The sequence below is a fragment of the Zingiber officinale genome, chromosome 5B (assembly GCF_018446385.1).
Source record: "Zingiber officinale cultivar Zhangliang chromosome 5B, Zo_v1.1, whole genome shotgun sequence".
Classification (NCBI taxonomy): domain Eukaryota; kingdom Viridiplantae; phylum Streptophyta; class Magnoliopsida; order Zingiberales; family Zingiberaceae; genus Zingiber; species Zingiber officinale.
The window spans coordinates 120792214-120863564 of NC_055995.1; the positions used below are offsets into that span (position 1 = coordinate 120792214).

At 37.5% G+C, this 71351-nt stretch overlaps 5 protein-coding genes across 8 annotated transcripts; 2 read left to right on the forward strand and 3 right to left on the reverse strand.

The window, feature by feature from the left end:
• The first annotated feature begins 12514 nt into the window (after positions 1 to 12514).
• On the forward strand, positions 12515 to 15269 carry LOC121985651 (dihydroceramide fatty acyl 2-hydroxylase FAH1-like). Of its 4 annotated transcripts, none has more exons than XM_042539234.1 (8): positions 12515 to 12662; positions 13400 to 13477; positions 13768 to 13860; positions 13937 to 14133; positions 14227 to 14332; positions 14471 to 14617; positions 14713 to 14832; positions 14923 to 15269. In XM_042539234.1, the coding sequence occupies exons 2-7, from the start codon at positions 13427 to 13429 to the stop codon at positions 14830 to 14832; spliced, it is 714 nt and encodes a 237-aa protein (XP_042395168.1). In that variant the 5' UTR covers positions 12515 to 12662; positions 13400 to 13426; the 3' UTR covers positions 14923 to 15269. The 4 variants fall into 4 exon arrangements, with proteins under 4 accessions (XP_042395168.1, XP_042395171.1, XP_042395169.1 ...); XM_042539237.1 differs by having other exon boundaries at positions 12521 to 12662; positions 14932 to 15269; XM_042539235.1 differs by having other exon boundaries at positions 12521 to 12623.
• A 2330-nt stretch (positions 15270 to 17599) lies between these two features.
• Positions 17600 to 21081, reverse strand: LOC121985653 (probable beta-1,3-galactosyltransferase 12). Its single transcript, XM_042539239.1, has 7 exons — positions 20581 to 21081; positions 19329 to 19481; positions 19163 to 19245; positions 18992 to 19091; positions 18780 to 18893; positions 18155 to 18297; positions 17600 to 17871 (listed from the first exon to the last, which is right to left on the reverse strand). Exons 1-7 carry the CDS (start codon positions 21018 to 21020, stop codon positions 17768 to 17770), a joined length of 1137 nt encoding a protein of 378 aa, XP_042395173.1. The 5' UTR covers positions 21021 to 21081; the 3' UTR covers positions 17600 to 17767.
• A 139-nt stretch (positions 21082 to 21220) lies between these two features.
• LOC121985652 (UDP-glycosyltransferase 82A1-like) lies at positions 21221 to 23103 on the reverse strand. The gene is made up of 2 exons (XM_042539238.1): positions 22581 to 23103; positions 21221 to 22241 (listed from the first exon to the last, which is right to left on the reverse strand). Exons 1-2 carry the CDS (start codon positions 23062 to 23064, stop codon positions 21340 to 21342), a joined length of 1386 nt encoding a protein of 461 aa, XP_042395172.1. The 5' UTR covers positions 23065 to 23103; the 3' UTR covers positions 21221 to 21339.
• Positions 23104 to 28512: 5409 nt separating this feature from the next.
• LOC121985654 (uncharacterized protein YpgQ-like) lies at positions 28513 to 32416 on the forward strand. The gene is made up of 7 exons (XM_042539240.1): positions 28513 to 28737; positions 29693 to 29723; positions 29807 to 29825; positions 30126 to 30226; positions 30954 to 31049; positions 31318 to 31493; positions 32144 to 32416. The coding sequence occupies exons 1-7, from the start codon at positions 28573 to 28575 to the stop codon at positions 32228 to 32230; spliced, it is 675 nt and encodes a 224-aa protein (XP_042395174.1). The 5' UTR covers positions 28513 to 28572; the 3' UTR covers positions 32231 to 32416.
• Positions 32417 to 34187: 1771 nt separating this feature from the next.
• Positions 34188 to 51227, reverse strand: LOC121985655 (general transcription and DNA repair factor IIH helicase subunit XPD-like). Its single transcript, XM_042539241.1, has 11 exons — positions 50142 to 51227; positions 49698 to 49780; positions 49203 to 49606; positions 48929 to 49122; positions 47625 to 47805; positions 47434 to 47558; positions 43145 to 43234; positions 42111 to 42189; positions 41918 to 41994; positions 34787 to 34895; positions 34188 to 34467 (listed from the first exon to the last, which is right to left on the reverse strand). Exons 1-11 carry the CDS (start codon positions 50966 to 50968, stop codon positions 34354 to 34356), a joined length of 2283 nt encoding a protein of 760 aa, XP_042395175.1. The 5' UTR covers positions 50969 to 51227; the 3' UTR covers positions 34188 to 34353.
• Positions 51228 to 71351: the final 20124 nt, after the last annotated feature.

Genomic DNA, 71351 nt, shown 5'->3' on the forward strand with positions numbered 1-71351 from the left:
CCTAGGCCAAAATTTCTTGCTTCGACAAGGGTAAATACGATCCATGTATGTCGCATTCTAATTCTATAAATGAAAATAATGCTCATAATATGTGAGTATATCTATGTTTCGATGAATGATAACGACAATAGAATATGAACAAGGTAGTCCTGAAATTTGAAACTCTTCGCGGTTACAATATTTTATTTCTAAATCAACAATGAATGAAGCACCCCATGTCTTTAGTTCCATTTCGGATTAAGAGTAGGGGTGGACTTTATATCGTTTAGCTTTCTCTCTCCTTGAATCATTTTCTTTGGTAGCATGAGGTGTCAAAACAACATATCATTTTGAGACTTCCTCTCTACAATTAAAGAACCATTGTGCTACCTTTCTTCTGGTATTATTAATTAACCTATCTATGAGAAGTTCACATGTATGCTTGAACAAAACATTTAAACTCTCTACACAATTGGTGGTTAGCATTGTGTATCTTCTCTCACTAAAGTGTGCATTAGCCCATCTTTTAGGGTCAATGTTCTGAAGTCAATTATGGGCATCTCAATATTTTTCAAGTATGGATTGTATTATGAGATCATATTAGAGTGTTGTGTTTGCTTGAACTGCTGCCCAAAATAGCCTAAACCTGACCTACTGTCAGTGTCTATTACCATATTACAAGACATATAATGGCAATAGAAAGCATAATGGGCAGTTGGGTAGACTTTCCTAACTACTGATATAATGTCGCGATGTCTATCTGATACTATGCTTATTGACTGTGCATTAATAGTAAAGAATCTCTTCATATGATCCAAAAATCACTCCCAAGCAGACTCACATTAAACTTCAGCAATTCCAAAGGCTATTGGGAGGACATTGCCATTAACATCAATTGTTGTAGCCATCAACAACACACTTGGATACTTTCCTCTTAGATGTGCGGCATTAATTCTGATTAATTTGTGAATATAAGACATGAATACTCTTCAACAAACTCCAAAACCCCAAAAATAACGTTAGAACTGATTATCATCATTCCTGTGTAGTGCTACATAGGTTTTAGGATCCTTGACTCTTAACTCATGCAGATATGATGGAAGATCTCTATAAGCTTGGTCATAATCTTCAACAACTTTTTTCATCGCTTTCTCCTGAGCTATGTATGTTTCTCTGTATGATATGATCACTTCAAACCTAACTTTTATATCAGATATAATCATACTTTATTTATATTGGTCATTAGCAACAAATTGCTCTTCAACAAAAGACGCTACAAAGGAGGAAGAATATACTTGATGATAAACACTTTCCCTAATGGTGCCATATTGGTGCTCCTTTACATATTTCGTAACAGTAAACTCTACATCCACCGACCAACTACTCTCTATGTACATGGTTGATTGAAGCAGACAGCTTTTACTTTATTTTTTCAGGTGTCAACTGAGTTATATCTCATATGTTTAACCATGGTATGTTTCACAAATGCATTCTTGAACTCTTGTCGAGACGGAAAAATCTGTCCAACATAAAATTCATGCTCATTTATTGCCTCTTCAATTGGCCTTTGGAGCAATAGAAAATTTAGAATACATGGATCATCAACTATTGGGAACTCCTCCTCTAAGTCACTATACTGCTCTAGAGGAATTTCATATTGTTCAATCTTCATATCATCAGCTAAGAATTCTTGTACATCTGTCTAGCATTATAAGTCCCCTCTAATTCGGGTATAATGCCCTTCCTCCTCACTCCAAGTACGCTCAAAGTAATCACCAAGTGTTGTACAAGGATTTAGAACCTCATCTTCTAGAATATTTGCTTCTTTATTTAGATTAAATGTCAAATTGCTCCTTATATTTCTATTTATATTCTACACACCACTATATTCCAAAGACGATGAAATATTTATTCTAGATAATTCTCCTACATTAGCTCCATGTCCAATGCAAGAATTTGCAACTGTATTCCATATCTCAGAGAGAATTTCTTTAGTGATATGATCATCCCTAATAAATCAATTATAAACTAATTTAGCAAACTTACAACTACATAATCAAATGTTGTTTTACATACTAATTTAACAAAGACCAAGTATATGGTGTACATATTAGATTTTCATAATTTATCAGTGGTTGTGGCACAATCCGATTGATATGGACTTAGGATTTTTGTAATTTTGCATAATTTCAACCACTAGGAAGGGTTGAGCGAGGAAAAGGTATATATGGTGTAAAAGTAAAGTTTTAACCAAAGATCACATTGGACTTGATATGATCCCATATCAGGACCGCATTGAAGTAGAAACTTCTCGTAACATTGGATCATCACTGAGAGACCTAAATAAGCAATGAATAGCACAATTTAACTCCTTACAACCACAGAAACTAACAACATGTTAAATGAGTGTAATCAAATAAGTTTAGGTCCATAAGTGAGTTTTGGTCAAAACACATTGATGAACCTAGGGTAATTGAATTTATGCAAACACACAATCACTATGAAGGATTGAGCGAGGAGAAGGTAAATATGGTATCAAACTAAAATTTTGATCAAGGAAGAAAGTGGGTCTGATATGATCGCATATCAGGCCCAACCTGTTGATACCTACCATTTCAACCTAATATGCATGAGCAAGGTCTAGCTAAAATCTAGCATCATAGTAGAGCACCTTGCAAACTGATTAAGTATTGGAGTACATCATATTGCAGGTGTTGTTGAATATTTATTCTCCACACATCCAATGAAACCATAAGCATGATTTTTGTCATCACCCTTTGCTACCAAACTGTAATTTTTTTATATCACAACCTTATTTTACAATATTAAATGTATACATACATCGCTAAATCTTTAATTGTATTCTTCTACTAATTCCACTCTTGCTAGAAGTTTGTCCTTCAACGTCGACGTTCTTAATCGCTATTGTCTTTTGAACTCTTCTCTTGAAACTCTTACAACAATATCCCTAAACCCTAAATAGTCTTTTGCAATCCTGCCAAACAACACGAAAAGGTATTGTTATGATGTATACTATAAGCCTAGTTTTTGTATAAACATCTGTTTTGAAATATTTTGAAATGAGAATCACTTTGGTCAAATGTTTGTATTTTATATTTATATATATGTCAATGCAGTTGTCCATTTAATTTATATTGTAAATAACATGGTGTGTGATGTCACACAGAAGATCATGTTATCGGTTTCTTATAAATTATAAATAGTAGCTCACAACCAAGATGAATTGGGGCAAACCATTGGAACGATTATAGTGTAATTTGATATTAGTCTGTCTTGACTATAAAATTACACTAGTACACTTTGTGTGTATTGAGCAGGACCGTTTGAGGTTGTTCGATTTATACTTACTACATAAAAGAACAGAACCTCTGTTATTATGGATATGTGTCCTCTTAATCCCTATATAATAACAAGCACGTATACTTAATATTTATTTCTTTAACTTATTAATGGGTGAGATTTATTCGTTAAATCAATAGGCCCGATGAGTTGGGAGATAGTATTATTTATATGATGTGTTGTTGATTATAGGAGGAAACTGTGTCCTAATTATTTAGGTTGATGATGTCCTCTTGAGGAGCTCATAAGGATTATCATGTAAACCCTGCAAGTTGACTTAGTCCGGTATAATAATAAAGTTGAGTGGTACTACTCTTGGAATCATATGTTAATTAATTGAGTTGTCAGTAACTCATTTAATTAACGGACATACGATATCTTAAACACGGGGAGATTAATGCACTCATGATAAGAAGGAACATATATTGTAATATGGGATTGGTGCGGTAGTTCAATAATAATCTTTTAGTGGTTTGAGTTATTATTGATGAACTTGGTTTGGGTGTTCGTTCCGAACACAAGAAGCCCAAGCCCAAGCCCATCAGGAGGCCTAAACCAATTCATCCTCTAAGTCCCTGTTGTAGCCTCTATATAAAGCCTTGTATCCACTCATCCATAACTTGGTTTGGTTTAAACTTGGTTTGGTTTAACAAGGTTATAGAAAGGGAGATTTTTTCTTAACATAATTCCGTTATTTTTCTTTCTTTGTAACCGACGACAAAGGTTATAAAAGGAGTAGGTGGTGCCCCCTAAAACCTAATTTTCCTAATTTTCTCTCTTCTCCTCCTTGTGGTCGATGCCTCTCTTCCCTTGCTAGGGCCGGCGACACATAATTCCCACAAGCCTCCTCCACCTTCCTAAGGGTTGGCGCCCCCCTCATCTCTCCTTCCTTAGGGTCGACACTGCTTCCTTGCTAGGGGTCGGCGGCTCTTGCTTATCCTCCTTGGTGGGCGAGGGCTTGGAGAAGAGGAAGAAGAAGAGAAGATGTCCCATCCTAAGAGCTCCTTTTGTAGCCGGCGGTTTGGAACTCGAGGAGAGAAGGAGGGTGGTGTTTGTTGGTGCAACCTTAGGTCAAGGTTAACCTGGTTGACCAGACTCGAGTTGACTTGACTCGAGTTGTGTTTTGATGTTTGACGAGTTATGTTTGACAATGTTTAACGTGAACAGAAAAGTTGTATCTTGATGTTTGACAAGGATACAAGCTTGGGAGATTGTGGGTGCAACTCGTGGTCAAGGTTGACCTGGTTGACCCGAGGTGAGTTGACCTGACTCGGAAAAGTCCAAGCAGGGAGCTTGGCACGGGAAAAGTCCAAGCAGGGAGCTTGGCACGGGAAAAGTCCAAGTATGGAGACTTGGCACGGGAAAAGTCCAAGTATGGAGACTTGGCACGGAGAAGTCCAAGTATGGAAGCTTGGCACATGGGAAGTCGGAGATGGCTCGGTAGCTCGTTCTCCGGACTGTGGTCAGAGAGGGCTCGGGAGCTCGTTCTCTGGACCGAATGGAAGTCGGAGAGGGCTCGGTAGCTCGTTCTCCGGACTGTGGTCAGAGAGGGCTCGGGAGCTCGTTCTCTGGACCGGATGGAAGTCGGAGAGGGCTCGGTAGCTCGTTCTCCGAACTGTGGTCAGAGAGGGCTCGGTAGCTCGTTCTCTGGACCAGATGTGGAAAGTCCTGGTGAGTGAAGCCAGGCAGACGGAAAAGTCCTGGTGAGTGAAGTCAGGCAGTGGGAAAGTCCTGGTGAGTGAAGCCAGGCAGTTGGAAAGTCCTGGTGAGTGAAGCCGGGCAGATTGGAAATCTTGGTGAGTGAAGCCAGGTGAAAACCCTAGTGAGTGAAGCTAGGTGAAAGTCCTAGTAAGTGAAGTCGGGCAAGGGAAAATCCAGATGGATCAAGGGTGATCGGACATCTGGTGTTGAGAAGGTCAAGTAGGTCAAGGGAGTGACCGGATACTTGACACGAAGAGAAAAGTCCAAGTGGGTCAAAGGGATTGACCGGACACTTGGTGGGGAGTCTTAGCAGGTCAAGGGAGTGATCGGATGCTAAGTATGATATACCAACAGGTCAAGGTTGACCGGATGTTGGTTTGGAAGGTTTGGGCAAAAACCAAGCTCTGGATCGATCTGGGGACCGATCCAGTGATACGGCTGATCGGTCTAGTGACCGATCAGTAATCAAACAGAATGCTTCTGTGGATTATCTGATCGGTCTGAAGACCGATCAGGAAGCAAACAGAAGAGAAGAAGGAGAAAAGTTTATCGGTGCAAGGGACCGATCAGACTCCTCCTGGACCGATCGGGACATAGCCTGATCGGTCCAGGCTTAGCCTGATCGGTCCCTAAGACCGATCAGGGACAGTGTGGACCGATCAGGTTGGAGCCTGATCGGTCCAGCACTAGCCGTTGTGACTCAACGGCTAGGTTATTTCGGGCTCCTGTGTTCTGGTCTTTTTGCTTGCAGGTTCGCAGGTTGGCTCAGGAGATCAGAGGTTATAAGAAGAGATCGAGGGATGCTACTGCTTCTTCTTCTTCCTCCTTGAGCTGCTATTCTTCTTAAAGCTGTGCTTGAGCTTTGCTGAGCTCCGAAGCTTCGGGGGAGCTTCTTTGACTGAGTTGCTTGTTAGCATTCGTCCGTGAAGTTGGTGCTTCATCTGGGACTTCAGTCGACGAGAAGGCAAACGAGTATTTGTACATTCATTGTGTATTTTGTTCTTGCTCTTCTTTGTATCTCCTGTATTGCTTTTGCAAAACATTGTGGCGAGGTTTCTCCACCCATAAGGAGTGTTACATTAGCCAATTTTCCGGGGACTCATCCACCGACGGATTGATAGACTTCGTCCACCTTACGGACACGCCGAGGAGTAGGAGTTTCATCTCCGAACCTCGTTACATAGACGAGTTTGAGGTTTGCTATTCTCCGCTTTCGTTTCTATTTAGTTATTTCCGCTGCGCTAACCCTAATCGTAGGAAGAAACGGAAGATTTGGGGTCGGCTATTCACACCCCCCTCTCTAGCCGCGATCATCGGTCCTAACAAGTGGTATCAGAGTGAGGTCGCTGTTCGCCGGATTAACACCCGAGGGAGCACAAGCTAGAGATGGATCAACTCGGAGAAGACATCACCATTCCACCTTTCTATGACCGCGACGACTTCGCGTATTGGAAGGTAAGAATGAGGTATTTTCTTATGACTAACCTTGAAAATTGGAGTTGTGTTCAATTAGGTTTCAAGCCTCCAATGGATAAGGAAGGAAAACCACTCGAGAAGAAGAAGTGGACAAGGGAACAAATCCACCATTCCACAATCAACGATGAGGTAATGAAAGTATTTGAATTCTCATTACCTAATGACATTCTATGTAAGATAGGTGGATACAACAATGCCAAGGAGTTGTGGAACAACTTGGCTAAGTTCCATGAGGGGAACTCCACTTCAAGCCATGAAGAGGAGTCAAGTGAGCCAAGTAGCTCACTTCATGGAGGAATGGATTTGGAAGTTGAGGGCCACTCAACATCTAAAGAAGAAGAGGAGGAGAGTTCTTCTTCAAGTTCGGAGCAAGAAGAAGAAGAAGCGTCTACCTCCGGAAGGGATGAAGAAGAGAGCTTTCATCCATCCTCAAACCTAGGTAACTCAAGCATTATAATTTCTAGCAAATTACACATAATGTGCTTTGAGTGTAGGGAATTTGGGCACTACAAGAGTAAGTGTCCAAAGAGGATTAGAAAGTCTCCACCGGCGCCAAAGGTCAAGAAAGCCGGAGTCCCGATACGCAAAGGCAAAGAGCACGTGGTGTGCTTTCAATGCAATCAAAGGGGACACTATAGGAGTCAATGTCCGAGGGGGAGGCAACCTCACAAGGACAAGAAGACGAGCACATCGATAGGGGGAGCTAAGGCAAACCCTAAGGAAATCTCTAAGGCACATTATTGCAATACTAGTAAGATGCATGCTACTAGTTTGATTGCAATTGACAATAATGATAAGCATGATAATTATAGAAATCAATACATATGCTTAGGTGCCAAACATGTGAGCCTAGATAAGGATAACACTAGGAAAGCCAACCCTAGGACTAACTCATCTAAGGCTAAGGAGAACCTAGGTAGAAATCCCAAATCAACTAGACACATGCCTAGGAATACCTCAAAGAAAAATGAAAAATTAAAAATTGAGGTATTAGAGAAGGAGAATCATGTCTTGAGGTCCAGACTTGAAACTTTGGAAAAGGCTCTTAAGAACTTGGAGAAGTCATCTCTAGGGTTTAAGGGTCAAAAACCAATGTCCAAGGACAAGAAAGGTTTGGGTCACAAACCTAAGTCCCAAGTGGTCAAGCCCACTTATCACAATGTTCCATTCGATTATGGAATAAAATCTAGGGCTAGGAAGACCATCACCAAGGTCACAAGGGGAGTCACCCCTAGAGTTGATCTTGATGAGTCCCAAATGACCAAGGCTTCAAAGCCTAGGAGGGTCATTAGAAGGGTTGCTAGGGAAGTCATCCCTAGTGAATACTTAGTGAACCCAATGAGCTCAAATAGGTATTGGGTTCCTAGGAGCGTGATCTCATCACGCTAGATGAGTTAGGGTGTGCCAACCTTACTTGAATAGGTAGTTAACCTAATCATGGCAAAAGGTGGCACTTTAGGATTTTTCAAGGTATAATCAAGCCTTGAAAATGAAATTAAGACTTATTCCTAAGGTGATTAGAATGTGCCAATCAAATTTGAGGAGTTGTCTAGAGTCAATCTAATTGGCACATAGTGATCTAAACATCTTTGGTATATGATTTGAGGTCTATCACACTTAGGAATATAGAATTTATGGAAAAATGATCGAAATTATCAAAAATGGCAACTAAGACTAGAATTAGGTATTTTCTATACCTTTACATGTTATTTGCCATATATTGTTTGCCATATGCCATGTCATGACATCATATTTAATTTATGATCATTTGAAATGTCATGATAATGCTTAGGTTAGTTAAATGTCATGCTCTATTTAAGTTTCATACTTTATGCCATGACATCATGACATTGGAACATGTTTTCATTTATGATATCATTTTATGCCATGTCATCATTTCTTGCATTTATAATCAATGAAATTGATCTAAGGATAAGAAACACAATTGATATGGAGATCAAATTGTTGTTTAGAAAAATGCATGAGAACTTAGAATAAGCTAACCTAAATCCATATCTCACATCAAAATTGACTTGGATGTGTTTTTGATACACCTTAGATGTGTGTGAGATATTAGGATGATGAGTTAGGATCAAGGTGCATAGTTCTTGTACCTAGATGAGCCTAATTCTAAATTGGGGATCATAGGGAAAGCTTATGTACAAGTCATGTACATTTAGCCCAAAGATTGTGGTCCTAAATTAAATGATTTAAAATCATTTCAAAATTGATTTGAAAAACCTTGATGAAGCTTTTCTAGTGATAGCATTCATCATTGAGCAAAGTGATACAAAGATGAGTTAACTTTGAGTTATTTCAAAGACTTTTGAACTTTGTATCAAGATTTGAAAATGGAACTTATTTTCATAGAAAACTATTTTTCCATGATAGTATATGTTATGAGGAATGTATCCTCAAAACTTCACAATTTTTGAAATTTTCTGTAATTTATTAGGGGTTTCTGAATTTCGCTGAAGGAAAATAAGAAATCAGAACCTATCAGTACCTGGATCGGTCCCTGGACCGATCCAGGGAAGGTTGGATCGGTCACTGTGATCGATCCAGAGGGATCCTGATCGGTCTGGTGACCGATCGGGCGTGCCAAAATACTGATTTTCGACCTAGTTGTCTGAAATTTCAGCTGAAAGTTAAAACACAGTTTGTGTTTTGGATTTCTAAAGGTTTGAAACTCTCCAAGACATTGTTGGTGCAATGGTCAAGGGGGAGTTTTACCTATTAGTCAAGGGGGAGTTGACTTTTAGGGGGAGTTTTTACTCTAAAGACTTGAGTGATATGGGATTATCACTAAGTTAATTGTTGACCTTAGTATCAAGGGGAAAATTAAGAGTTTCAATGAAAGGTATGAGACTTTCATTGGGAAGAAACTCTTGACCTTGATTCACTCTTTTTGATGTATGTCAAAAAGGGGGAGAGTGTAGGTTTGGGGAGAATGTTCAAGGAAGAACATTAGAAAACCTAAGTTAGGTTATCGGGTTAACCTAACTTGATTATGGGTTTGATTATGAGTTTTGTCAAACATCAAAAAGGGAGAGATTGTTGGTGCAACCTTAGGTCAAGGTTGACCTGGTTGACCAGACTCGAGTTGACTTGACTCGAGTTGTGTTTTGATGTTTGACGAGTTATGTTTGACAATGTTTAACGTGAACAGAAAAGTTGTATCTTGATGTTTGACAAGGATACAAGCTTGGGAGATTGTGGGTGCAACCCGTGGTCAAGGTTGACCTGGTTGACCCGAGGTGAGTTGACCTGACTCGGAAAAGTCCAAGCAGGGAGCTTGGCACGGGAAAAGTCCAAGCAGGGAGCTTGGCACGGGAAAAGTCCAAGTATGGAGACTTGGCACGGGAAAAATCCAAGTATGGAGACTTGGCACATGGGAAGTCGGAGAGGGCTCGGTAGCTCGTTCTCCGGATTGTGGTCAGAGAGGGCTCGGGAGCTCGTTCTCTGGACCGAATGGATGTCGGAGAGGGCTCGGTAGCTCGTTCTCCGAACTGTGGTCAGAGAGGGCTCGGTAGCTCGTTCTCTGGACCGGATGTGGAAAGTCCTGGTGAGTGAAGCCAGGCAAACGGAAAAGTCCTGGTGAGTGAAGCCAGGCAGTGGGAAAGTCCTGGTGAGTGAAGCCAGGCAGTTGGAAAGTCCTGGTGAGTGAAGCTGGGCAGATTGGAAATCCTGGTGAGTGAAGCCAGGTGAAAACCCTAGTGAGTGAAGCTAGGTGAAAGTCCTGGTAAGTGAAGCCGGGCAAGGGAAAATCCAAATGGATCAAGGGTGATCGGACATCTGGTGTTGAGAAGGTCAAGTAGGTCAAGGGAGTGACCGAATACTTGACACGAAGAGAAAAGTCCAAGTGGGTCAAAGGGATTGACCGGACACTTGGTGGGGAGTCTTAGCAGGTCAAGGGAGTGATCGGATGCTAAGCATGATGTACCAACAGGTCAAGGTTGACCGGATGTTGGTTTGGAAGGTTTGGGCAAAAACCAAGCTCTGGATCGATCTGGGGACCGATCCGGTGTCTGCTGATCGATGCGGTGACCGATCGGTAATCAACAGAATGCTTCATGGATTATCGATCGGTGCGAAGACCGATCGAAGCAAACGAGAGAAGAAGGAGAAGGTTGATCGGTCCAAGGGACCGATCAGACTCTTCCTGGACCGATCTCGCGATGCTCGTCTCTGATCGGTCCCAAGACCGATCGAGTTGACGCGATCGGTCTAGCCTGATCGGTCCAGCACTAGCCGTTATGACTCAACGACTAGGTTATTTCGGGCTCCTGTGTTCTGGTTTTTTTGCTTGCAGGTTCGCAGGTTGGCTCAGGAGATCAGAGGTTATAAGAAGAGATCGAGGGCTGCTACTGCTTCTTCTTCTTCCTCCTTGAGCTGCTATTCTTCTTAAAGCTGTGCTTGAGCTTTACTGAGCTCCGAAGCTTCGGGGGAGCTTCTTTGACTGAGTTGCTTGTTAGCATTCGTCCGTGAAGTTGGTGCTTCATCCGGGACTTCAGTCGACGAGAAGGCAAGCGAGTATTTGTACATTCATTGTGTATTTTGTTCTTGCTCTTCTTTGTATCTCCTGTATTGCTTTTGCAAAACATTGTGGCGAGGTTTCTCCACCCATAAGGAGTGTTACATTAGCCGGTTTTCCGGGGACTCATCCACCGACGGATTGATAGGCTTCGTCCACCTTACGGACACGCCGAGGAGTAGGAGTTTCATCTCCGAACCTCGTTACATCGACGAGTTTGAGGTTTGCTATTCTCCGCTTTCGTTTCTATTTAGTTATTTCAGCTGCGCTAACCCTAATCGTAGGAAGAAACAGAAGATTTGGGGTCGGTTATTCACACCCCCCCTCTCTAGCCGCGATCATCGGTCCTAACAGTGTTGTCTTGGTAGATCGTCGCCCACACGATGTCCAAGAAGAGGAGAGGAATACGACAGAAGATTAAGAGGTCTTTAGCTACAAAGAAAAGGTACAACTAGTTCTTTAATTCCACTGCGTAATTAGTTAGTTTTCTTTGTATTGTTTTTGGAATACCAACACAAGAGGCCAGCGATCTTGTACTTCGATCAAGGTGTACTTTGATCCGTCAAGAACTTGCTTGATTAATCAAACACATGTCTAATCGAACATGCGAGTTGCTAGGAAAAGTTCTGTACTTGTACAATTTTGTACAGAAAAATTTAAACAAAATGGAATTTCAACGCCTTCAAGTATGGCAAGCGGAGGAGGTTCATGATCATTTCGTGTTTATAAAATTAGGTAGAGGGATGGAGGAAGAGAGAGGGGTGAGTGGATGTGCATCCAGCCATAAAATGATTTTTAATTCAAAATATAACTTGGATGTTTGGAAAATGATGATTGAGGAGAAGAGGTTGACATATTGACAAGAGGGGTAAAAGGGAAATTTCATATTTTTATTTGTGCCCTTTGGTATAAACAAAACTACCATATACCTTTGATAAATAGCAGCAGGAAGACATTAACTATTTGGACAAGATGAAGGAAGGTTTATTAATAGTAGGAGAAGTGAGGGGAAGGAAGGAAGACATTAACTATTTGGACAAGATGAAGGAAGGTTTATTAATAGTAGGAGAAGTGAGGGGAAGGAAGGAAAAGAGAAGAAAAGTAAACAATTAATAGTAGAAGTGAGGGAAATGATGGAAAAGAGAAGGAAAGTAAGAATTAATCTTTTCTTTGTTTACAAGGGAGGAAAAGCTTGTTTAGGAGGAAAGGGAAGGAAGAGAAATAAAAAATTTAATATATAAAATTTTAAAAATGTCCTCGTTTCTAGAAAATTAAATCAGCATGTGCGGTATTCTTAATACCACGTCCGATTATCATCGATCGTACCGGAACCGTTACTGTGACGATGACGGACGGCATCCGGTCGAGGATAATGGAGCGGTTCAGGTGGCATCCGGAGATTCCGTTGGAACTGACGGCGTCGATTCAATTCCGGACCCGAACTCGCTAAAAACAGCTGCAACGCATAATATAGCACAGGCCACAGCTTTCAGCCCCTTCGTCATCCCCGTCCGTTCTCCTCGCCTCTTCTTCTTCGCTTGGCGACGTCGAGAGGAAGAGGAGAGCTCGGAAGGTGATTTTTAAGGGTTACCACACCCGTCTCATTGTTTTGGTACGTCGATTCTTTGTTGTGCCTTTTGTTTTTTTTTTTGTTTTTTTTCCCTTGGGGACGAATCTCATCGCTTGATCTAACATTGGATTTGTCCTTTTCGTGTTTTTTTTTGCTTTTGTTTTTTTCGCGATTTGATCTCGTTTTGATCACTTGTGGTTCTTTATCTGGCCTGAATGACAGCCGTCCGACCACATTTTTTTTTTTTTTTTTTTTTTTTTTTGAATTGTTGAGATGTTGTTTGCTCTTAATTAAGGAGAAGCAGATCTGTTTCTTTGCTTTGATAATGTGGTTAGGATTTATGGAGATCTTTTCATTTATGGTCCTTTTCTCCGCTCCTCTCCCTTTGTTGCCATTCTTCTCAGTTTTATGATTGTCTCAAACTTTTGCTGTTTAAATGAGAAACTTAGTTTTGGTCAGTAGAAATTTGCTTACAGGATTGTTAGATGCATTATATACACCGAGTTAGATTTGTGGTTCTCTGACTGTTTCGGCATTAGACCTTTGAAAATCTAGAAAGTTTGATTTGCTAAGATGTTCAGGTTTTAATTTCAGTATAATTAGTAATTATTTCATTAGGTTCCATTAGCATATGCGATGAAAGAAATTGTTGCTAGATTTGAAGTAGGCTTGCACCTCTACTTGTTCCTTTGCTAGATATTTGCACATCTTTTCGGTAAAATCCATTGATTGAACGCCTTGATTCTTCTTATGGTATAACTTATCGCTTATATTTGCAGTGTATTTAAGTAATATAAAGCACCAAAATGGTTGCACAGGAGTTCACTGTTGATTTGAATAAGCCACTCGTTTTTCAGGTGCAATTCTCTGAAGTTTCTTCTCTTGTTTTCTTTTGTGGTAGCTAGGATAGTTAACATCAGCTACTAGCAAATGATGAATTATGTCTTATTGTCTCATCTACCTCAAATGTGTGTTGGAGAAATTTTATCTTTCTCTTCACAAATGAGTATAGCATCAACATTAAATGCTTTCTTCTTTAACTCATCATAGAAATATATTCTATGCCTTTATTTATTATTTGGTACTTCATGTTTTGCATTATTAGTCAAGTAACTTGGTACTAATTAAGCTGTTGCAAATATTTTAGGTTGGTCATCTGGAAGAAGCTTATCAAGAATGGGTTCATCAACCTATAGTTAGCAAGGAAGGCCCGCGCTTTTTTCAAAATGAAATCTTGGAGGTAATACACAATTCTTATTTACCAGCCCACTAAATTTTTTTTGGTCTACTTTAATCACCTGCTTTTCATTTACCAGTTCTTAACACGGACAGTCTGGTGGGCAGTTCCTGTGATATGGCTGCCGGTTGTTTGTTGGTGTTTAGCAATGTCTGTAGAAAGGGGCATTACACTCTCTCTGTTAGCTTTGATGGTTGTCACCGGAGTACTTCTATGGACCTTGGTCGAGTACTCATTGCATCGCTTCGTTTTCCACATTGAAACTAAAAGCTATTGGTAGGTGTAACAAAAAGAATGACTGCTTCCAGAGAAGTTAGATTGATATATAACTCAATTGTGATTAATGAAACTACCATAACTGTGCTACAGGGGAAACACTGCACATTATCTTCTTCATGGTTGCCATCACAAACATCCCATGGATGGACTGCGACTAGTTTTCCCCCCTGCTGCTACAGCTATTTTATGTCTACCAGTAAGTTAGTCATTCTTGAATGCAAAAGTATGAATTTATGATTTGAATTTTTTTTATATTCCTTGGAAATTTAAATTACTAGCCAGACTTCTTCGTGGCATTGGAGGCTAACTGTTTTTTTCAATATGTTTTTTCTAGTTCTGGAATCTTGTTAAATTAATCAGCTCTCCGACATTATCTCCTGCCTTGTTCGGAGGTGGGTTGTTGGGTTATGTTATTTATGACTGTACTCACTACTATCTGCATCATGGACGACCTACGAGAGAGCCAAGCAAAAAGTTGAAGGTTTGCATAATCACAATTATATCCAAGGAATGCTTGACTTTTTTGGCAATTCAATCACGTATTTGGTCGGTAAATGGTTCCTTTTTCGATTGCAGCGGTATCATCTGAATCATCACTTCAGGATTCAAAACAAGGGCTTTGGAATAACTTCTTCACTATGGGATATTATCTTTGGTACATTGCCTTCACAAAAATCACCTTCTAAGACCACTTAGGTAATATACAGTGTCCAAAAAAAATTTGTCAAGCTTAGATTCTAAAATTGTGACTGTGTTTCCTTACTGATTTAGCTTCTTGCTTTATAGCTCTTGCAGATTCCGTTAGTAATTTTTTGCTGCTGGTTCTATTTTTGGTTCCCAAGATCAACTTGGCATGGAGCTCTACGGAAACTAGTTTTCTGTTCTCGTGGCATTCATTTGCATCCTGTGTACTTCAAATTCTGTCGCATCAGTAGTTGTATTGATCTTGAATAGTCAAGTCTTATTCTAATTCTTCTCATGCAAAATAATTCATCATTTGTACAGGGCATTTACCTAGTTTGCAACATCTGATCATTTATGTATGAGGCAGAACTTTTGCGATCATCCCGTAATGCCCTAACAATGTTCTTTCACTATATTCAAGTTGGTGCTGTTAGAAGTCATTTTTCTCAGAATCCCCGTTTTACTCCTTTTGGTTTTAAACTGGAGAAATAATAAGATGTTAGCTAGACATTTGTCACGCTCCCTGCCATGTGCTTTACAGTTGTTTTGGTTACATCATTACCCTAATTTTAATTGCCACAAGTCTTTAGCGTAGGGCTGTAAACGAATCAAGTCGAGTTTTAAGGTATTCAAGTTTGTTTGATAAGGTAACTGAACCAAGTCGAGTTTAAAATGAATCAAACTTTTGAAATGATTGTTTTAGTTTGGTTTATTTTTTATAAGCTTGAGTTTATTTGAAGTTTGGCTTGAGCTTGGTTCGTTTAAATGTTATCGAGCTCTCAATTCAAGCTTGGCTTGAGCTTGGTTCATTTAGATATTATCGAGCTCTTAATTCAAGTTTATTTGATTGTTTAAAATTTTTAGTTTTTTAATTGGTTATTGAGTTTGGTAATTTAAATTTATTTATTTAGCATATTGAAAAGAGTTTTATTAATGAATATGATTCATAAACATTATTCACGAATATTGTTTACAACGTTAACAAATTGAACAGATATGTGTTTAGGCACATATATGTTTAAGCTTATTTGTTTAGTTTAACGAGCCAAGGGATGCGGTTGTTAAAGCACAAATAATAAAACGAGTCATCCCTCAGTAAAAAAAAGAAGAGGTGTGCCCTTTAGGAACCAGGGCTACCCTTTAACTTTCTATTTAACGGTAACAGGTAGTATCAAGAGAAGCAATTTCAGACCTCTTTACTCTCTTTACATTTTTCCATTTTTTTCTCCACCTTTTCTTCTAGGTTTAACTTGAGTGTCGGAGGAATTTTATAAAGGTTTGACTTGACCACTCTTATAATCTTTTCCTTAAGTTTTTTCAGACCTTTGAACAAAGGACCTCCTCAATCGTAGAGTTAGAAGGGCTAACCTATCCGAGCTGATCTATCCAGGTTGATTCTGGGTTAATCGAAAATAAAAGCCTCCAGACTACCAATCTACCTGATTAAATTTTCTTCTTCCTCCCTCTCTTACATTCTTCCTTTATCAACTCATCAGAACCCCTCGCTAAAGCTCGGGGAGGATAATACGTGACTCCGTCCTTATACCTCCCTGCTATTCGGCATTCTGCAAAGCAATATGAAGAAAGCTCGACTTGAAGGTAGTCAGTCTATTGAAATATGACCTAAAGAAAGCCTGGCTTAAAGAAAGCCAACCTATTGATAAGAAGCAACCAAACTTATATCCACCGATCAAAATTAATTCGTCATAATTACTTTACCACGTCATCTCATTCTTGATCTCGGACCAGACCGAATCAGAAACCATCCAGAATCTCAATCAGTATTAATTTTAAAATTAATATTTTGATAAACTAATCATTTACAAATTTAGTAAATCGTTCTATAAACATAGTTTACATGTACAGAAAAGAGAAGGGCCTGAATATCGTAACTCGACAACTTACTAATTATGGTCATTAAATTAACGACCGTTATATTAAAATACCCACTGATTGTAAATCCGGTCATTAAATTAGCGATCGATTGTAAAATCCGTTGTTAAATTAGCGATTAATTTTAAAATCAGTCGCTAATTAAAAAAAGAATAGCTTGGTATATGAAACTCCCGTCATATGGGTCTCAATGATGGATCCATTATACGTAATTTTATTTTACTTTTTGTAAAAGATTATTTTCAAAATTCAAACTCGTGTAACAACTTTATCGTTACGTCAAAGCTCCCCTTCTAAAACAATCAATCACTAATTAACAATCAAAATTTATTCAGTTACAGTCATATTTTTTTTTGATGGGTTCTTCCTTTCTTGAAACCAGACTTAGCCAATCGGTTCGGTTCAACCGACTGTGAGAGTCAACACAATCAGTTCAACCGGTTGTTAGAGCCCACTATAACGTTTGATCATGCAAAAATGTGGAGAGTTGTTTGTAGATTGCCATCTGTTTCGATATTTTTGTCCAATCATTTAAACATGATCAAGCATTTGCCATTTTCAATCTCTTTGTGGTTCTTATTTATAACCTTGTTATGGTAGCGTGGCATGCCAACAGAAGATGAACCATATGATTCAGTTCTTGCACTTGATGTTTCTTCAGCTATTTATAGGCGCATGTTGAAGACATTAAATTACAACAAAATGTTTTCTTAGAAAGAGAAGTTTAAATTTTCAATACAAACCACAACTTTTCTTTCATATGGTTGAAAGTTCATTTCAATGGGAACCCTCCACATTTTCCTCTTCAGATTCTTTAGTAACTTGGTTCCATGAGTTAGCATACTCACCTCTTTTTTCGAAATACCCAAAACAAATACATTATAAAAATGTACGACAAAGTTTACATGTACTCCGTGGTATGGACACTGTGGCAGCAGCTAATTACATCAGGTAATGAAGTAACCGAAAAGGTCGATGCAATGTTTGTGTTGTCAATAATGTAACACATGGCGATCACGAGTATATTGTCAGAAAAATTGCTTGAACCAACGCACTAGCGCTCATCGTCGTCGTCGCCTTCTGGAGGCAATGTAGAGCTGTTTGAGCAACTGCTGATATTGTGAAGCTCCATCAATTTGTCCTGAAGGTTGCAGGGATCTGCCATTATTTCCTCAAATGTTATTGTTCTAGTCATGCATTGCATAATATATATCATCTTTTATTTCTTTTTCCAAAGAGCCGAAATACCAAGCCATAGAATTGGCCAGCATGTAAAGTTGCATGTCAAGATTTACAAAGTCTGAAGATCATTAAAAGAACAAGATCTAGAGACAGTATATGGTGTTGATGGTTAATTTTTAACTAAAAAAAGCATTGGAACTGGGAATGAATCAAGGCTATCGACAAAACCAAACGAGTGGAATCCGATAGACTAACATACCTAAGCATCTTGGGTTGCTCCAGACAGCAATAGATGTGGGACTGCATATGGGCTCACACAGAGCTTTATTATCTTCATGATCGACATTCATGGCAAGCATCCATGAACCAATAGTGACGTCCTCATTATCGAAAAACCTCAAACTGAAAGATTGAGTTTAGTCAAGTACAATCAGGAGCAGCAAAACAAATCATATTGCTAAACTTTCAAAATAAATAAATAAATAAATAAAGTGCGAAGAAATTGAGTCAGCGTGATGAAAATTTTACACAAAAGTGATGCGATTTAGATGAAGCAAATTCAAAATCCAAAGAAGTCTTGTCCCGCAGCAACAGCAGGTTACAATTTTTTTGACTTTTCTAGTAACAGTGTGCATTTTATTACGGAATTACAACATGAAATGGCCATATTTGTCTATGGATGTTCTAAAATTGAGCAGAAAACGCAAAATCATCCTAAGAGTAATTTAAACTTTTAAAATAACAGCTTTAGTATGACTTCAGAACAAAAATATAATTTAATGATATTTTCTGCATGAAGAAAGAACATGGAAAGAAATTCATTTTAGTATATTAATTCATAATTAACCATCAATACTACTGAAGGATACAGCGAAACAACTAACCTATCATTCCTGGCATTTACCAAAAAAGCTACAGAATCAGCAGAGAGAGCATATATTGGGCCATGAGCATGGAGAAAGTATTCGTCGCCGATCAACTTGCCTGAACTTTCATACCTGCGGTTTGACAACTATTATTCTGGAGAAGAGGCATTCACTCTATCATAAATACCAAAACATGAAGCTCAAAGAAATTATTCTGCAGTAGCATCTACCATTTCATATCTGGGTCTGTGACTACAGGGCCTTTTTTCATGCAACCAATATAACTAAGACGATGTGCTCGATCCTTGGCAAGAAGTGTAGCAAGTCGGTCTGATTAAAACTAAAGGAAATTGTCAGATAATAAGAATGACCTCAAAAATACTTGAAACAAAATAGCTTACCTGGCCGCAAATATATATCATCATCAGCTTTCACATAAAACTCTGCATCAAAAAGGTTGAAAGCTGCTTTGAAAAATTCTAACCTAGAAAATAGGAATCACGTTAAATCTCATGGATCTGCTGAAACCAAGAACAAAATAATATACCAAAACAAGTGGCTTCTCACGTCTTATGGGACAAATTCAAGTTATCTTCATCAGCATCTATAAGAAGGAAGTCATGGTGCATGTCTATTTCCTTTCGCAGAGTTGTCATATTCTTCGAATCCTTTGTCCACCCAATCACAAATCTAAGAGCCAATCCAGTATCATGATCCAAGCTGCAACAAGAGTTTTTCCCATACATGATGACAGCTCTAATATATGATGGAAAGGGAATCTTAGACATGTATTAGTTTGATATATCTAAACTACTTAACTTTATTCTAGAAGATTTCTCTATAAAACCCAAAATGACCCATGCATCTCCTATACGAAAACAAGGTACTGATGTTACATAGAACTCTGCAAGGCATTGCTGCTTTTAAGTTTCAACTATTTCTCATGACATGATAGTAGTTAAAGCAGTTCCACAATTAGTGGGAAGCAACGGATCACATACCATCAAGCTGGTGTATTCCATACACTTCAATTGCTACTTATTGTAGTATACTAGTATTAATGTACTCAGTGAGTATAGGTACAATACGGTTACACAATCTCAATACTCATCTAAAGAACTATAAACTATGGCTCTATTTGAGAAAATTGTGAAATAGAAAAAGTTCATTGCAGAAGATAATCATAAAAGATAGTGACAAATTTTGTAAAATTTATGTGATGCAACAAAGAATGGAAGAAGATAATAAACATAAATTCGAAACTGATTTTACTAATTTTCCGGTTTTGAGTGTCAGTTTCTTTTAATTTGATAGTAGAGTGTTTAGCCTTGATGTACCAGTAGGCAGCAACTCAAGGTTGAGCTCATGAAACACTCTTGAGTTCTCTTTCCCTCTTCGACTTATAATTCTGGTGTTTCATCTGCCCTAAAACTATAATTGCGAACATCCTTATAGGCCTGAAAGAAGATCCTCTTTCATTGATCCACATTTAAAACTGTTATCCTTGCATCTCCAGATTCAAGAACTCATACAACTAAAGACCTATAAAAAAGCAATATTCTGATAATTTCGTAGCTCAGGATTCAAAATAACTAAAACTTCAAATATCCCTCAACCCCCACCTCGATCCACATTTAGACCTGATAGTTCATCAACTCAAGAACGAAGATGGCAAACTGAGTCGATTGTAAACAGATATGAATCGAATTCCACATTGATGTTAAAAATTAGTGATCTATCAGATTTACACTAAAGATCAGACGCCATATATCGAAGATTCAAGCGGGTAAGCGGAGATTTAGTAGAGAAGAGATCTTACCGCCACAAGGCATCGGAATCAGAGGGGAACCAGGTAGAACGTAGCGCAGCTCGACGATCTGCCGCCCCAAACCCAGTATAGACGCCGACCACTGCGAGCACCTTCGGCCTCTGCGCCACGACCTCCTCCTCCCGGCCGGCGGCGGCGAGGGACTTGGATCTGAAAGTACGGAGGGTGTCCTCGGCACGGCCACATCGGAATACAGTGACGATCCGCGGAGGCCGACGGAGTGCAGCGGCCGCGAATGCGATCCCGGAAACACCGATTGCAACGCAGGCGGCGGCGATGATGAGGACGAGGGCAACGATGCGACGTGAGGGGCCGGTAGAGCTAGTGGGAAGGAAGAGGGGGGCTTTGTACGGCGGCTTCCTCTTCTTCTTTAGGAGGTCGTCGTCGTCATCGACGAAGTCGTAAGCGCTGGAGTGGTTGTGCTGTGGCATTTCCGTAATTAACGCGAGCAATTATCAGCTGGTCGACACTGCGCTGGAGTGCAGTCCGGTGGTGGGACGGTTTTATTTACAAGTATTAATGGGCCGTTCCGGGCCGGAAACAAACCCGTTCAACCTTGTGAATTGGCCAGATCGGTCCAAGGCTTTGGCTGACACCGGTCTGATTAAACCGGTATAGTTGAGTCTGGTTCGTATTAAAATCATTCTCGATTGGTGAAAAATCCCAAAGTCAACCAACAATTAAACAACAACAGAGTCAATAGTCAAAGTCAACTCAAAACCATAGACAAAACGAGTGTCGTTCGATCTCCTATTGCATGTTTTGCTTCATCCGATCCAAGAAACACTGTAAATTTTCTATGGCTTTGGAACTGCCTTCGCCATCCCCCATGACTCTCCTCCTCAGCCGCTCCACGCTCGCCTGCATCTCCTCGCCCTCGTCGCTCGCCATCGCCCTTCTGATGCCGTCCTCAATGGCGGACCTCCCGGCGCCGTCAAGCATGGCGCCGATGCCCCACACCTTGACGATGAACGCGGCGTTCACGAACTGGTCCCCGGCGACCGGGTGGCACAGCAGCCTCTTCTCGTACTGGATCGCCTCCAAGGTCGAGTTCCACCCGCAGTGCGTGAGGTAGCACCCCACGGCGGGGCTCCTCAGCACCTCCTCCTGCGGCGCCCAGCTCACGATCATCCCGGCCCGGCTCCCCGGGAACCCGGGCGGAAGGCCGGCCCTCCAGGAATCGTCCTCCTTCAGCACCCACAGGAACGGCCGCCCGGAAGCCTCGAGCCCGAACGCAATCTCGGCGATCTTTTCCGGCGAGAACGGCGCCACCCAGCTGCCGAACGACACGTAGACGACGGAACCGGGAGGGTGCTGCTGCAACCAGCGCAGGCAGCTGCGGTCTGCTTCCCACATGCTGATGTTGGCGGTGCGGTGGGCGAACAACAAGGGGCCAATCGGAAGAGGCTGCGGGTGGTGGTGGTGGGAACTCTGCTCAAGTTGACCTGATTCGTGGGGGAAGGAGTTGACCAGTAGATACTGCACGGATTTGGCACGTTCCAGGACTCGCAGCCAGAAGATGAACCGCGACCGTTGGGTGGCAGGGTTGCCCACCAGCCATGGCAACTCCTTGGTGCTCAGCTTGGCTTGCCCCGCCAGGGTCAGTGACTCCTCCGCCGCCGCCAGCTGTTCTTGATGGTTTACAGGACTTCCTACATAATTTTTATAAAATTAGTGATCAAATTTAACAAGAAACAAAAAAAAAAAAATCTCATTTTGTCTCTCTGCCCCTACAATTTATAATATTACATTTAATCTTCATAGTTTGCAAAATAAAATAAAAATAGAGAAGATTCTATTGCTAATAAATTTTTTGGTCGTTTTAAAATATATTAAATCCAAAGAGTATTTCAAAATTATCAGTTACAGTTGGTCATCTTTATATCTGTTTTATAAATTATGACGGTCAAAATATAATATTTGTTAAATCGTAGGGGTGCAAGATAAACATGTTCTGTTATGATTAAGATATGTTGGTCCCAAATTGGTACCGTATTCAGATATGAGGCCCCTGTTAATCAACTCAGGGATGGCGGAGATGATACGGAAAGTCGCGAGCATCGCTGGCCAGAATCCAGCCACGTGGACTCCGCAGCGCCTCGCGACCGGTATCGCCCACGAGGCCAACAGGTCGACCACCACGCACGTCACGGCCTCTTCCTCTTCATCCAGCAGCAGCCGCTCCAGGTGCGGCGGCATGTGGCTTTCCATCGCCCGCTCGATGGCCGAGAAATCCGGCGTGGCATCGCCTTCGGCGTCGAGGCCGCTGGGGATCGACACTAACCGACATCCGCCGCTGCCGCCGCCGCCGCCTGCGGCGACTAGGCGGCGGTGGATGAAGTCCGGCGTGGCCACCGTCACGTCGAGGCCGCGTGCATGGAGGAGGCGCGCTAGGTGGAGCATGGGGGAGACGTGCCCTTGAGCCGGAAACGGCACCAGGACGATCCGTGATCTTGAGCGGCGGCGCTGCCCCATTTCTGAAGTGTTCCTTTTCTCCGATTCCGATCGATCCAAAACGCGCCGCACTAATTTATAATCTGAACTGAGATCGCAGGCTGCTGCGCTTTTTACACGTGTATGCATTCCAAGAATGAAATGACACAACTGCCACTCTTATCGACCATATTGGTAAAAGCTTCCGATTAAATTTATTGATGATAGAATCCATAAATATGAATATTATTAATGATAACCTAGGATATATATAAATATTATTATAAATAAAATTAAAGAAATATATAAATTAAAATTATTAATTTTTTTAATAATTATTATTTTTTTAATAATTAGTAAATAAATAATTATTTTTAAATAATAATTATTTCTATAATTAGGAAATAAATAAATATTTACTTATAAAAAGTATTTCCTAATACATCCTTTCAAGATGGTGTCCCAAAAATGACATCAGTTTTGTTACAAATACAAACAGCCGAGGTCCAGAAAGCGACTTGGTAAGTGCATTAGCCAACTGATGCTCAGCAGAAATATGAGTAACTTACAGTTCGGAGACCTAAATTATCAATGAAAAACGTAGTAATAGGAAGAAATAGATCTGTCAAAAGTGACTTAATCCATTGGATCTCAGATGCCGCACATGTAATAGCACGATATTTAGCCTCTGTCGAAGAGCACGCAACCGTTCGTTGTTTGGAAGATAAATTAGGAGTATTTGTGAAAGATAGTCGACGAGTAATATCGTCAGTGGCAACCATTATAGAAGGCGGTCGATAGGTATTCTTTTAGAGCAAATCTACCAGTGCGATCAACGAAACGACGATTTGTTGAACTTTGCCTTTGATGAAAGAAAACAACAACTACAAGGAGACGAGGTGTTATTGTTTGAAGGCTAGAATCTAACTTGTCATCGGAACAAGAGTAGCAGAGAGAGAAGACTGCATTTTAGTGGTTGCGCATTTTGGTGGTTGCATATGCTGGAGCAGATGTAGAAAATCTGCTATTAAACAAAACTTGAGGACAAAAAATTGCTATTTGGCCTATCAGAAGATGGCTAAAATAATAATCATGAAGGAAAGATCGCTATAATACGACTGCTGCTTAAAAAAACAAACAAACAAAGGAAAGTAGGAAGAGAATGATGAAATTTGATGTCTTTAAACTTAAGTAAAAGGATAATAATATTGCTCTTGCTATGAGAAAAAAAATAAGAAGAGAAAGAGAAAAGATGAGGAATTGAACCTCGCTATTAATGGACCTTTTGAAAGAAGAAAACAAATTATTATACGGTGGAAAAGAGGAAGTCAGAAAAGAGAATTTTTTTTAGGACAAAAAAAATATAAGAGAAAGAAGATTCTAAGAAAACTAAAGAGATAACATAAGCGGTCGGACAGAAAGCCCTAGAAAATACGACACCGATGAAGGAGGTGTCACAGGATGGACTTGAACCCGTGAAAGAGAAAGCGAAGAAAGTGGTGGTGTCGCTAAATTTGTAAGGAAAGGGGGGCTGGTGATACAAGGACGTCGATGACGGAGGGACAACAAGAACTTTTTTTTTTTGACGACGATAAGGTCGATGGTGGACTGCCTTTTAGAAGAGACGCGACAATGGCGAATCCCGTTGGCGTCAGTCAGTGGCAGAGAAAGGAGAAGAAAGCTAAGGTTTTTTTTTTTTGAACTATGAGAAAAGGAAACACAGAAGAGGAGAAAAAAATTTTAAAAAAAAAGCTGTTAAGCTTATGATACCATATTGATAATAGAATTCTCAAATATTATTAGTGATAATATATGGTATATATAAATATCATTATAAGTGAAAATAGAAAATATATAAATTAGAAAAATAATAATATTTTCTAATAATAATTATTCTTTAATAATTAAGAAATAAATAATTATTTTTTAATAATAATTATTTTTTAATAATTAAAAAATAAATATTTATTTATTTATAATAATTATTTCTTAATATAATTTAAAATTTTTCATATATAACAGAATGAGAAATCCGAACAGTTTGTTTGTGTGTGTGTATCGATATACGTTGACTCGTTATTTACGTGGCAAGATATATACAAGGCTGCATGAGTTGCTCGTGCTAAAAAACTCTCCACGACTTTTTTTTATTTAATTATATAAAAGGGACAACGGCAGTGCAAAAAAGGAAAAAAGTGCTTTGGAGAACATGGGCGGCGCCTGAGCTTTTTGATCTGTGGATTCTCTAGAATTGACACCGAGACTTTTTCATTTGTATTCCGATTCCGTGCATAAACATTTGGCTTGGAATTATTTGATTGGAGTCGGATTGAGTTGGGTAAGGAAGGACCAATGAGCAGTGCCCAAGTATTATTAGCTAGCGTTCACATCATTGAGTTAGGTGCTCTAGGTGTCATTAATGTGATTTATCATTTATCACACGCCACATCAAACTGCAGCACCATTACGTCATTCATCACGGTTGAAGAAAATCAAGTGCGCGCGCAATCGCCTTTTGCCTGTCCCACAGGCTGGAAGACGTATTTGCACGTGCATCATGCCATCACGGATTATCTGACTCTGTATAAAAGTTCACTGTGTTGATTAAAGTCCTGTGCGATTTACTTTCTTATTTTCTAGATCGCGTAAGACCATTTTAAAGGGTCAGGATGAGGATTGATATGGCAGTAAAGGGAGCTGATCAGGTATGAGTTAAATTAAGGTGGAAATAGTACTTGACTTTAAGGTCAAAATTAAGATGATCAAAAAATAGAAAATCGTCGGATCAACAAATTTAGCCGAGCGGGTGATAATGAGCCGAGCAGACATGAGAGATCTGATTGATCAGAAGGTTCATCTGAGCAGAATGCTCGTCCGGACGGGACAACTATACAGAGAGGACGTCAGATGCTCGCAATTGTAACGATTCTATAATGGCTAGTCCGACTGGATCGCATGTCTAGTCGCACGAAGAACAACCTACCGAGTCGAGCAAAATGAGCAAGTGAGATCGACAATCTCGACCAAGCGACTCCCCTGCTCGGCCAAACAGTGGGACTCCTTGCTTATCTTATTATATCCTTCTGAGAGTTGGTGCAGCTGACAGCAGGGCATGGTCAACAGGTAAATCGTACGACGGAAGCTTCTATTATCATGTTAGAGATTTGCATGCCTTGTTAAGGAATGATGTCAGAAACATTTTTCCTAATGTGTTTTTTCATAGGACAATTGGAAAAATGTGCACGTGCCTTGAGAAGCGTGCACGTCTACCACTGGAGCACTATATAAAGGGAAGTCCATTCACTGATGGTGTATGCATTATTTGTGCTTAAGCTCCTATTGTTGCTACAGTTCTTTACCATCTTTCTACTATTCCGATCTCATTTGAGCATCAAAGGGACAACGCCAAGGATCCCTTTCTTGACCCGGCATTGACATTCTTGATTTTGCAGAGCGGAGCAGAGTTTTCATAAGATCAGCTGCTGAGTCACATCCCTAGCCAGCTGTCTTTACTATTTTCGGACAAGATCAAGGATTATCATCTTTTATTATGTAGTTGAAGAAAATCTCAGCACTAGGTAATGGTGCAGTAATATGCGTTTTCTCAATTTCCTGGACATTTAGGCTGCATTCGGTGAGGGATAATCAATCTCGTAATATAATTAGGATTATATTACAAGATTGATTATTTTATTTGGTACAATTTTAAACCTGTAATATAATATAATCTAAATTACAAAAGACAATAAACTTTTGTAATATAGATTGAGTCTAACTTTGATGAATTAATGACTAAATTTTCTTTAATAGACAATTGACCTAAGAATGTTGACCTAATGAACTGTCAGTTGCAGGCGTTTCTCAATTTATCATGGTACCAGTAGAAAATTTCTGTAGGACCGAGTCAGTCATTTCAGGAGTAATCGACGTAAGTTGGATATCTAGTGTCCTTATAGTTGAAGAAAATCAAGTCCCGAGTTTGGTATAATGACAATAAGTAGGGTGTATTTTCCAAGTAATCATGGTGCAATTCCCAATACTTTGTTGAGTACTTGACCTCCTCATACAAAGGGTCATGTTGGGATAAAATGTTCCTCATAATTTATATAATTTTATTTTATCATAAGATCAGTGATACTAGACCACTTGAAATAAACGATATCATTTTTATTCTAAAAGGTACAATTCTGACATAGAGCATATCTACCATGGTTGAGTTACTGATGAAGCTAAGGCATCCTGTTAGGAGCCCTCATACTTCCTCAATTTATATATATTCTAGGATGATCGATCTAATTTCATAAAAAAAAATTTATCGACCATTAGGATATATAAATTAAAAAGATCTGATTATGAGTAGTCAAGAAGTACAGTATTTTATAATTGAACGTTCCATTTAAAGAAATTTTTTATAAATATATTATAACTAAGAATCAAATTATAAATATTTGAATTATAATTTAAGATCCTTTACACCATATAGTACCAGGCACCGTAGCTGAGGATACATGTAGCGATGTATTATAGGGAGATATATCTCATATCGAGAATTGGGCAAAATTTGGATGAGAAAAATAATTAAAATATGATCTCAACATGAACCGATTCAAATGATCCGACTCATGATTAGGTTTATAAATAAATTAAACTTTCATAAACAAACTTAATTCAATATACGTAAGATATTCACAAAATTAATTAAATGAACAAATTACTAATTAAAATTAAATAAAATTAAACATATGTTCATTTTACTGATATTCATAAATAAATATTATAAATTGTTCATGAATATTTATATTTATAAATAATATCCATAAATAAAATTTATGAACGTGTTCATAATAAAGATCTTATAAATAATTTAAAAAATTAACGAATAAATTTCTAATATCAAACTCTAAAGAAATTTAAAAATATAAAATTTTTGGCTCATTTTTTTATTAAATAAATTTAAACAATTCTCAGACCATCTCCAATTTATCATCAAAACATCAAATTTAATGTCAAATTAGCACCAAAAAACTCCAACTCATACATCAAATTCCACACCAAATATGGTATGATGAATACTACTTCACCATATTTGTATGGAAAAGAGTTTTTATTTTTTTTAAATTTTATTATATAATTAATAAAATCAATGTAATTAATTTATAATTATTATTTTCTTTATCTTTATTTATATGATATTTAAATGTAATTATTATTTATTATAAATTTAAATTAAGTGTATTTAATAGCATATTTAAATTTTTTTATGTATAATTATAAATATTTAATTTATTAAAATTATTATTTTAAAATTATTTAATATATTTTAATTATAATTATATTTACAAATTATCATTAATTTCATGCAAACAATACAATAAAATATTAAAAAAATTTAATATAATAATTATCATATAAACAAATTAATAAAAATAATAGAATATTTTAAAGAATATTTTTTTTTTTGATGTGGTATAACGTGGATGGATTGGAATTGAAATAATATTTGGCGCTGAAATTGTGAAAATTAGGTCACACTAGACGAGAGGGCGAGGCATGGCGGCCGAGAAGTCGGAAATCGTACGGAAGGCGGAGATCCTGATTGCGGAAACCATGTGCGGTCGCGACGCCTCTCACGATGCAGCCCACGCTTTTCGAGTGCGGGACGTTGCCCTTTCCCTTGCTAAAGAGGAGGCCTTGAGCCCTTCCTCTCTCGAGATCGTAAGGATCTACCCATCTTCTCCATCCTCATCTTTTCTTATTTTTGTCGTATGCCTGCGTTGTTCGTTAGCAAGTTTCGAGCTTTAGGATCGATGATAGTCTTAAGTAGTCTTTATAGTTTCAAAGTATAAATTTTGGTTTGCTTTACAGTATAAAAAATCAGTCCTTTATGTATAATTAATCAGTTTGTCCAGGAATGTGAACTTGAAATGGGTTTAGGGCACATCAAATCCAGATAACTTGTTTTCCTATGTGCATTACTCTTGCAGTCTGCTATTCTAATTACTTAATGTGATGAATGCAGACTATCAATGAATTCCATGCTCATTTTTTGAAAGTATTTCACTTTCATGTAGTTCAGTGGTTGCCTATAGACCTGCATATGCATATCTAGTTTGGCATTGCTTCACCGTGGACATGTTATTTTAATATTCAATCGGTTCACCTAGACTTGTCTAGCACTGTAGCTTTACCCAACTTAGTATTTTTAATTCAAATTAGAAAATTCAACAAAGAGAAAAAAAATCTTGATTGAAAAGAATACAGTTAGCATAAAGAAATTGCCAATTTATGATATATATAATAAAAAAGAGTATATGCTTGGTCATGTATGGTGAGATATTTAATTTCAAAATGTTTGAAAGATGACTGACTATTTCAACCAAGAAGAAGCTTCAGATTCATGAAAAATAATAATGGTGAATCATGGCCTGGTACAAATTAAAAGAGTAAGAAGAGTAATGAATTCAACGATGATTATTTTTCCAAGAAAAATAACCTATTTTTCTCATCAATTTGGAATTTTTTCCATTAAGCACCATCTGCTATGCTTATTATAGGTATTACGAACTGTACCTTGTTGACATTTTTCTTGTTCATGGTATGTGTAAACTATTTTTGAACAGCTCTATTACTATTGGTGCTATGGTAATCTTGTATTTTAACTTTTGGATAGGTTGAACTTGCGGCCCTTCTTCACGACATAGGTAACAGTTTATCATTGTTTGTGGAATGTTGGATAAGAGTTTTATAATTCAACTGAATTTTGTAATTGATTGTCTTAATGCAGGAGATTACAAGTATACAAAGTAAGTATGATTGCTTTTGCCTCACTTTCTATTACGTCTCTCTCTCTTTCTCTCTCTCTCTCTCTCTCTCTCTCACACACACACACACACACACACACACACACACACCGAGGATAGTGGTCATCTATTTCATGATTTCATTGAGATTTTTTCATTTAAGATAATTATTTATTTTTATGACTTCTGAACTTAGTTTCTGTTTTGCTGTATATGTGATGACGATTGCTTTATTGCAAAGTGCAAAACTTTACTTCTCTATCCTTGTTTACAATTTTGTTGCTTGAATTTTTAATGACATAGGGATTTTGTGGAGGACACAACCATCATTGAGAAATTTATAAAGGAAGAGGGACTTGATGAAAGCAAAAGGGAAAAAATCCTGAGTATTATTAAGAACATGGGTGATCTTTTTCTTCCCTCGCTTTGACTTTTTTGCTAGTTGATTATGAACTCAAATCATGTTATTTTTTGCACAAGACAAGAGAAATCTATGGTGATAAAAGAATATTTAACATTATACACCCCCCCCCATCTCAATTGACTCAAAGAACACGAAAGATAAACCAGGCATTGACCTCGCCTAATCCCACAAGGGATAGCCTAGAAAGAAAAAAAAACTCAAAAGAAAAAGCACCACCTTCACCTCAATTGATTGTTTTTTCCTTGAAATAAAAGAAAGGCAATAAGTTCCATAGGCGTTTTTCTACCAATAAGCTCTATTGAGATATTTAAGTACTGGAGAGTATAAACATTTGCCTATAATTTATGTGCTTCTATGACGTGATAATTGCTTTGTAATCTTTGCCTGAAATTTCTACTAGGTAGAGTGAAATGTAAGATCAGGGTTGCAAAATACAAGACTCACACGTTCATGATGTTGTCCTGTAAGCTTCAGGGAACTAGTTGAGTTGAAGTTCATTCTGAACCTGAAATTTGAACTTTTGTCAACTTATAAACAGCTCTTATAATCTCCAAACTGACTGTTTTATATAATTGCCTACTATGTGAAACAGTTGGCGTTCCTCTTGGCTTTTCTGATTATTGTTGACCAAACCAACACAACTACAACTAACAACTTTCTAATTTTAACTGCAATTGTTTGACATGGTTTTACTTCTTTATTTACAGGGTTCAAAAATGAAGTTGCCTGTGCATCTTTTTCTAATTCTTTGGAATTCTGTATTGTTCAAGATGCTGACCGTCTCGATGCAATTGGTGCAATTGGTAATTTTTTTTACTTGAGTTCAGGCATACCACGTACCTTGGTGCAATCAATATGGAGTTCTGTGTTCTAATGTTTTATTTGATGCAATAGTTGCAATGAGTAATAAGTTCAGAGCCCTATAACTTATAATAACTATAAAGATAGTCCACGAGTATATTCAAGATTGATTTAAGTTTATTAGACTTGCTTGCTGATATGCTGACTATGCTTTTGTTGTCATGCTATTTTTCCATGTTTTGTTTTGTTGATTTTGCATGCCTTGGACAGGAATTGCTCGATGCTTTGTATATGGTGGAAGTAAGAATCATGTAATGTATGACCCTGAAATACCACCTCGCGAGGATTTAACAAAAGAGAAGTATACCATGAAAGATGCAAAGACTACCATCATAAATCATTTTCACGAGAAGCTTTTCAAACTGAAGGATTTGATGAAGACAAAGGTATGAATCTTGTGCAACAAACACGAGTATTTTTCCAATAGTTTTACTCTATTAATCAACAAACCAACAGCCATGTTCCATCTGCATCCTTGGAAAGTATCTTAGTCTAAGACAGGCAAGGCAGAGACAGAAGAAAGGATATGGAAGGAAATATATATATATATATATATATATATATATATATAAAAGAGAAAGTAGATGATAATTTTAATTTTCCAATTGTTCTCTTTTCCCCATACTTGTTCATCTTCCTCGCAATACAACTTCTCCCCAGTTTCCTTCTTCCTCTCATCCTCTTTCTTCTGCACCCTTCTACAGCCTACTGAATGAGCTGCTGATTAAACTACCCACTACAAGTGATGCAACCATTCTGGCTAATAATAAGGGAGAATAGAGTTTTTGAGATTGGATTAATTCCAGATTGAACATGATTTTTCATAATTCATATACCTGCATCTTCTTTTTTCATTTGAATATGATCACTTGCACTTTTCTTCCATCCAACTTCTGGCCTTCATACAATGCCTAGATTCATCATATTATTTGACATATTTTGCAATCTCAAATGGTAAAAAAAGATCTAAAACTATTATTTCATCCTTGTTATTGCTGTTTGCCAAAACCTCATAATTGATTGATCTCTATTATAGGCTGGTAAAAGAAGAGCTGAGAGACGGCACAAGTTCATGGAGGATTACTTACTAGAGTTCCATATGGAATGGGACGGGAGAGCTTGAACTGTTGACTTATCTTATATTTTGCTCATTATCTATCAGATTAAAAATGCACCATTGCAGGTCGATTATAATTCCGGTGCTTGCAGAAATACAACTATATGTTCTTGTCCAAAGTTCATCTGATTTGAGTAATATGACCATCATGTTGGATAGTTTGCAGTGACAATGGTTTTCCAGCCTCTGTTATCTAAATCTTATTAATTCTGAGATAGATATTCTGGTCCTACATTCCGTCCAATCCAGAAAGTATGGTGTCTCTTGACATGACATCCCAACTTAGTTCAATTACCTTGTGTGGAAATTGAATCTAGGTTATTTAGGAAATGCACCGTGTCTTTTACCACGGGTAATTTAATGAGCAGTTACGAAGCATAAGTCCATTGATGATCTCTTTCAATGGAAACTGAACAAATTAACCAAAGTAAATCAGGTTTAAGGTTTTTAAAAACTCTTTTGCAGTCTATTTTTTTTTTTAAATACCAGTGATATAAAGCTTAAAAACTTAGGGTGCATTTAGTTTGTGCGTTTTTTATTTTTATTTTTTTAAAAATAAAAAATAATTTTTAGATATTTTTTTATTATTTTAAAAAATGCTATCTATTTTTATGGAAAATAGATTTTTTAAAATGCATATTTTTTAAAAATAAAAATAAAAATAAAAATAAAAAACTAACAAATCAAACCAAATGCACCTTAAATATTTTAACTTCCAATCGATAATACATTGAAGTAATTTGGAGAAAAAAATTAATAATTTTTAAAATTAATAAAATAATTATACATGATTGACATGTCATTATAAATAATAATTATTATTATTATTGAGTCATCCACCAATAAATATATTTAATATAAACTATAGTTTCACTAATTTATCTAAAAAATTGTGGATTTTTTCACTATTAATATGCCTTGTGAAGTGAAAATTTGCAACAAGATGACAATTTCCTAATTGGTAAGGCCAATTCACTACCATAGAAATTTCTAAAATCACTTATATAAATCAATTTAAATACAAAAAAAATGTAAAACTAATTCATCCTAAAAAAGATGACAATTTAAATATAAAAAAATATGCAAAACTAATTCATCTGGAAAAAATACAAAAGTTTTAGGATAAATTAAGGAGGTATTTGGGAGAACTTTTACTTATTTAAAATTAATTTTTGTATAGATTATTTTGAAGTTAACGAGAAGTTAAAGTATAAATGTTTAAAATTAGAAGTTAAAAATTAATACAAGATAAAGTTTGATGTAATAATTACTTTTAAATTTAATTTATAGTTAAATGACAACAATATCTTTAAACTATATAAATTAATCTTTTTTAATTATCTAAATATAATTTTAATACACCATCAATATATTTATATAATTATTATTATATTTTAAATATTGTATCAAAATTAATTTTTTATAAGATGAATGTTTGAAAAAATATATAAAAATAATAAAAATAAAATATAAAAAATGACAAAATTTATATAAATATACAAATATTTGCATAATTTTTTTTAAAAATGTAAATTATATAAAAGTATTATTTAAAAAATAAATACTTATAAAAAAAATAGGAATTTGATAAATGATTTAGAAAATGTCATGAATGAGGAGAAAAATTAGGTAAAAATGTTAATATTATTTAAAAAATAAATACTTATAAAAAAAATAGGAATTTGATAAATGATTTGGAAAGTGTCATGAATGAAGAGAAAAATTAGGTAAAAATGTTAATATTATTTAAAAAACAAATACTTATAAAAAAAATAGGAATTTGATAAATGATTTGGAAAGTGTTGAGGAGAAAAATTAGGTAAAAATGGGATGACAATTATGTAAAATAATAAATTTATTAAAGACATAAATATCAACTTTTAATTTTAAACCATAAAAAAATGGAAGATAGAAAAAGTATCAAATTCTTACTTTTGACTTTTGAATAAAAGTTATAAAAACTGCAACAGAATTTCATTAGCTTTTGAATAAAAGTTATAGAAGCTGAAATAGAATTTCATATTCACAGACACTTGAGTATTTTCATGTAACTAGAAGCTAATAAGCATTTAGTAGAAGTTCTACCAAACACTTCCTAAGAGCATAAGCAAAAATATAAGCTGGAAAAGCTAAAACAAATCCATAGCATCATGTGGTAGTCTTTCCACGTCTTCTTGTGTTAGGAGAGTTTTCTTGCCCCCACAGCCTGCCTTATCGTAAGGTTGGGCCATCCTTCGAAGGAACTTTAACCATGCAAAAACGAAAGACAGTATAAACATCTTTTGCAAAATGTATCAGATACAGAAAGATTGAAATATCCATGTAATTTTAAGATGAAATATGTTAGATAAAAGCATCAAAAAACAACACCTCGACAAGAACCAATTATTCATGAATTATGTACAGTTAACTGATAAAGTTGCGACAACACAGTTGGATCTTTGGAGCTAAAAGAAGCCAAGTACGGTAAATAGGAAGAAATTTTAATTAGAATCACTGTTATCAGTAATTTGGTATCAATTCTTCAAAACTAAATCTTGAAAAATGGAACTGTAAACTTACCTCTCGTGCTATGCGCACAGCCATATCAGTGCTAAGATTAAGATGTGCATCACGTAAATGTGACAGTATCCAACCAGGCAATTTAGAGTGTTTATCACGACGGTTATATCTGCAGAAGCATTGAAGGCGTCAATGGCCAGAGAGACATACAAAACTGTGCATTTGAGGGATAACAAATAAGAGAGCAACATTATTACACGCAAGAGAGATATGACCTACTTTAGTATAATTTCAATTCTTGAAAACAGGCTTGAAAACAGAGTACAGTATAGTCACATGGAGAATTGTGGATTATCAATAAATATATAAAGGGCTTCGAATTACCAACTTGAGTATTTTGAGCCATGTGGTTATGGTCACGAAGCGTTGGACCCCGTGGTTATTTTGATATGATCAACCAAGTCAAGTTAAATCCTGTTTGATTTTGATCCCTGTATCTAAGTGTGCAGGAGCTTAGGAGCACAGGAAGTCGAGCAGAAGACATAGTTGGTGAGAAGGACGACACGGGAAGGGAGTCGACAGACTCGGTACGCCCGAGGGACGAAAGAACTGCGGAAGAGTACACCGGTGGACGAGAAGAACGTACGCGACATTCGAGGGACGAGAAGCCGGAGTGGAAGCCTGCTTGAGGAGAAGACCGGAAATTGGGTTCGGGTAAGCCCTATTTCGGTTGACCGCAATCACCCAAGCGAACGAAACAACGGAAGAACCAAAAGAAGACTGGAACAATTTATACCCTGCAGGTGGAGGACGCCCTCCATGTGGCATAGAGGGCGCCCTCCATACTTATGGAGTGTGCCCTCAACCCAATTTTTTAGCCGTTGTATCAAAGTTGAAAATAGTAGCTAAGAGTATACTCGGTGAATCAAAGGGGCATGCACCACTAAGTAAAGAATCTTGGTGGTGGAATGAGAAAGTACAAAAGAAAGTGAAGGAAAAACGAATAGCTTATAAGGAATTATATATTTGTAAAACGAGGAAAACTTAAAAAAATATACAATAGCCAAGAAAGAAGCTAAGAAAGTAGTGAGTGAAGCAAAAAATGAAACTTTTGAACGCTTAAAAATTGGATACAAAAGAAGGGGAAAGAAACATTTAAAGAATAGCTAAAGTGAGAGAAAGGAAAACAAGAGATCTTAGCCAAATCAAATGTATTAAAGATGAATGTAATAGGGTATTAGTAAATGATGGAGAAATAAAAGAGCGGTGGAAGAGGTATTTTCATCAACTTTTTAATGAAGGTTTAGGTGACCAACTTAACTTAGGTAATTTAATTAGGTTAAATGAGCATAGAAATTTTAATTTTTATCGTAGAATTCAAACTTTAGAAGTAAAACAAACTTTAAATGAGATGCACAATGGAAAAGCCGTTGGACCAGATGATATTCCGATAGAAGTATGGAAGTGCTTAGGGAAACAAGGTATTGAATGACTTACAAAATTATTTAACATGATATTGAAAACGAAAAGAATGCCTGATCAATGGAGGATAAGTACTCTAGTTCCCTTATATAAGAATAAGGGAGACATACAAAATTGTGCAAACTATAGGGGTATTATACTAATGAGTCATACTATGAAACTTTGGGAAAAAGTAATAGAAAAAAGTTTAAGGAAGGAGACCACAGTGACAGAAAATCAATTTGGGTTCATGCCTGGAAGGTCGACAATAGAAGCTATACATCTCCTTAGATAATTACTTGAAAAATATCGGGAGTAAAAACAAGATCTACACATGGTATTCATTGACTTAAAAAAGCTTATGATAGAATCCCAAGAGAAATTATATGGAGAATTTTAGAAAAGAGAGGTGTTAGCGTAACATATATTGAACTAATTAAGGATATGTATGAGGATGTAACGACCAGAGTAAACACTTCAGGCGGAGTAACTGAAGCATTTCCAATAAAGATAGGGTTACATCAAGGATCAGCCCTAAATCCCTATCTTTTTACACTAATTATGGACGAACTCACTGCGCACATTCAAGACACAGTACCGTGGTGCATGTTGTTTGCAGATGATATTATTTTGGTAGATGAGACACGTGAAGGAGAAAATGCTAAGCTAGAATCTTGGAGGGAAACACTAGAAGGGAAAGGTTTTAAGCTTAGTAGATTAAAGACAGAATATATGGAATTTAAGTTTAGCAATATTAGAAGTAATGAAACAATTGTTAAGATAGGAGAGGACGAGTTGCCTGGAACCGAGAGATTTAAATATTTAGGATCATTTTTACAAAATGATGGAGAGATTGAGAGAGATGTCTTACATAAAATACAAGCAAGATGGGTGAAATGGAGGGGAGCGTCGGGTGTTTTATGTGACCGTAAAGTACATCTTAAACTTAAAGGTAAGTTCTATAAAACCGCAGTTAGACCTGCTATGTTACATGAGCATAAAATGAGAGTTGTAAAGATGAGGATGTTAAGGTGGCTGTGTGGACATACGAAGATGGACAAAATAAGGAATGAGAGCATTAGAGAGAAAGTCGGAGTTGCATCTATTGAGGACAAACTCCGAGAGACACGTTTAAGATAGTACGGATATGTACTTAGACGACCAATAAATGTTCCAGTTAGGCGATGTGAAACTATGATAAATATGCATATCAAACGAGGAAGAGGACGACCAAAAAACACTTGGTTAGCAACAATAAAATAAGATAAAATTTATTTAAATATAGATGATGATATAATAGGAGATAGGGCTCAATGACGTAAAAGGATTCATACAGCCGACCCCACCTAGTGGGAAAAGACTTGGTTGTTGTTGTTGTTGTGTTGTTGCAGCGGATAAAACCTTATCCGCTGCTGCCACACTGGAGAACCCTCCATGCCCTTGGGAGGTGCCCTCAAGCTGCGGATAGAGTTTCCAGGAGCTAAAAAAGGGCCATGGAGCTAGGGAATAAGAAATCAACTTTTGTATTAACTTCCTAGCAACTGTTCGAGCTTTCAGTGTGTGTAAAAGGCTTCTCCGCCTTCAGAGAAAGGAGATTCTTAGTGAGCTTTGCAACTGCTTTGAATTAACAACCACCTATGTTGTAGCCAAGTCAATCCCGAATCTCTTCCTCAATTTTGTCATTTTTATTTTATTATTGTTGTTGCACTTTAAGAAGAGTTGAAAGAACGAGGAGGGTATCTTTTTCTATTTCAGGCAATTCACCCCTCCCCTCTTGCTGGCCCGTTGCACCAACAAGTGATATCAGAGCCCAACCGCCTCAGAAGAATTAATCGTCGTCTGAAGCAACAAGATCAAGACGATGGTCGGACCAATAATCTTCCCACCTAAATTCGAAAGAGATTTTACGTCGTGGAAGAAACGAATGGAGGTATTTTTCAAAATCAATTTTGAAATATTATTAATAATTAAATATGATTTTGTAGCTCCCAAAAACCCCTAAGGAGAAGAAAAAGAAGAGTATCATTGGACCAAGAAGGAGCAAGCAGATTTCGTAGCGAACGGACGAGCCGAGTTCCACTTGCTTAGTGTGATTCCACCCTAGGAAGTAAATCGGATCGGAAATAACAACTCCGCGAAAAAGCTTTGGGAAAGGTTCTTGGAGTTGCACGAAGGGACTTCCGAAACAAAGCTCGCGAAACAGGACATGCTCCGGAATCAACTGACGAACCTCCGGATGGAAGAATGAGAGTCAGTAGGACAACTACACGGACGAATCAAGGAACTGATCACAGGACTAACAAACCTCGAAGAAACGGTAACGAATCGGGATACACAAAGGTATGCTCTAAATGCGTTCCCAAGAACACCTGAATGGATATCTATAGTAGACACCTACTACATATCCAAGGATCTCGAGATAAGTACGTTAAAAAGTCTTTTCTCTACTTTCGAATTACACGAATCTCGGTGTGCAGGATAAAGAAAAGAACCGAGTCAGAACATTGCCTTGAAGGCAAGGACAAACAATTCAGACTCCGACGAATCAATCAGTGAAAATGAAGCAGCCCTTATGGTAAGAAAATTTAATAAATTTATTCGATCTAATAAATTTAAATCACAGACAAAGAGGGATTACCGAAACAAAAGAAAGATCCGATGCTACAACTACAACGAAGGACACATCAAGGATGACTGCCCAAAATTGAAGAAAGGAGACAAAGAGAAAGATAAAAGACCAACATCCTCCAAATACAAGACCCTGAAGGCCACATGGGATGATTCATCATCCTCCGATTCCGATGTAGCAGCCTTCTCGGGACTAGTTCTAATGGCCAACCATCAAGTGGAAGAAGAAACCAGCTCAGAAATGAGCATCGATGAAGGGGGAGGATCAGAAGAAGAAAGCTACGATGAAAGGGGAGCATCGGAAATTGAGGTAAATAAGGTACGTGCTCTGTCTCCTAAGTAGTCTTTTAAGTTTATCTAAGTTCTTGGTAAAACTAGAAAAAGAGAACGTTGATTTAAAAGGACAGTTAAACAATTTAAAATATGAAAATGATAACTTGAAACTGCAAATCGACGGCCTACAAAAAAATACATGTTTGAAAAATAACTTTAAAAAATCAAAACTTAGAATTTATGAAAAGTTAAACTAGTACATTAGAAAACATTAAGGATAACATAGAAAAATACCTAGAGGATATGTACCCCCCAGATATTTAACCAACCTAGTAAGAAAGAACCTATATTGGGTTCCAAAATCGTATTTAGTTAAAAAAATTTTAATTTAAGGCTTTCAGAAAAATTAAATGTCTAAATTCCTTAAAAAGCTTTGTCTAGAAGTGGTTGATGAACCAATAACCAAGAAGGCCTAGTGCCTCGCCACTGAAAGCCGATTATCGAATTGAATATTTAATTGACAAACTGATAATCATGTGATTAAGATAATACTTTTAAATCCTTATCAATTATTTGAAAATTTCATAACTTAAAAATTGTTTTAAAATTTTTTAATATTTTTTATTATCTAAAAATTTCTAAATTTTTTTTTAGAAAATCATTAACTTGGAAATTTGTATCTAATACAAGCGTTTTTTTTTATGTGATCAAAGGGGAAGAAATAGGTACAAATTCTAGGGGAATTAGGGAGAGTTAAGTTTTTTTTATTTAAGATTTTTTTTCAATTTGAATTACATTTTATGTTGCAATTTCTTTTATTGCAAATTTAGGCTTAAAATGTTTATTTTTCAATTACTACTTATTTGTTTTTACCTAACTTGAACCTGGATTGATGCAAAAGGGGGAGATTGTTGGACCTCGTGGTTGTTTTGATGTGATCAACCAAGTTAAGTTAGGTCCTGTTTGGTTTTGATCCCTGTGTCTAAGTGTGCAGGAGCTTAGGACCACAGGAAGTTGAGTGAAAGGCGCAACTGGTGAGAAGGACGGCACGAGAAAGGAGCCGACGAGCTCGGTGCGTCCGAGGGATGAAAGAGCTGCAGAAGAGTACACCAGTGGACGAGAAGAACGTACGTGACATTCGAGGGACGAGAAGCCGGAGCGGAAGCCTGCTCGAGGAGAAGGTCTGAAATTGGGTTCGGGTGAACTCTATTTCGGTTGGCCGCAATCACCCAAGCGAACGGAGCAGTGGAAGAACCAAAGGAAGGCTAGAGCAATTTATACCTTGCAAGTGGAGGGCACCCTCCATGAGGTATAGAAGGCGCCTTCCATGTGGCATAGAGGGCGCCCTCCATGAGGCATAGAGAGCACCCTCTATGCTTATGGAGGAGGCCCTCGACCCAGTTTTTTAGCCGTTGCAGCGGATAAAACCTTATCCGCTGCCCCCACGCTGGAGGCACCCTCCATGCCCTTGGGAGGCACCCTCAAGCTGTAAATAGAGTTTCCAGAAGCTATAAAAAGGGCCCTGGAGCTAGGGAATAAGAAATCAACTCTTGTATTAACCTCCTAGCAACTGTTCGAGCTTTCATTGTGTGTAAAAGACTTCTCCGCCTTCAGAGAAAGGAGATTCTTAGTGAGCTTTGCAACCGCCTTGGATTAACAACCACCTAGGTTGTAACCAAGTCAATCCCGAGTCTCTTCCTCAGTTTTGTCATTTTTATTTTATTATTGTTGTTGCACTTTAAGAAGAGTTGAAAGAACGAGGAGGGTATCTTTTTCTGTTTCAGGAAATTCACCCCTCCTCTTACCGGCCCGCTGCGCCAACATGAAGAATTGTGGATTATCAATAAATATATAAAGGGCTTAGAATTACCAACTTGAGCATTTTGAGCCATGTGGTTATGGCAATGAAGTTATCAAACAAGTTCTGTTGGATCCGCTCATGGCATACCCTGAGAAAGATTTTAAAACTTCCCAAACATTTTTCATTAAGACATTTAGTACTCTAGTACACACGCACTATTTCCAAAAATGGATTTCTGACTTCCAAATGTGACTTCTAGGCTAGTCATTGTTGTCTATGATGACTAATATTACACCTCGCTAACATATTTAAAAATTGGGAGGATGATCCACCAACAGATTTTCAATAGAGCATTTATCAAGTAGACAGCAACCTATTAGAAGATGAGCAAGTGTACAGATGAAGAGGGAAAAGCCTCCAAACACACGAGTGACTAGATGCTGCAACCAAATGAGACGCTAAATATTTTGCATCATGATGAGATCAGATGCAGCCTATTTCAGGCCATACAGTCATCAAGATACACAATAATTCTTCTAAATGTTCAAAAGGTGAAATAGATGGTTATGCAGATTTCCAAAACCTTATTCTTAGCTTCTAAATTTTGTTATTATTTCCTCAACTTGTCCCCCTCATGATTGGCACTTGTGTAATTTTTATGTTAATTTTCCTTCTTTCTCCCCCCTCCCCCTCTTTTAATAAACCCAGACTTAGGATAGTCAAGTTTGAGCAAATAAATCATCAGCTTGATGAAGGATGTTATAGCGTACAAGTGTTCGGTTAATCCAATTACTTATGGAATCCAGCAGCCTATATGATTGTGATACACGTTACAAATTTATTTGATTTCTCATGTTATGCAGGTAACATATAGAGTTAGTCCCAAATGTTGTGTCTTCAAGTTTCATCCCAATGTTCACTTGTCTTACCTCTAGTGCATTATTCTACTTTCTTTTGTTGATAAAATCTCTCAGAATTCAAGAAATGAAAATAAATGATTTAATTAAATTGTCAACAAAATAAGTTACCTTTGATCAGCAAATATCATCATCCCATAATCTGCTTTTGAACGAATTACACGGCCAACACATTGTGCAGCTTGCCTCTGTTTCAAAATAAATAACAACATGCCTCGTGGTCAAACTAAACATACCACACGATCATGACTTATGCAATAGCTAATTGTATAAGACCTGAATAAAAGGGCCAAATTGGACATACCAAAGCATCAAAAGTAAGAAAATCACCCTCTTTTATCTGGAATGTCTCACGCAAATACTCTAACCTAGCGAGCAAAATTCTGGAAAAAAAAAACAAAATGTATTTGAATTCCTCAGCTACATTAAAAAAATGGTAATTGAAAATAAAAACAAACAGAGCCACAAGCGTTGCAGTATGTGACAAGAATAAGGTCATTTTCAGCACCATCTACATCAATTTATTAAAAGAAACAAATGACTATAACAATGATAATGCATTCTCATTATGTCAAATAAATGAATTGATGCAAAAGACAGGCTAAATATTTTAAAAGAAAAATGGTTATCCCTGTAGCCCTTGGTTTAGTATGTGTGGTTCAGAGATAACTGCAGTGATTGTAGTCTTTAGTTTACACAAAAATTCACAAAACTAGATTTACTATGTCTAAAGAGAGGAAAGATAAGGAAGAGTGTTGGGGGAGGAAAGAGGTGAAGAAAGAGAGTGGAGAAGAACAATTCCTTTTGTTTTATCTACTTGAAAAGGAGATGGAAAAAAAAATGAGATAAAATGGCAAGTTTAACACTTTGATTGTTATTTCCAAGACATGAAATGTTAAACTACTGTTTCCAACCGTTTTCCACTCTTTTTCCCCTGTTACACCCATTTTGGAAGGAATCAAAGGTGAGGAAAAAAGAGCCAAGTTGTTCCCTTCTTTACCCTTTTTGTCCTACCACCTAAGTAGACAAGGGAAATGATTACTATCCCTCCTCCCTTGCTTCTATTTGAGCTCCCATCTTCTCAAGTAGAGACAGCTTTAAGGTAGCAAAAGAACCATGCAAGGAAAATAAGAATAGGAATGGCCTCGGTAAAGCACACAAAGTGTCAAATTAGAAATATTGCCAATGAAAACTATCACTCCTTAATTCATACAACATCCAAAGTGATGATTGAGCAAAGATGTTTCAGAATCTCCTCATTCCAATCAATCAAACTAGAGAAGCTAGATGGGAAGGGTCCATATTTAGTGATGACATGACAATTAACCTTAAAATTACCTGCTCTTTGTGTACTGGAAAGGAACTCCAAACATGATAACAAGTCTTCCATAGTGTCGATCAAAATCTATACCTTCAGCAACTTTACCCCTGCAATAGCATATTAATTAACTCTTAATATTGAGTTCTTAGTACAGATACCAAGATGAAAGCATACACTGAAATGTGCATCTGAAATAAGACAAACATACAATAATATATAATTAGATTGTTACTAGCAAAAACTAATCCAAGAAGTTGAAAGTTCTCATTAAATGACATGCTTTTTTCACACAGGAGATAACCTAGTATGTCTGGATTTCTGTAACTACAATATTCTTTATTTATCTGTTCCGTCTTCAGACTGCTAAGTTAGTGGATCACCAAACTATAAAATACGTTATGTGACAAATAATTAATATACTCATCTTAATATATTCATATTTTACTATTTAGTAGGAACTTTTGTATAGCATTTCAAAATTTGCAATATCTAGTTTGTTGTTCTTTGGTGTTTTAAATGTAACATAGCTTTGTTAGTTTATTAACATTATTTCGATTTCAGTAAACAATCTTATTATTTTCTTTATATCTTTCGCCTTATTAATGGTAAGTTATGGCTTCTCAATAGAATGTCATTGATAACTTAATCAGTTATGTTTATAAAGTGCATAAATGGACTGTGTATCCTCTCATATACACACCTCCCCATTGTTTTTATTTACCTCACATCTCATCCGTAAACATTGGAGTAGAGTTTTTTTTTCCCTTTTTTTTGGCTTTCTTCACAGCAGCAAATTTGTTACTTCATAGTACTTCTGAAGCTCCACTAAAGCAGACACATCAGCAGCTACACACTATTATGCTACTCAAGGTTTAAAATTTCAATCCGTGCCAAGGTTTTAGTTCCAGACAGAAACGATACGATTTTGATATCGTATCATGCCATGCCGATACTGTTTCGGTATTTTTTTTATTTATATATAGTAATTATTAAATAAATATATTTATTGTGTATAATTTAAAAATAAGTTGTATATTGATTTTATGTAAGTTCTCAATTATTAAACAACTTAATATTGTTAGAAACATAATTAAATATAGTTTTCTTTAAATAAAATTGATCTATCAATAGATATATCATAATTATATAAATTAACTATTTATTTATTTATTTAAATAATATATATTTAAAATAGTAAAAAAAGATCAAAATATCAATTAAATAGTAAAACAGTAAAAATATACAAAATAATAAAAAAAATCAAAATATAAATCTAATTTATTATAATTTTTTAGAACTTTTAAATGAAATTTAAAATAATAAAAAATATTAGAATATAAATCTGAATTATTATATTTTTTTAGCATTTTTAAATGAAATTTAAAACATTAAAAAAACAAATTTTCAGAATATTAATTTAAAAAATTTATTAAAAAAAATAATTTTAAATATATTTTTTTATATATTTCATTGAGATAATATAATTAGGGTTTATAAAATCCTGTTCGAAATATCACACGTAATTAGAGAATTGTTTAAATTAATTAAATTGAAAAGGGTTAATTTTTTATCGGTAAAAATAGGAACATTGAGCGGGAGTCCGGCACCGTCTGCAACGCATCCAGGACACGATCCTTGTGAGAAGCGTAGTCAGAGGTGTGTGAAATGCCTCCGGGCCATTTGCGAAGAGGGGAAATAATACTTGTTCGAAGAGTGGTCGCCACTCTTGCTGCTCACCATCGCCTCGTAGCTGCTGATCTCCTTGATCTCCGGTGCCTCCCTGCTTTATATAGGTTTTTTTATTAATCGATCACAACAAAAGAAATCGATTCCTTCTATCGCGCAATTAATCGATAGCTTGTTGTTGCGGACAGGCGCTCGATTCCGTCTGTCAGGAGTCTGTCACGTGTGACGCATGAAATTAGCGCGCACTCGGTGCCGATTTCGCTTCAGTGATAGAACGGTAAAAACTATCCGTGCCAAGCGGCACAAAACGCTATTTCACTCCTTGGTGCTACTACATATGACTCCATGTCAATGGAGAGAACTCCTCAATTGCAACACCTTTTACCCCATTTCCTCTCCCATGTCTTTCTCATTTCCTCTTTCCTTCTTGCAGAAACAAACTAAATCCATTTCTTCAACCAATGCTCTGTATGCTGTTGTCAATTGAAGCTTAACTTTAGTTGCCCTATGTCATACTTTCAATTGATTGTCAAAGATAATAGTCAATCAAATAGACCAATTTGCTGGGAAAATTCAAATCAGCATCTCATTAATCTAAAATAGAAATCAGTCAATTCTCAATACTGTGTTGCATATGAAATATTTAGCAAGAACTATCTTCAACGGAGCATTATCAATAAAAATGATTAATTTTGTATAATCAGTTTGGATTTGGAAACACATCATTTTTGGAATTGGTTTTGATTTTTGAGTAAAGAGGACAAAGGAATAGAGGTTGTTACTAATACTATCTCATTCCCTCTCAATCCTAACATCAAAGGTGAGGGACCGGCCTAGATACATGTAGAATCCCCTGAGAAAACTTAATCCAATCCAAAATGTCAAGACACTGAAAAGAGACCCCTTTGATACTTGAGCAAGCCAATAGGACCTCACTTGATCATTGGAAGTAAAGGATGAGATTCTTTTACTCTCATTATTTATTTTTTTAAAAAAATACTAATGCCAGAATGATACTATCATTGACCAAGAGCAATTGAAGAAACGTCCTAGATAAACTGAGAGAAGTGACTATAACCCTTCTGAAGGAAAGCTGTTTCTCACAAGTCCAAGGTATCTTTTTCATTTTGATGAGAAACTTTATTCAGCAGCGCACTTTTAGCAACCAACACCAAAAAAATACAAAAAGGGTTTTTGGTGTTTGAAGATACCTAGGAACACATTGTTGGCGACTAAAAATCTCTTAAATGGCATAATGGAACACAAGTCATCAGCAACACCTATAGAAATAATGTATATGCCAATTCTTTAGTGTTGCCACCAAGATTGAGAGATCGAGATACTACTTAAACACTGATAGTAAGTTTGCAAGTTTCCAGACTAATTTTGCTCCTAGTTGTGAACCAAATCATTTAGATCAATTTAGGCAATGGAATATAAATCTTAAGATCCAAATGACAATTTTGATAGCCATGGTTGCCTCCCACACATCTACATGATTTCTCACACTCCGCAACTCCATTGACCCGAATCCATATTCCACTATAAACTGAACTATGAAACCATCCGACAAATCAAAGGCTACAACAATGTGAAGAGCATAGAGAAAGAAAGACCATCAAATGCATTGTTATGCAGGATAGTTGGCAAGATATATCATTCAACTGTATGTAATAGGGAAATACACTAAAAAAAAGTCCAACTTATCTAGTGAAACTAAAAAGATCAACTTAGATAACGAACATAAATGCATCTTAATCATGAGCCTTGTACCATACCTAAAACAATTTAAGACTAATGAAGGATAAGCATATTTCCATTTCCCTACAGAGTAGTTCTTCAAAGATTTCAGAATTTCATAAAAATTGTCAAATATTATGCAATTGGAATATTGGATAATAACTCAATTTGTGTCATATACCAAAATTTTTATATTATAAATAGTAGCACATTGTCTTAATCAAACAGCTAAAAAAAGTTAAAGACATATCCACTTCAGTTTCCATTAGTAAAAAGAAAAACAAGATGTTAAATGTTATTCTACCACACAGTGAAAGGGTTGAATGTAGTAGTTCTAGAAGCTTTCTACCATGTTTACTGTCTTAACACCCTCAAAGTGTAGAAGTATACATAAAAAAAATCTCAAATTACCTTAATTCCTTGAGCTAATTATGCAATAAGATGATCAAAACAATATTAAAGTATCTCAAAATGCAATGAATTCATCATGGCAAGGAATAAAGAAATAATAACTCAAGGTTACAATAACAACATCATTGAAATCTAGTGTTGTACCAACTATTTGAGGTCAGCTACATGAATCTTTTCTTAACTAAATATTGATTAATGCTTTCTTTCACCAACAAGAAAATGTACATAATCTGGAAAAAAAAGAGTCTAAGTGACTGCAAATTTATCAAAAAAGCAATGTTCATGTTAAGCCACTTGATTTAACTTTTAGCATCCTGCAAGCTATAAATAACTGAAAATATGAACATAGAGAAGCAGAGCCACTAGCCAAAGTCTTGACGGAATAGGTGTTTATTAGTATTCATTCATTCATTGCCAAGGAGATGCAAACAGAAAAATGTTAATGAAAAAGAACAAAGTGAAAAAATACCTTGCAACTGAGAGAAATACAGCCCCTCGTCCACAATCACATGCTCTACGATAGTTATCGAGGGCCAGTGTAGTCTCTACTACATCTTGAGTTTCAATAAATACTAGCTTATGTTGCATCACATCCTGCAGAAACACTTGTTAGAAATAGCATTTAAGTAGGTTGTTCTTTACATATGGATCAAAATCCACCTGTAAAATTCCCATTTCATTCCAACTGTTAATGATTCCATCCATATAGGAGTAACTAACAAAGAAACAGACAATGCCATCTGGAACTGCAGAAACCATCTCCAGCAATAATTTTCCATAATTCCTCACAACTGCTTCTTCTGTACGAATGCCAAATTGTGTAGTTATTTGCGCCTGGTCACTGCAACATAGATTATGAACTCATGATGTGGATCTTTCACCAGAACCACTAACAAAAGTAAGAATCTAAAATGTTTGGACACGTACAATGAAAGAAAACTGAAAAGTTCCATGTCTCAAACACCCAAAAATAGTAATAATGCAGTGTGTAGGACTTTTCCTTTCTTTTAAAGTTCTATTTGAGCATGAGGCTTATGTTCCAGGGGCATCCAAGAACATAACTATAAAAACTCCTAAAAGGAGGATTTGTTAGGTTTAGATTGGGGTCCATTTTGAGCCCGACTAGGGACGGAACCGCCGGCTTGTTAGAAATAATCTCAATAGCATAAGGACACCTCTGAAAATAACAATAAAGGAAGGATCTGAAACCTTTTTTAAAAACATGGTATATGATTATTCCCTTAGCCGGACCCACCTAGTGGGATAAGACATGGTTGTTGTTGTTGTTGTTGTGTATCATTGTTCCCTCTACAATTAGAACATTGTACATCAACTTTAAATAAATACTAAAACATTTCCCTCTACCTTTGGCATCTTTTTACTTTCAAAATTTTATTAAATAACTTTGCAACCAAATTATATCATCTCCTAAATTCTAACAAACTTAAATACGAATATCATCCAAACAAACACTTTTACCTGCCTTCATTTTCTTTAACCTACCTTCTATAATTCCTAAATTTGATACAATTTTTAGAAACTAAAACCATTTATTTTGTAGAGTGCTCATTGAATAGTTTTTAAAATCTTTGTCATCTCTCCTTAATTGCTTTATCATAAAAAAAAAACATTTGAATTTTCATCTTTAACGCATCCAACATTATTTAGATCTTTACATTTGTTGTGCGAGTACCAAGGTAATATTGATATAGATTTGTGATACTTAACTGTGATATCAATATTCTTGTGCATGCCTATTTACATAATACTAATTATGAAGTGGTGAACCATATCCCTTTGTGGGATACCAAATCATGAAGTGTGATAAATAATAAATTTTGAGAAAAGCATAGAACTTCAAATAGAATAATGAACAGTTTAGAGAAAGTAAGCAGAACTTATGGCATATTATTGCATTCAGACATGTAACAGCACAATAGAACGTTACAACATTGCAGTTATACCTTCCACGTGTTAGAATCATTGGGCATATGCAATCCCTTGTCAAAGACATAGTAAAGCTTCTACTTATGACTGGGTTGAAATTTAAGAGACGAGGATATAGGTCAATAGGGCTTAGAGTTCCAGAAGTAATTATGACTGACTGAAAGCGATCAAAGATGGGCTTTATTGCAATAGAAGCGTCATGACAGCTGAGCTGCAATTACAAAACAACCAGTGAATAACATAAAAAAATTTAGTCATTTAGGGAACCAAATAAAGGAGAGAACTAGCCACCTGCAATACTGGGTCAGGAATATGAGGCATCCGCTGATCAAAGGGTTCAATGATTATTGAGAAGCCCCGTGTATATGTACCAATTAGTGTTGCAAAGTCACAAACTGTCTGAATGTGCAGGAACTCATCTGTGTCAGTTATTTCAAGTGTAAGCATGAGTGAGTGCAAGCGATCATAGCAGAATCTAAGCATTTTCTGATCAATTCCAGCCTGGGAATTCACTGAAGCAACAAAGGCAACAGGTCCTTCTGTCTCAACATTTTCTGTTTCCAAACGACCATTCAGATATTGCACCAGCCTTCTTAAAACAGAGAGAAAATGCTCAGCTCTCCTTATATTTCCAGGCACAGCCTCCTTCAAAATGTCATCAGGCAGGGCAGGGTTCCCAAGCCAGGCATCAGTTACTAAAGGAAAAAGGACGTGTATGTCACAAATAGCCAAAAGCAAATCCAAACCCATGGATCTCAAATATAAAAACTATGCTAGGAAACGTACGAGCTAAATTTCCTCTCTGTGCTAGTCCTTCCAAAAGTCTATTGTATTCTGTGCGCAGTCTGGTAGCATCTGTTGCCTTAAACCTTCCTAACAAATGAAGCTTACATCATATTCAGCAATTATCATTTTAAAAGTGCATGGAGAAACACAACCAAGCATTACTTAAAACAAATGTTTGTTTCTCTTTTAAAGCTTTAACGCAACCAAGCTTATCCAGTATTAAAGTAGGTAGCAAGGCAAGAATCAAAAACAAATCATTCTGGCTCTGAAGTGAGAAAGAATTTGAAAAAAAACAAGAATCATATGAATTTATCAGTATTGCATGTTTGTTGACAAAGGATTTAGAACAGAATTAAAGAAGAGTGTGATATGATAGCCATCAAAACCTCAAACTTAAAAAGACAGTAAAATGAGGATAAAATAAAATAAAAAAAATTGGATTACCTATCGATCTCCTGAGTCATGCGGTTGAGATTTCTGGCTGCGCCGTCTAGTGTCTGCCTTCGGACGCTGACGCTGAGAGCCTCGATGCACACATTGTCGATGTTGTGAGCCTCGTCAAACACGACGACACACTCCTTCTGCATCTCCTTGGATATAATGCTAGCGACCTTAGGGTCCAGTAAGTATTGGTAACTATAGACCACGACATTGGCGTGGTGGATGGTCTGCCGCGCGAGGAAGTAGGGGCACCATCCCCTTTCTCTACCGACTGCACGGAGGTCCTGGAGCGAGTACACTCCGGAAGGAAGCAAGACGGCCGCATTAGACGAGGAAGCGGCACGGTCGAAGCTTTCAAAGAAGTCGCAGGTAGGAACGGCAGGATTCTCGGCGGCGGAGGCCCGGACCCAGCTGGCCGTGAGGCGGCGACAGGCGGAGTCGACGGAGTCACGGGAGGCTGCAGAGAGTGCGATGGGGTTGATGCATAGGTTCTTCCGAGAGGATAGTCCGAGAGCTAGGAGGGAGCTGCGAAGTTCGGAGGGAAGGTGGGAGAGGAAGAGGCGGAGTTCGGCGAGGATTTTCTCCATTTCGTGGACGGTTCGGGTGCAGTAGATAAGCTTAAGCGGACCACGGTTGCTGGCACGGGAAAGGGAATAGCTGATGATGAGGGAGAGTAGGGCAACGGTCTTGCCGGTGCCGGTGGGCATCTCGAGGAGGCAGTGACCGCGGGCATCGAGGGTGCGCTTCAGCTCCACCATGTACTCGTACTGCTCCGGATAGATATGTTCGTAGGGGAAGTACACTGTCACATCGTCGATCTTGAACTTCATCTTTGCTTCTTCCACTGCTGTCAATTTGATTGCTTTGAGATCGATAGAAATAAGGGATCTTGTTCGTGTTTTTGATCTCGATAACGGCGGCTAGATGGTTAGGGTTGCGAAGTGAGGAGGCGGAAGAGAAGGAGGAGGAAGAATAAGAAGGAGAGGAGGAGAAGCAGGTGGCGGCGGAGGCGGAGCGTATGGCTTTCGCCTTCTAGTTGGGGTTTACAGCGATCGGCGGACGAAACGGAGCTCTTCAATTATATAAAGAACCCTCGAAATTTATTAGTCTTGCGAGATGCCTCTGAATTTTAAGATTATTCAAATGTTTTTTAAAATGTTATAAATTTATCCTTAATTGATCCCGAATAAATGATTTAATAAATATACGATAATAAATTTTTTTAACAATAAATGAGAGAAAAATCCCTAAACACTCCTTATCTTTAAACAAAAAAAATTATTTCCACACTCTCTGTATATAAAGTTTCATTTATTTCAATGTCTTCATACAAATATCATTATCTAATTGTCCCTCATAATTTTTTAAATATAAAAAAAAACCTAAAAATGAATACAATTCCTCTTAAATTTAGCATATTTAATTAAATCTAGTATATTTTCTATCAAATTGAGTATAATTTTTTCTCATTTAATATAATTCCTCATATAAATTCAGCATCATTTAAATAAAATCTAATATATTTTACATCCAATTGAGCACTATTTAAAAAGAATCAAATATATTTTGCATCCAATTAGGTAGAAAAAGAGTTGTACTTAATTTAATAGAAAATATACTAAATTTTAATTAAATATGTTGAATTTAAGAAAAATTATACTCATTTTTGAACTTTTTATACCTAAAAAATATGAAAGACAATTAGGTAAATTGGTATCCATTATGTTTGGGTATGGAGTGAAAAATTGAGTACGATTTTTTTTACTTAATATAATTCCTCCTAAATTTAACATCATTTAAAGAAAATCGAGTATATTTTCCATTCAATTGAGCACTATTTAAAGAGAATCTAATACATTTTTCATCCAATTGAGGTGGAAAAAAAGTCATGCTCAATTTAATACAAAATATACTAGATTTTAGTTTAATGTTCTGAATTTAAGAGGAACTATACTCATTTTTGGACTTTTTATACCTAAAAAATATGAGGGGTAATTAGGTAAGTTGGCATTCATTATGTTAAGTTAGGGAGTAGAAACAAAGTTTTTTTTAGCATTGGGGACTACACGAAAAGTTGTATTTGTGATTAGGGGATGCATGCAAATTTTTCTTTTTTTTAACTCTAATAAAGTAATATATTTCAATTGTCTTTGTTTCACTAAGTCCCTTAATCATGTTAAGATGCCCTTGGTGCGATGGTAAATAAAAGGATGAGTTTTCTAACTCTCAAATCACTCGTGGTGTTGGGTCGTCTCTATAGGAATTATAATAGAATTGTACAAAGCCATTAAATTATACCTCGTTGCGGTGGAATTTGGAGATGAGAGAATGCTGGATGGAGGAAGTCGCCTCTTGCCATTGGAAGAGCAATCACATATACGAAACCGGAAATCCCTTCACAAATCCACAAACCAAATCCTGTAGTCTTGGATGTTCTACTTCCACGGTAAAAATGAATCTCCCGTTCTTCAACTCCTCTCTTGAACCACCCTTGGAGGCTCCCTTTATAATAGAAATTATCCCAGGGGTAAAAGGGATATTTTATCCCAAAGAAAGTGGGTATGCCCACGTTCCCATTTCCTACATCTTCTACTCATCCAAGGTAAGTCACTAAGACTAGTTAGTTACAAAGACTAAATAAGTCATATAGACTATATAAGAGTTTAGTCACAAAGACCATATCAGGAACATCCAATCCATACTTAGATAAAATGATTCATGCAACAGCAAGCACACTGAGCGATAGTCGCTAAAAATATTGTTACATCTTACATGACCGCTCTCTGAGCGATTGATGCTAACAAAGTTATTACACTTTACTTAGCCACTCTTCTAAATAAATCAGAGACACTCTCATAATGGCACATAGTCTCTCTCCTGGTGGTACATATTCGTTATCCAAGAAACATCCAAATTCCCAATGGCACACAATCATTATCTTGAAGATATTCATGTCTTGCTTTTTATCCGATTAAATAATATTAATTTATATTAATATGTGTTGGGGTTGTAAGGTTGCAAACATAGTCTCACATTGAAAACACATGGAAAAAATCATGGGGTTATAAGAAAAAAGATATCTCCATTAGCATGAAGTCTTTTGGGTAGAGCCCAAGAGCAAAATCATGAGGGCTTATGGCCAAAGTGGACAATATCATGTAATTATGGAGATATCTAAATTCCTTTCGATCCTACAATTGGTATCAGAGCCCGGACTGCCAGAAGGTTTAACCGCCGACTGTGCACAAGAGCTATAGTCTGATTGAGTCATGTGGGTACAATATTGACCTTGAACAAAGAAAGTGGAGGCTCCTATGTTCGGATCAAGAGGACCAGACACCAGACAGGAAGTCCTAGTTGTGGCTAGGCAAGGAAGGGGCAGTAGGTCGGGTGGACCGAGGGGTAGGAAGATCTGGTGGGTCGAGGATCGGATGTGGAAAGCCTGTGGTCCTTTGTTTGAGGGGGGGTTGTTGGGATTGCAAGGTTGCAAACATAGTCCCATATTGAAAACACATGAAAAAAATCATGGGTTTATAAGAGAAGATATCTCCATTAGCATGAGGCCTTTTGGGTAGAGCCCAAGAACAAAACCATGAGGGCTTAGGCCCAAAGTAGACAATATCATGCAATTGTGGAGATATCTAAATTCTTTTCGATCCTACAATATGAACATCTCTAATCCCTTATCTTGACTATTATGTCAAGAGCATATTCAATATTCACAATCATTTTTATACATAACAGAAATGAGTCAATCAACGAATAACATCAAAAGATATAAATTTATTTAATCTTTCTTTTTAGCTAGAATCTATTCATTCTAATTAGTCGTTTTCCTAGTTATACTCTATAGACCGAATCATCCATAGTCATAGGATTCATGTTAAAGTAACAGTTACTAATTAAAACTTTAAGCAAACAACTAAATAGTACTCAGGACAAATTAAGATTAACTTATAATCTCAAGGGTCTCACATAGTGGAGAAGTAGAGATTCATTCTCCTACTACCCTTATTATCGCTATAGTACATGTGTTTTAAATCACATGCTGTGATGTTTTTCTCTTTACTCAAAAGAACACATATTTATCTTAAATTTAACATCGTACAAATTTTGATTTAAACACATCTAATGTATAATCCTGAATTTAACTCATAAATTCAAATATGGCTTCTAACAGGTTTAATAAATGGTGGGTTCATTTACTTTGATTATTATTAACACATAAATGATCTCATATTGGCATAATTATCAAGGCGACATTAACTTATGAGTATGTCTCTATTCATAATTACATAAGTTGTCCTATAAGTAATGGTCTTACCTCTATTAATATTTAATAAATAGAGATGATTGTCCATGTGAGTGGACCAATCTCAACCTACCACATGCTTACCGAGAGTTTATCCAAATATAACAAAGACATTTACACTGATCAGATCATGACATTTCATATATCTAATTATCTTTACAAAATGTTATATTTTACGAAGTCCCAAAGACTTCATATATCTTTGAAATAACTCTTTAGGCAATGGCTTAGTAAAAGGATCTATAAGCATAGCACGTGTAGGAACATACTCAAGAATTACCTTTCCTTTAGCCATAATATCCCTCACAAAATTATACTTAATTTCTACATGCTTACCTTTACTGTGATATTTGGAATCCTTCGAGAAAGCTATTGCAGCTTGACTATCACAGTAGACGGTTATTGGACTCCCACTGTCATCAGTAATCTTTAGATGCTTTAAGCCTCTTCTTAACCAGGTTTCTTCTTGCACAGCCGCTGAACATGTCACGTATTCAGCTTCCATAGTTGGCAAGGCTATACAAGCCTGTTTCTTACTATTCCATAAGATGACACAACCATTCAGCAAAACATATAACCTGATGTGGATTTTTTTATCATTCATTTCCCTAGCCCAATCTACATCTGAATAGCCTTTCAGACTCATATCTAATCCTTAAAAATAAAGACAATAATTTGTTGTCGCATTCAGTTATCTTAATATCCTTTTTACAACCTTTCAGTGTCTTAGCCTTTGGTTTGACTTGAAGTGACTAATTGAGCTAACAACATAGTTGATATTGGGACATGCATACAACTTAGTGTACATCAAACTACTAATGACACTAGCATTTAATTTTTTATTTATCTCAATTATTTCCTTAGGAGTGTTGGGACTCATACTCTTGTTCAAAATAGTACCTTTCACAATAAGTGTATGTTTTACGTTGTAATTAGACATGTTGAAATGATATAACATCTTATTTATATAAAACTCTTGTGACAGTCCTAAAAGTCTTTTTGAACGATCTCTAATCATCTTCACCCCTAAAACATACTCAATTTCTCCCATATTTGTTGTATCAAATTATGATGATAGTCACTTCTTAACTTCATTTACATACCCTATGTCATTTCCAGCTATCGGTATATCATTAACATATAATGATAAAATGATATACTTTTCTTTTTTCCTTTTCAGGAAAACACAATGATCCTCATTGATTATCTCGAAATCATAAGATAAACAACTTCATTAAATCTTATGTTTCATTGTCTTGACACTTGCTTTAGCCTATATATAGATTTTTTAAGTCTACATACTTTCTTCTCTTGGCCTTCTTCAGCGGCATTACCTCCCAAAAGGATATAGACAGATACTACAGTGGTCCCATTGCTTGATCGAGCGGGGTAGCTATTCGACCGGGACTTCGCTCCGTCCATGGGCAGGTCCCGTTGCTTAGCCGAGCGGGGTAGCCGTTCGGCCTGGAGCCCTCTACTTTGGTAACCTCAGTGGCTCATCCGTGTGGTGACTGTGTAGTAGCATGTCCTCTCTCGTTCGGACCAGCTATCAAGTCTCCGTCGACATCCTGCTACTCCATATTGAGTGTCGGCTGTTGATAAGCCCGTTTTTGTAATGTTACGAGATCAAAAGAATTTAGTACCGAACCCCTTCTAAGCTAATGTAGAATAGAAATGACTCAGGTCATCTCCAATGAATACAACGATAGGATGATAATATAGGATTGCATGTTATTCCTATTTTTGGGGTTTTAATATATAAATAGGGGTTTAAGCTTTGAATCTAAATCTAATAAATGAAAAGCACAAGAATTAAGAAGCTAATCTAATGCATAAATGAAACCTAACTAAATGCCAATTATTAATCTATAACGCATTGTCACACTACGCCATGAGTTTCATCATCAACACAACTATACTAAAGAATGAAATAACAAGACACAATTAAATCTAATCTTAAGCATAGAATAAAATAACAAGACATAGGATAAATTTGATCTAACGCTTCAATTTAAACCCTAACTTAAACTTAACAACCTAACAATTAACCAAGCACAAATTAAACATAAATTAAACTTTAACAAGGAAATGAAATGCTAGTTTACTTGCTAAAACATAACAAACATCAAAAGAAATATGTTCTGGCTGTAAAATCAGTAATAAAAAGAATTAAAAGGATAAACCGTTCCAATCTCACAATCAATCTAACCCAAACAACACTTCTTGCCGTCACGCAAGAAGCCGGAGACGAGAAAGGCCAACTCCGGTCATCAGTGGAGAGTCTCAGCTGTGCCTCGGTTCTAGGTTTGCTCAACAATACCGGCGGAACACCTTCGGTAAGCTGGAAACATCCCAAAACCTATACTCGGCCCGAAATCTGGAAATTTGGAAATCTGAATCTCGGAATCTGGATGGGAGCTGTGGATTGCGGATAATCGTCGGATGAAGCTCAGGAACACTGGAGGAACGCCGCCAGATGTTGCTAATGGAAGATGGACTCATAGATTGGAGGAACACCGCCGAATCTGAGGAGAACAGGGGATTATCGAGAGCAGAATTCCGCCGGAGGGAACGCCCGCCGATGGCTCCAGATGATCGGGAACTAGCTACCGTGAAGCTCTGCACTGATGTCGAAGCTTGAGAAGTTGATCGGAGAAGGGAAACGGGGTTGGAACTCGCTGGAGATGTCATGCGACACGAAGAACAGTGCGAAGGAGATCGACACCAACGAAGCTACTGTAGCTTCTATTTTAAATCAGATCTAGATCTGAACGGATGGCTAGGATGCTTCGGAGCTCGATCAACTGTGAAAGATCGCCTAAAATCCTATACGAATGTACGGATCTTGATCAAGGGTCTGGATCTACTCTCCCTTAGGTCGGATGGACTAGATCTTCAATGGATGGTTCAGATCTGTCTAATCTTTGATGAACGGTCCATAATACTCCGCAGCTTGATCTTCTCGTTTAAACTTTGATTCAAACACAAATTCAGTTCAAATAGATCCAATCCAAGATCCCTTGATGCCTACAAAATAAGAATTAAATATTAGCATCAAATAACACAAAAATAAGATAATTTACAATTAAGTCCAAGAATAAGACAATGCATGAAATGTGATGCAAATATAGGTTTTATTTATGAACATAACATCAAACCATGCATGTATGAATCAAAAATAATACAGTAAAATTATGGTTATCAAATCCCCCCCCACTTAGTCTTGAACGTCCCGTGCAAGTAAAGAAAATTTAAAAATCATCTCCACAAAAAATTCCCTAGCAATACTTAGAAGATAGTAAAAGTAATTTAACTAAGACCATCTAAAAATCACAAATAATCATGAATACAATCCAAACAATAATCAGTAGGTATGGTAGTTTCAATCCAATTGAAAAATTAAATAAGTTGTAATCTCACAAGGTATTCACCTATTCTGTCTCTCACACTCAAACATGTACAAGTGGAGCTCACTCAATGCAACTCACAATATTTCACTACCATAAGCTTGCTTATTTTCTAATTCTCCACCACTATAAACATAGGATACATGAATCAAAAGAATTTTATCATCAAGAATTGAAATTGAATCAAAAAGAACAATTAAAGTGGATGAAATAGGCAAAAGAAAAGAATTCAATAAAGAAAGTGAGAATATGAGAGTATTGGAGGAATATACTTGATGAGTTAACCAATTTAATGTGAAAAGAGATGAATACCATTTGTCGTTACCAATTCAAAATATCAAGCTAACCTCTCATTCAATTCGATAGTCATCCAAAAATCTTGATACTCTATCTTCACACTTGATACACTTAGTCTTGCCACTGTTTTTTTTTCCTTACTATTTTCATACATCAATTCCAACACTTTGAAACCAAAATAATCTCAAATCACCTTATGGAGAAAAACCCCCCCCCCCCCCCCCCCCCCACACTTAAAACCTTGGCTGTCTCGGACAAAGCAACACAAACTCGAGACATCTCTACCCACTGTTACTTCTTGTTTTTTTTCAGTCCTTGCTCAAGATTGGCTATCAGAAGTTGATCTACATCAAAGAATTCAGTAACCACCCTGCATCAAAGTGTTTGATGAAACTTCTGATAGATCGAGTAGTGCGATAGAGGGGGGGGTGAATATCACGTCTTTTTAAAACTACTCTTTATCTTTTAAAGTCAGAATTAAGTAGCGAAAAATAAAGAGAGACAAAAGCGTTTACTTCGTTCGGAGCCTAGCTCGACTCCTACTCGAAGGCCCGCGATCCTTGACCACACCGATGGGCAAAGCACTATAATCCTTCTTTTCGAAATCCTCGGAAAGAAGTGAATCGTACAAGTACAAATATGTAAGATAGTAACACTCCTACTATCTTACAGAAATTAAGTGCAGTACTAAAAAAAATATATACCGACAATAGAAGTAGTAAATCGTAGCTCGGTCGGCACTGTTGGATGAAGTCGCTTGCAAACTTGATGACGATGTGTAGCGTAAGCAGCTTGCAGAAGAGCACAAGAGTTGATCAGAAAATATTATCCGACCTTTGACTTCGAGCCTCAATTTATAGGTATGATGGATGTTCGGTCGACCGATCCCTCTGTTCGGTCGACCGAACCAGCTCTGATCCCTTCCAGCTGGAGTCTGACGCTGGCTCGATATTCTGCATTAATTGGCCTTCAATGGTTCGGTCGACCGATCATGCCTTTCGGTCGACCGAACAAGCTTTTTCCTTATTCGTTGAAATCAGCTGAGATCTTTATTTATTGCAGCATTAATATTGATTGGGTCCGTCGACCGGTCCTCTGGTTCGATCGACCGATCAACCTTTTTTCCTTTCCTGCTGATCTCTGCTGATGATCTGTCCTTTGCTGAGTCACCCTGGTTCGGCCGACCGATCTTACTGTTTGGTCGACCGATCATGCTTTGACCGGACTCTGGTCTGATCTGTTCTGAACTGAATTACTGCTTTGAGTTTGCTTTGTTCGGTCGACTGAACCACTGGTTCAGTCGACCGTTCCAGTCGAACTTGCAACACAGTGTTACGAAAAAAATTTCCTGCAAAACAGATGTTAGAGCAATAATATAAAGCAGGAATAAAATGTAAGACAATAGAACTGCCTTAATCTCAACTTTGAAACCTTCCCGGTTTCTTCAGTTGGATCAGCGACCTAAAGTTGTTCCCTTCAGAAACCCGACCTCCCTGTCGCTCCTCCAGTTATTTACCTCAATCTACCTGCCAAACTTAGATCCTCCAGATCTAGTTTAGACTTTTCACTCAGCCTTGATCGGCTCCCCAGGACTTTTCCTTTTGATCTTCGGTCCTCCAGACCTCTCGATTACCACCACCAAGCGTCGGGTCCCCTTTGTTGGTTGCTACTCGGAAAACCTAGAGGTTCCATTGTACAAAAATTTTGTACAAAGGTCTGAACCTTTTCCTAGCTACCATGTGTTCTTTTAAATTAAATTTTGGATCGCCTGCGGAACTTAACACGTTTGATCCAAAACTTAATCTATTTGTTCTTTTAGGTTTTGACTTAGATCTCCTGCGGAACTTAACACGTTCGACCCAAATCACCTTAAGTTATTAATTCCATTAAATATTAATTTCCATAATTGGTTCCCAGTACTGACGTGGCGAGGCACATGACCTTCTTGGATATGGGAGCAACCACCACCGACTAGACAAAACCTTTTATAGAAATCTAATATTTAATTTCCTAAAATAACTTTAGGTTAACCAAAAAGAACAATCAAATCACAAGGAAAAATAAAACAAAAGAACACAACTTCGAAAAACATATTCGAAATACTAGAATCGTAAGCCTCTTGTATTTGGTATCATTTCCATAAATAACTAGTATGATACGGAAAAGGAAAAACTACTAGTTATACCTTCTAGAAAGACCTCTTGATCTTCTACCGTATTCCTCTTCTAACCTCGGACGTTGTGTCGGCAACGATCTTCCGAGATGAGAAACCACCAATCACCTTCTTCTTCCTTGCAAGTTTCGGCCATCAAAACATCTTCTAGGATGAAGAGGTTCGGCCACCACCACCATGATCCAAGGGATGCTAGAAACAAGGCTTGCTTTCTCTCCTTCTTCTCCTTCCTTGATCCGGCCACTAACAAAAGCTCCACCAAGAGATATGTTTCGGCCAACAAGAGGAGAGGAGAGAAATAGGGCCAGCCACCAAAACCAAAGAGGAGAGGAAAGAAAAAGAATAGAAGTTCACATCATGAAGGCTCCTCTACCTCCTCTTTTATAATCCTTGGTTTTGGCAAATAAGGAAATTTTAATAAAAACTTCCTTAATTCTTTTGTCATGAAAAGGAAAAATTTATTTAATTAAAAATAATTTTTCTTCTCACAATTATAATGGTCGGCCACACCTATTCTCCAAGCAAATAAAAATTTTAAACACAAATTAAAACTTCCTTATTTGCTTCCGGAAATTTTATAAAAAATTTCTCCAATAATTTTAATCCCTTCATGATTGGTTAATAAAAAGGAAATTTTATAAATTAAAATCTTTCTTTTAAACATGTGGATAAAAAGAAAGTTATCTCTAAAAATTAAAATCTTTTTTAATCTACAAATAAGGAAAGATATCAAATCTTTTCTTAATCTCTTGTAGAAACTTATAAAAGAGAATATTTAATTTTTAAACTTTCTTTTAAATCATGAACATGGTTAAAAAGGAAAGTTTTTCTTAAAATTTAAAATCCTCCTTTAATCAACAAATAAGGAAAGATTTCAAATTTTAAACTTTCTTTTAAACATGTAGATGATTTTCAAATAATGAAAGTTTTTACCAAAAATTAAAACCATCCTTTTAAACTACAAATAAGGAAAGAGATTAATCTCTTCTCTTAATCTTTTGTAGAAAGCTATAAAAGGAAATTTTTAATTTTTAAACTCTCTTTTAAAATCATGAAATCCACATAAGAAATAATTTTAATAAAAAATCATTTTTAATATTCTAGTGGTCGGCCACCTAAGCTTGGGACCCATGCTTTGGTCGGCCACCTACATAGCCCATCCTCTTGGTCTTGGCCGGCCCTAGCTTGGGTTCCAAGCTAGCTTGGCCGGCCCCATTGGATGGGTAAGAAGGTGGGTATGCGGTGGGTATAAATCTCTATATACTAGAGGCTACGATAGGGACCGAGAGGAGGAATTGGTTTTGGTCTCCCGATGAAATTAAGCATCCCGTGTTCGCCCCGAACACACAACTTAATTTCATCAATAATAATTCATTCCACTAAAGAACTATTATTGAACTACCGCACCAATCCCAAATTACATTTTGGGCTCCTTCTTATTATGAGTGTGTTAATCTCCCTGTGTTTAAGATAACAAATGTCCACTAATTAAGTAAGTTACTGACAACTCACTTAATTAATATCTAGCTCCAAGAGTAGTACCACTCAACTTCATCGTCATGTCGGACTAAGTCCACCTGCAGGGTTTAACATGACAATCCTTATGAGCTCCTCTTGGGGACATTCTCAACCTAGATCACTAGGACACAGTTTCCTTCTATAATCAACAACATACACTATAAGTGATATCATTTCCCAACTTATCGGGCTTATTGATTTATCGAACTAAATCTCACCCATTGATAAATTAAAGAAATAAATATCAAATATATGTGCTTGTTATTATATCAGGATTAAGAGCACACACTTCCATAATAACTGAGGTCTTTGTTTCTTTATAAAGTCAGTATAAAAGAAACAACCTCTAATGGTCCTACTCAATACACTCTAAGTGTACTAGTGTAATTATATAGTTAAGATAAACTAATACCTAATTACACTACGACCTTCCAATGGTTTGTTCCTTTCCATCTTGGTCGTGAGCTACTGTTTATAATTTATAAGGTACTGATAACATGATCTTCTGTGTGTGACACCACACACCATGTTATCTATAATATAAATTAATTGAACAACTACATTTATCATAAATGTAGACATTTGACCAATGTGATTCTTATTTCTAGATAAATGTTTATACCAAAAGCTAGACTTTTAGTATACACTCTAAGTCTTCGTCGCGCTTCTTCACCAGGCCTTCAAGTCGAGCCACCTCTGTAGCCAGGTCGGCGACCTTCTTCTGTTCGGCCTCACGGGCTTGTTTCTCCCGCTCGGCCGATGGACCCCCCGAGACTTGGAGTTTTTCCATGAGGTCCTCCAGCTCGGCCAGTCGATGGCTAGTGGCGATTTGCTCCGCCCAATGCTGTAAGAGAAATAACAACATCAGGAACTGAACAGTAGCATGGCACAGGAAGAAAAACGAACCTACCTGAGTGGCTTGCTGCATATGATTATCGCTGAGCTGCTTGGGCGTCATGAGGGCCACCCGAATCTGGGCGTCCTCGAAAAGTTTGGCGAGCGGACCCGTCAAGGTTATTTCATGAACGGGGCTCGATGGCCGATCGGCAGACAATAAATATTCCTCCGATGGGAATCGAAGGGTAGTCTTGATGGTCGGAGGGCCGGCAGGCCCGAGGACTCCCCTATGGTTGAAGTTTCGCCCAACCGTCGTAAGCGACGACGAGTCCGTGGAGGAGAGCCAGAGGGCTGTGCGGTGGGCGAGGCCACGGGGGTCCTGATCTGCGACGGCGTGCGATCTGGAGAAGCGATCTCGATCGACGCCTGTGGTTCGCCCTCTTGGGTCGGCGGAAGGCTGGAGCCTCTTCGACGTTTTCGCCGAACTTCCAGTGGTGAATCCCCGGCCTGCGGGACTCCCAGCTCAGCTGGAGCAGAGGAAACAGGATCCGCCTCAACCTCCGTTGAAGCGGACGGGGCAACCTCTGTTTCAGGGGCGGACTGCGCCCCCCCCCTCTCCTGCATCTGCCGGGCGGCTGGGGATGAGACCCCGCTCGGCGAGTTCTTTTTTGGTAGCCGCCTCAATTTCCACGGCCTTCAATTTCAGATGATCGGTAGCCTTGGAGCGCCACATGACTTCAGCTGCAGTGGAAAAAATTAAAATCAGTTAGATAAAAAAGGCGAAGGGAGTAAAGAGTCCTTACTCATGCGGTACGAACGGGAGATATTCCAAAAATGTACAACACCCCCTTGAGAAGCAACTGGTCGATTTTGTACCGCTGACCGGACAACCAGTTTGCCGCATGAAGGTAGGCTGGATTGCTTCTGAATTTGCCGAGCTCCGGCTGGGTCGGCACAGCGGTTTGCCATTTGGTTCTAAATGTCGGCCGCTCGGGAAGTCGCATATAGAAGAAGAACTCCTTCCAGTGCTTGTTGGAGGTCGGCATATTCTCAAAAAATTTGAAGCCTATTCTACTTTGGAAAATAAAAGTACCCAACTTGGATTGTTTGGGGTAGAAGAAGTAGTGGAATATTTGGGGGTCGAGTGGGATATTGTGCAGCCTAAAGAGGACGACCACCCCGCTCAGCAGCCTAAAGGAATTCGGCACAAGTTGGCCGAGCGGGATTCAAAAATAATTACAAACTTCCAGAACAAAAGGATGGGTGGGAAATCTAAGGCCGCCCTGGAATTGGTCCAGAAAAAAACAAATGGCACCGATCGGCGGGTTATGGGGCCGGTCGGTCGGGTCGGCTACAACTATTTCATGGTCGTCCGGGATCCCGTACGTCCGAACAAGACGCCGAGCGCCCTCTTCATCAAACCGACTCTCCATGGTCATATACCAAGGACCATGAACATCAACAGTGGGTGCGGAAGTGCTTGCCATGACTAAAGCACCAAGAAAAAGAAAGAAGGAAGTCGAAAGAAACTCGGAAACGGAGGATAGATAAGAGTTCGCAAGCAAGGGAACGAAAGGAGTCCCACGCGAAAGGGAAAGGCCGAGCGAAAGGAAGGGAGAAGCTTACTGAGGGAAGATGAACGGAGAGGATCACCAGAAAATCGAAAACCACCAAGAGGCAAGAACTAGGACAGCCGGAATGAGGCAGCCGCGGGCACCTTCGACGGAGGACGCGGAATGAAACAGAGAATGCAGCGTAAAGGCGAAGACGAAGGCTTTATGCGAACGAGGCTGGTCGGCCTCGTCCGTCGGATGCAGGTCATGAGAGACGAGGTCATCATCTAACCGTCCATTTCAAAATAATCGGCGTCCCATCGTACGGATCATCACCGCCACGCGAGAAGAGCCACGTGGCGCCCTGTCACCAGGCGTAATTAATGCGCCCATACCGCGCATGCTGCGACTTAATGAAAAGGATTTGCGTGATTTTCGAGAAGATTTAGACAAGCAAACATCCACGTTAAGCGCCAAGACATCCAAAACGAAGAGCCGAGCGGCTAAATTTGGCATAAAGGCCGAACGGCTCAAGGGATATTATAAGCGACGGTAAGGCGACGACCGCCCGCTCGGACACATAGTCCAGTCAGTCGGACTCACTGCCTCCTTCGACTAGACTTGAAGGGAAGGCAAGTGATCCGGCGGTAAGGATGGGGGACCCACTTCCTGAAGGGTCCCAGCCTGAGGACGAATGGAAGGCTGACTAAGCAGGTAATGGCCGCGTCGAGCAGTTGGGCAGGTCCGAGCGGAGCCAGAGATAACCCAGCCATGGGCTTGGGTTTCCGACGCCAAGGCGGGAGGACTAAATGGCCGAGCGGGTGTCTGCCCGGCTGGGACCGAAGGGCCGAGCGGGTGGTCCGTTCGGCCAGGATAAGGGCGAGGATACAAAGGCTAGCCGAGCGGCCTATTCGTTCGGCTCGGGATATGGGATGTCAGCAAAGGCATGTCTGATGATTATGCCGTACACAAGATTGCACGATGGAGGATCTCGCCGTCACATCATGGAGAGGTTGATACAGTAGCGGTATGGCCTTATGGATGCCCTTCTGACAAACCCATACCTGGGCATGGTCGAAAGCAGGTGATTGCTTTGATTGGCGCGCCCAGGCTCCTTCGAGAGGTCTATATAAGGTCTCCATTTCTTCACCGGAGGTACGCTGGTTTCAAATCTCTGAAGCCACCTCTTTGTTATTCCTCGCCTGACTTGAGCGTCGGAGGGTCGTCGCCGGGACACCCCTCCCGGCTCGATTTTGTTGCAGGTTCGCCGGAGCACTCGAGGATCCAGCAGGGAGCGTCACGTCCCCAGCGTCCTTTGACTTCTGGTTCGGACAGGATCACTAACAATGACCTTCTGATTTTTAAGACTATAAACCTACTTTCATTTCTCTAGGATAACCCACAAACAAGTGAATTCCTGTCCAACTTATCATTGTCTCTCTTCAGCATATGTGCTGGACTACCCGAATCCGAATATGCTTCGAAATAGGCTTACGCCTATTCAGCAATTCTATATGAGTAGAGAGTTCTGACTTTGGAAGGTACTATATTCACTTCCGTTTCCAGAGTATATCCTAAAAATGATTTTGGTAATATTCTAAATAACTCATCAATCTACTTATTTCCATAAGAGTCCTATACCTTCCTTTTTCTACACCATTCTGTTGTGCCAGGTGCAGTTAGTTGGGATTGAATCCCTACTTCTGATAAGTGACTCCTAAATTCTCCCAAGAGGTACTTGCCACTATGTTCTTGCCATAGTGACTTTTACTTTAACATTTCTCCGCATCAGCCTTGTACTATTTGAACTAATCAAAGTACTTAGTCTTGCGGTACATTAAGTAAATTTATTTGTATCTTGAATAGTTGTCTATAAAATAGACGAAATATTCAATACTACCTCTTGTTTGGATAGTCATAGGATCACACAAATCAGAATGAACCAATTTCAACATATCTTTGACTCCATACCCCTTAGACTTAAAAGCTTCTTGGTTATTTTTCCTTCCAAGTAAGACTCGCAGGTTGGAAAGATTTCCACTACTAATGAACCCAAAAGTTCATCAGCTACCAATGAATCATACTCAAGTTAATATAACCTAGTCTTAGATGCTAAAGATATAATTGGTTCATGTTCGAAGGTTACTTTCTCTTAAAGTTAGAAGATGTGTTACTAATTTCCATTTGTTGCATCGTGAGAGTTATTGGATTTATAAATTGCCAACCAACGTACCAGAACAGATAATTTCCCTCTTTTTCTTAATAACAACTTTGTTATTAAAAGAGGCAGAATATCTAGTTCTCTGAATAGTTTAGAAACTGAAAACTAGTTCTTTCTAAACTTGGTGCGTAAAGACAATTACTCAAAAATCCATGTTTTATTCTTATCAAAAGATAAACATCTCCCACTGCAACTGCTACCATTTTTACAGTAGTGCCCATGTGGACGGTGTTTTAATTTTCATTTAGTTGTCGGATTTCCTGGAACCCTGCAATGAATTACGGACATGATTGATGGCATCTGTATCTACACTCCAGGTTCTGGTAGATAACACCACTAAACATGTTTCAACTAATGAATTAAATACACCTATATTGTTCTTAGTTCTAAGAAGACAGTCTACCTTAATGTCCAAGTCCTATTTCCAATCATTACAATTGGGACTACTAAGTATTTTCTATAGTATAACAACTAGGGGATTGACAAACATTTTAAATCCTAAGAATCACAAAAATATTTGGTCAAAATCAATTCTTTAAAATCCCCATGAATTTTGTATGCCACGATAGTGTGGACGTATACAAAATCAAAGAGGAGATTTTATCCATTAATTTTATTATCTCGTCAACTTTACTTTATGACGAATAAAATTAATAGTTGATCTGTCTTTGATCAAATATTTGGTCAAAACTTTTTGAATTTAAAATAACATTGATTCCTCAAACAATATTATTTAAATTCACCAACACCTCAAACACTGTGAATTTTGCATGACACGTTAGTGTGGACGTATACAAATTCAACATTTGTAAAAGGAGGGTTTTAACCCATTAATTTTATTATCTTGTCAACCTAACTTTTTGACAAATAAAATTAATAGTTGGTATCATTTGGTCACACAAATAATAGCAGTGACTCCGATGGGGAGGATACTGTTAGATGTGTCTAAGTGTATACCATTACTTGACACTAAGTCCATTATTAAGATTATGCCCCTTCCGTTGGGGAAGATCACACGCTCTTAATTAACTTCCTATAGTCATCCAAAAATGGAAGTCTGTTCTAGTGATCCACAAACAAGCTCATCCGTTATGGAGGAAGGCACTCAGAGCCAACGCGCAAGTTTGTTTGCATCACTTACAAACCAGTAATGGAGACCATGGGATTTACTTAAAAATCCCTCTCCCACTTAGTTATTTATAAATGAGGAATTTTAACTATGCTAGTCTACCTAACATGCATACTAACAAGCACACACAACACAGCATAAAAAGCAATAAATAGAAAAACTAATTTTCAACTATTATGGCTTTTATCTATTGCTGTCCTCCGTGTGTCACCAACTCTAGCTGCTGCCATCTTTGGCCACCGCCACAGGGTCTAGTTGTCGCATCCATCTTGCTCCTTGTTTCGCTGCACCTCTGGTCCTCAAAAGGTTCCACGCCTTTGCAAGATTCGATCCGCGACATAAATAGAATTTTACATTTTTCGATCCTATATTCCTCGAAGGAATGTACATGTAAACTAGATCGAACATAAAACAAAATTTACATTCATCGATCCTATATTCCATAAAAGGAATGTACATGTAACTAGATCAAAAATAAAATCCTAATAAAACTAAATACAGCTCCTGCTGTATTTTATAATACAATCATGTACACACAATAAAATGCCCTTGACATGTCCAAGGGTCCAATCACACACATAATAACTATAAGCCATAATAGTTGGATCCTGCATCCATAAAGTTAGCACATCCTACTATTAACCTGCCTAAATTATGTATGACATGTGCATAATTAAACTAATACCAAATACACAGAGGTAAAACCCTAGCTCTGATACCAATTATTGGTTGCTACTCGGAAAACCTAGAGGTTCCACTGTACAAAAATTTTGTACAAAGGTCTGAACCTTTTCCTAGCTACCATGTGTTCTTTTAAATTAAATTTTGGATCGCCTGCGGAACTTAACACGTTTGATCCAAAACTTAATCTATTTGTTCTTTTAGGTTTTGACTTGGATCTCCTGCGGAACTTAACACGTTTGACCCAAATCACCTTAAGTTATTAATTCCATTAAATATTAATTTCCATAATTGGTTCCCAGTACTGACGTGGCGAGGCACATGACCTTCTTGGATATGGGAGCAACCACCACCGACTAGACAAAACCTTTTATAGAAATCTAATATTTAATTTCCTAAAATAACTTTAGGTTAACCAAAAAGAACAATCAAATCACAAGGAAAAAATAAAACAAAAGAACACAACTTCGAAAAACATATTCGAAATACTAGAATCGTAAGCCTCTTGTATTTGGTATTATTTCCATAAATAACTAGTATGATGCGGAAAAGGAAAAACTACTAGTTATACCTTCTAGAAAGACCTCTTGATCTTCTACCGTATTCCTCTTCTAACCTCGGACGTTGTGTGGGCAACGATCTTCCGAGATGAGAAACCACCAATCATCTTCTTCTTCCTTGCAAGTTTCGGCCATCAAAACATCTTCTAGGATGAAGAGGTTCGGCCACCACCACCATGCTCCAAGGGATGCTAGAAACAAGGCTTGCTTTCTCTCCTTCTTCTCCTTCCTTGATCCGGCCACTAACAAAAGCTCCACCAAGAGATATGTTTCGGCCAACAAGAGGAGAGGAGAGAAATAGGGCCAGCCACCAAAACCAAAGAGGAGAGGAAAGAAAAAGAATAGAAGTTCACATCATGAAGGCTCCTCTACCTCCTCTTTTATAATCCTTGGTTTTGGCAAATAAGGAAATTTTAATAAAAACTTCCTTAATTCTTTTGCCATGAAAGGAAAAATTTATTTAATTAAAAATAATTTTTCTTCTCACAATTATAATGGTCGGCCACACCTATTCTCCAAGCAAATAAAAATTTTAAACACAAATTAAAACTTCCTTATTTGCTTCCGGAAATTTTATAAAAAATTTCTCCAATAATTTTAATCCCTTCATGATTGGTTAATAAAAAGGAAATTTTATAAATTAAAATCTTTCTTTTAAACATGTGGATAAAAAGAAAGTTATCTCTAAAAATTAAAATCTCTTTTAATCTACAAATAAGGAAAGATATCAAATCTTTTCTTAATCTCTTGTAGAAACTTATAAAAGAGAATATTTAATTTTTAAACTTTCTTTTAAATCATGAACATAGTTAAAAAGGAAAGTTTTTCTTAAAATTTAAAATCCTCCTTTAATCAACAAATAAGGAAAGATTTCAAATTTTAAACTTTCTTTTAAACATGTAGATGATTTTCAAATAAGGAAAGTTTTTACCAAAAATTAAAACCATCATTTTAAACTACAAATAAGGAAAGAGATTAATCTCTTCTCTTAATCTTTTGTAGAAAGCTATAAAAGGAAATTTTTAATTTTTAAACTCTCTTTTAAAATCATGAAATCCACATAAGAAATAATTTTAATAAAAAATCCTTTTTAATATTCTAGTGGCCGGCCACCTAAGCTTGAGACCCATGCTTTGGCCGGCCACCTACATAGCCCATCCTCTTGGTCTTGGCCGGCCCTAGCTTGGGTTCCAAGCTAGCTTGGCCGGCCCCATTGGATGGGTAAGAAGATGGGTATGCGGTGGGTATAAATCTCTATATACTAGAGGCTACGATAAGGACCGAGAGGAGGAATTGGTTTTGGTCTCCCGATGAAATTAAGCATCCTGTGTTCGCCCCGAACACACAACTTAATTTCATCAATAATAATTCATTCCACTAAAGAACTATTATTGAACTACCGCACCAATCCCAAATTACATTTTGGGCTCCTTCTTATTATGAGTGTGTTAATCTCCCTGTGTTTAAGATAACAAATGTCCACTGATTAAGTAAGTTACTGACAACTCACTTAATTAATATCTAGCTCCAAGAATAGTACCACTCAACTTCATCGTCATGTCAGACTAAGTCCACCTGCAGGGTTTAACATGACAATCCTTATGAGCTCCTCTTGGGGACATTCTCAACCTAGATCACTAGGACACAGTTTCCTTCTATAATCAACAACATACACTATAAGTGATATCATTTCCAACTTATCGGGCTTATTGATTCATCGAACTAAATCTCACCCATTGATAAATTAAAGAAATAAATATCAAATATATGTGCTTGTTATTATATCAAGATTAAGAGCACACACTTCCATAATAACTGAGGTCTTTGTTTCTTTATAAAGTCAGTATAAAAGAAACAACTTCTAATGGTCCTACTCAATACACTCTAAGTGTACTAGTGTAATTATATAGTTAAGATAAACTAATACCTAATTACACTACGACCTTCCAATGGTTTGTTCCTTTCCATCTTGGTCGTGAGCTACTGTTTATAATTTATAAGGTACTGATAACATGATCTTCTGTGTGTGACACCACACACCATGTTATCTATAATATAAATTAATTGAACAACTACATTTATCATAAATGTAGACATTTGACCAATGTGATTCTTATTTCTAGATAAATGTTTATACCAAAAGCTAGACTTTTAGTATACACTCTAACACCCTTGACCTTCTTGGACTTGCACCTGAGTTCCACGATCTGCTAAGATTTCTCTGCCTAGCCTCCAGCTAGGACTTTTCTGGTTGAGTAAACATCCTGCACACTCAGTCAACTTGTTAGATCATAACAAGACTTAATTTGAACCTTTGACAACATCAAAACTCGGGTTTGATTCTGGTGCAACTTGCACCAACAACTTCTTAATTCCCGCACCAGAGTATCACTGATTCTTATTTCTTCCTCTGCAGTAATGTATAAGTCTGATTGAATTCTCTGTAGTTGGCATTTGTTATTTGAATATCTTTAATGATTGCATTCATATTGCATAAGTAAAGAACCAAAACAAGGTTTAATAAC

What these genes read in the sequence shown, in the direction of transcription:
- LOC121985651 (XM_042539234.1), top strand. Translation starts at nt 13,427, where the DNA reads ATGGTTGCACAGGAGTTCACTGTTGATTTGAATAAGCCACTCGTTTTT. An exon ending in CAGCTATTTTATGTCTACCA is followed by an intron (nt 14,333 to 14,470) that starts GTAAGTTAGTCA and finishes TGTTTTTTCTAG; the next exon opens with TTCTGGAATCTTGTTAAATT. An exon ending in AGCCAAGCAAAAAGTTGAAG is followed by an intron (nt 14,618 to 14,712) that starts GTTTGCATAATC and finishes TTTCGATTGCAG; the next exon opens with CGGTATCATCTGAATCATCA.
- LOC121985653 (XM_042539239.1), bottom strand. Translation starts at nt 21,020, where the DNA reads ATGCCACAGCACAACCACTCCAGCGCTTACGACTTCGTCGATGACGAC. An exon ending in ACAGACCCAGATATGAAATG is followed by an intron (nt 18,894 to 18,991) that starts GTAGATGCTACT and finishes GTCAAACCGCAG; the next exon opens with GTATGAAAGTTCAGGCAAGT. An exon ending in GAGCAACCCAAGATGCTTAG is followed by an intron (nt 17,872 to 18,154) that starts GTATGTTAGTCT and finishes AAATAATGGCAG; the next exon opens with ATCCCTGCAACCTTCAGGAC.
- LOC121985652 (XM_042539238.1), bottom strand. Translation starts at nt 23,064, where the DNA reads ATGGGGCAGCGCCGCCGCTCAAGATCACGGATCGTCCTGGTGCCGTTT. An exon ending in GGGCCTCATATCTGAATACG is followed by an intron (nt 22,242 to 22,580) that starts GTACCAATTTGG and finishes AAAATTATGTAG; the next exon opens with GAAGTCCTGTAAACCATCAA.
- LOC121985654 (XM_042539240.1), top strand. Translation starts at nt 28,573, where the DNA reads ATGGCGGCCGAGAAGTCGGAAATCGTACGGAAGGCGGAGATCCTGATT. An exon ending in GCCCTTCCTCTCTCGAGATC is followed by an intron (nt 28,738 to 29,692) that starts GTAAGGATCTAC and finishes ACTTTTGGATAG; the next exon opens with GTTGAACTTGCGGCCCTTCT. An exon ending in GAGTATTATTAAGAACATGG is followed by an intron (nt 30,227 to 30,953) that starts GTGATCTTTTTC and finishes CTTTATTTACAG; the next exon opens with GGTTCAAAAATGAAGTTGCC.
- LOC121985655 (XM_042539241.1), bottom strand. Translation starts at nt 50,968, where the DNA reads ATGAAGTTCAAGATCGACGATGTGACAGTGTACTTCCCCTACGAACAT. An exon ending in ATGACTCAGGAGATCGATAG is followed by an intron (nt 49,781 to 50,141) that starts GTAATCCAATTT and finishes TTTGTTAGGAAG; the next exon opens with GTTTAAGGCAACAGATGCTA. An exon ending in TTCCTGACCCAGTATTGCAG is followed by an intron (nt 49,123 to 49,202) that starts GTGGCTAGTTCT and finishes TTGTAATTGCAG; the next exon opens with CTCAGCTGTCATGACGCTTC.